This window comes from Mus musculus, chromosome 2 (genome assembly GCF_000001635.26).
Source record: "Mus musculus strain C57BL/6J chromosome 2, GRCm38.p6 C57BL/6J".
NCBI classification, from domain to species: Eukaryota; Metazoa; Chordata; class Mammalia; order Rodentia; family Muridae; genus Mus; species Mus musculus.
In genome coordinates this window covers 114,007,935-114,070,222 of record NC_000068.7, presented here as the reverse complement: position 1 = coordinate 114,070,222, position 62,288 = coordinate 114,007,935, and the positions used below count along the sequence as shown (strand labels likewise).

Here is a 62,288-nt window from a genome sequence, read left to right as displayed (position 1 = left end):
AGGACGTCCCTGTCCACCTATATGTGAGTCCTTTCCTGGATAGTACTACAAACTGTCTTCCCCCATAATGTCACTCACCTTCCAGTCTCCTGGTAGATTCTTGAAGCCAAAGCTTGAAGCCAAATATCTCATTGTGCAGTTTATCATTTTTCATTTGGGCCTGGGAAGAATTCTCTGCTAAAGAAATCTGTGCATAAGCAATATATTGTTCTGTGTTACATTCTAGAAACTTAACTTTGCAACTTGGTCATTATCTGCATTCACTTAGAATTGATTTATGTAGATAATATTGGCTAGAGTTGATATAATTTCCATTTTCCCCAAACTATTTGTCCTGTAGACTCAGAACCATTTATTTAAAAGGCCATTATTTCTTAAGTGTTGTTTGAGGAATCAAGCGTTTCAGATCAAATATATATATATATGGTGTTGTCTATGTTCTCCATTTGTATAATATGGCACCAATATATTTCCTTCTTTTTATAGCTGAATAACAAATCCTAATATCCCGTCATTCAACTGCATTATTATTTAAAAGTTATCTGTGTTTTCCTTGCTCCTTTGTGATTCTATGAAGCTTTAAAATCAGCACACACACACAGAGTAACTTGATAACTTGACACCAGGGCTCCCGTCCTCTGGCTTCTTTATGCTTTTAGCTGCAGTAGGTGTGTGCCTTTCCTTTCCTCTGAGCTTCTTCACTGTGACTAAATGATTTGTACAGCTGGTGAGCCAAACAACCATAAACTGAAAAGAAGCATCAGAAACCACCATTCCAAAGAAACTCTTCCTCTTTTTAAGCTGTTATCTTCAGCTATGGCTACAGAACCCTAACATGATGACACCCTCCTTTTATACTTCATTCTTTCCGTTAGTTGTCCCTTGACACTTTAGGTGTATCTCTACTAAGCACTTTAGAATTAAGTTGTGTTTAGTATGACAGTGTTTCTCTTTTAATTGGACTATTACTCCACTTACAATAATGTAGCTTTTGTTGCACATTTTGAATATCCCTAACCCTAAACCTTCAACAATGCGCCTCGATCAGCTACAGTTGAGTGCTGAGGCACAAATGAATTAACTGATGCAGAGCACACAAGTATTCTAACCCTACCCCTAAATCCAAGATCTCAGCATTGGGCAAAGAACCGTGGAGGCACTCATCCTTATCTTAAACTTTGTTCATACTTTTCTAGAGTATAGATGACAGGCTTATCTATTTACTTATTTATATTGATTGATCAATTGGCTGATGGGTTGACAGGGTATTCTCATGTTATCCAAGCTGGCTTTGAATTTGCATCCTTCTGCCTTCGCCTCTGGAGTCACTGGGATTGTGGATGTGGGCTACCATCCTTACCTTTGATTCAGTAGTCTCATTACCATTTTTTCCCTCTTCTGTTGACTTGTTCCAAGTGACAAACAATCTGGTTTGTGGTAGACTAACACATGCTCTTCTTTGATACTACTGGGGCAGTGCTCCTGCATGTAAACTCATTAACTCACTTTCCCACCCAGCCAAGGCTCCCTACTACTTGTTCCTACCCTCACTGTGGCTTAGTTTTTGCTCCCTTTCTGCTTGACCCTGACATGTTCTTTCCTTTGGCTCCTTGTAAGATTGTCTCTCACTTTCAGCTGCTTCAGACAATGCACCTCATGTGGTTTTCTGTTCATTTACTCAGTGTAAACTGGTAGAATTTTGACAATCAGACAGAGTACCTTTCTTCACTTGGGGATAACTCTTGATCGTTGTTTTATTTAAGTTAGCTTTTTGTCACATTGTCTTCTGCTAATAACAGGGCTGGGATCCCAAGAGAATGGCCGCACAGTCAATAGTATTTCACGAAGCTTCATTGCATGAACCTTTGTTCTGTCAATAAAATCTATGTTAGAGAGTTGCAGTTGGACAGCTTTTAGTTGAAGAAAATATAACAAGAAGATCAAATATATAATTTCATTTCTCTCTAAGATGAAAGACTTTGCTTACTTTGTGATATGACAAAAGTCATCTGGCATTTTAAGCCAGATACCCCATACATTATTTTATTTGTGTATTTACAATAATATAAATGGTAGCTAGATTCTTTTTTTCTCAAATCATAGATAATTTTAGTTTGTGTACTCGGCATATTTTATCACAAGTTCATTAGTAGATAACAAGGGGCCACTAAGTCAACCTAAAACAACACAAGAAGATCAACCACAAATTATATGTGCTATGATGAAAACAGACATAGAGTTAGAAAGGAGTGTGAAGGTTGATGTAAGGTCAGGAACACTAACAATAGGAAACAATTAGGCTCTGCAGCTAGGTATGAGATAGCCAAGCAGTCCAGATGAGAGGGAGAATACAGGGAACAACGTCTGTACTGGCAGAGCAAAAGGTTCCAGTGTCTTCCTGTGGAGCATACACAAAACAGAATCGTCCTTTCACATGTGCTTGCTTTTCCAGTGTATTTAATGATACAGACTGAAAATTTAATATTTTGTTTGTTCTTTGAGGGTTTTATAGATATATACAATGTATTTTAGTAATATCCACCCCCAAAACTCCCTCTCATTTCTTCTAGGATCCAACCTCACCTACGTATCTCCTAACTTTGTGTCTTCCCACTAAGTCCAATCTGTGCTGCCCACACACTCATGGGTGTAGAGACATCCACTGAATCCTGGTGAGCCTACCAGGAGCCACGCTTCAAGAAAGCCATTTACTGTCAAGTGCTACTCAGCTAAGGGCGGGGTTCATGGTGTGGTCCCCCACCCCATGTAAGTATATAACAATGTCCACCTGCACTAGGACAGAAACCACTCCCGTAGACAGGAAGCCCTGTATGAGATACCAAGACAAACTACAGCTATGTCTTGGAAGCTGTGAAAGGAGTTAACACCCTGCCATGGTAAAACTACAAGCTAGTAGCAGAGAGAGAACAAAGGGAGTATAATCCAATTAACAGCTAGCAGATCCTGCCTAGTTCTGAGACCAGCAACACCTTCAAAGTCACCAAGTAGCAACTCTGGCCAGGGCTAATGACTAGCAGGCAGCTAAGGGCATCAGCTAACAAAACAGAAGTCAAAGGTGGACATAGAGAGGTTTCAACCATTCTCCAAGCCTCCTTAATTAAGCAAGTAGCTCCTGAATGGTGGGTGATCATTTCCCTGCTTGGCTCAGGGAGACAAGGGTAGGTCACGTGGGCTCTCATTTGCCTCAGCTTGTGATGTGTTCAGAGAATCAACCACTCTCAATAGAAATGATCTCACTCTTTGTCTGGTTTCAGCCTTAAATCCCATAAGAAGTTTCTAACATAGCTCTATAGGTTACTCCTCTCATAGGGTCCTTTCCCATAGGAGAGATGATTTAACCTTTAAGGCTTGCATCCTCTACCCCACCTTTGGCCTAGAACTCATCCTCTAGTCCAGGCTTCCTTGAAATCATGGCAATCCTCCTGTTTCAAATTCTTAGATGAAAAGGTTGTGCAAAACCATACCTAGATTCTAATTGTATTTTTTTTCCTGTTCATTTGGAGTGTAGAAGTAAATGTTCACATATGCATGTTCTGTATAAATATGTGCATGTGTGCAGGTGCTCATGCACACGTGTGTGGAAGCCAGAGGTTGACAACAGATCTCCTCCAGAGATTTCCACTTTAGTTACTGAGACAGTCTCTCACTCGGTTCCAGGGTTCACTGATTGCACTACTCTGACTGGCCAGCAAGCTGGAGGAATCCTCCTTCTTATCCCATCTGGATGCTGGCATTACAAGTGGAAGCCACTGTGCTTGGATTTCTTTTGATGTGGATTTGGGGGGTCAAGGTCAGGACCTCAAGTTTGTGCTGCAAGCATGCTACTGACTGAGCTATCTTCCCAATGCCGAGTTGTCTGGGACGTTTTATGTATAACAGCTGCTTCTTTGTTACAATTTTCTATTTCTTTAATTAATTTCAAGATAATTTATAATTGCTTATTGAAATATTTTTCTGGTAAGAAGGACACATGCTCCACTATGTTCATAGCAGCCTTGTTTATAATAGCCAGAAGCTGGAAGAACCCAGATGCCCCTCAACAGAGGAATGGATACAGAAAATGTGGTACATTTACACAATGGAATACTACTCAGCTATTAAAAAATGAATTTATGAAATTCCTAGGCAAATGGATGGACCTGGAGGGCATCATCCTGAGTGAGGTAACACATTCGCAAAGGAACTCGCACAATATGTACTCACTGATAAGTGGATATTAGCACAGAAACTTAGGATACCCAAGATATAAGATACAACTTGCCAAACGCATGGAATTCAAGAAGAACGAAGACCAAAGTGTGGACACTTTACCCTTTCTTAGAAATGGGAACAAAACACCCATGGAAGGAGTTACAGAGACAAAAATTGGAGCTGTGACGAAAGGATGGACCATCTAGTGATTGCCATATGAAGGGATCCATCCCATAATCAGCTTCCAAATGCTGACACCATTGCATACACTAGCAAGATTTTGCTGAAAGGACCCAGATATAGCTCTCTCTTGTGAGACTATGCCGGGGCCTAGCAAACACAGATGTGGATGATCATAGTCAGCTATTGGATGGGTCACACGGCCCCCAATGGAGGAGCTAGAGAAAATACCCAAGGAGCTAAAGGGAACTGCAACCCTATAGGTGGAACAACAATATGAACTAACCAGTACCCCGGAGCTCTTGTCTCTAGTTGCATATGTATCAAAAGATGGCCTAGTCGGCCATCACTGCAAAGAGACACCCATTGGACTTGCAAACTTTATATGCCCCAGTACAGGGGAACACCAGGGCCAAAAAGGGGGAGTGGGTGGGTAGGGGATTGGGGTGGGTGGGTATGGGGGATCTCTGGGATAGCATTGAAAATATAAACGAGGAAAATACCTAATTAAAAAAAAAAAACTTCAAAAAACCAGAGCAGTACAAAAAAAAAAAAAAAAAAGAAAAGAAATATTTTTAAGAATGGCTGCTTTAAAATTCTTGTTTGAGCCAGAGGCTCATGGCAGCTCCCAGCACTCAGGAGGTTCAGGCAGGTGGGATCTCAGGAGTTCAAGGCCAGCCTGATCTACAGCCTGAATCCCAGGACAGACCAGGCTACACAGAGAAACCCTGTCTCGAAAAAGAAAAACCAACAAAATTCTTGTTTGATAATCCCAACATCCGATTTGTATTGATGTTGGTTGCCTATTGTTTGTCTTTTCTCTTTATGTTTTTTTTTTTCCTTGTAGTGCTGGAGGCTTAACTCAGGGCCTTAATGACAGGGATACACTTTACCACAGAGCTATATTCCCAATCCTATGCTGAATTTCTAAAATTACATCCTGACAATTTTGACATTGTTTTATGACACCTTTATTTTATTAGGGGGAAATCCTCTCCTGAGGAAAGATATGCCCTGACTCTTGCAAACCCATTGCCTTCAAAAGGGAATGAAACTTAGTCTCCTGGCAGACTTCATTGTCCAGAGAGGCAGGAAGCAGGGGACTGACCCACACAGCTCTGCTGCTTCTAGGTGAAAACAGGAGGTCAGCTCTCCCTGCTGCTGAGCTTAGGAGAGGGAGAGGAGAGAATCGGCTAGGTTCTGCACCTCGCACCATTGGTTTGCTTTCTAGAGATGGGTATGGGCAGTAGGAAGCCAACAGCGCTCCTTGGGTTTGTTGCCTGTTAAGTCTCATCGCTGATGGAAGCTCAGCACCCTTCCGGACCCTGCTGATATCACAGGTGAAGAGCTGACTCCAATATACACAGCTCTGTCTTGTGGATGGTAGGTGGCCATGAAGGTTCAGGTTGGAGGTTATTGACACTTGACTGTGGGAGAACAGTAACACTATCATTGCCCCAGGCCTTAAACAAAGATCAGCATCCAAGTAAATTCCCCTGCAAGGATATCCAAGCACCAAAACCTAATGCCTCAGTTAGGGAATGGGAGTAGCTCACACCCAAACCCAAACCCATTGAAATTATGGGCGGGACATAGATTGTCATGAGAAGGGCAGTTGTTGCCCAAATGGCTTTCCACCAGGGGGCCACCCTTTCCTTGGTCTTTTGATCAGAGTAACAGACTTCTCTTAGAGTTGATTTTGTCTGTACCTGCTGGTTATTCACGTTCACAACAAGTGAAGTAACCCCAGAACTTACTGGCATGTTGTTTCCTAAGCCCCAAGATTCTACACAGTCCACCTTCTTTATACCTTCCTATGTTCCTTCACTGGTGTCCATCACAGTGAGGGGGAGTGCCTGGGAAGGCTGGGATGCTCCCATCTCGGCTGGGCCCACAACTTTGACCTAAACTCGACCTGAAAGAGAAACATGTAGATAACGGAAGTGCCCAGTGAATACCAACAATTAATCCATATTTCCATGCTACAGGCTGAATCATCCCAGCTCAGCCCAGTCACTACACCTGCCTCTCACAGTGTGGCTCATCAAGAGAATCACTTCTCCAAATCAGAGCATCGTAACTTCTGAAGTAGCACCACAGATGCAACTGTTCCTACAGTTGTGTGTAGGAGGGTCTAGATGGGTAGCTTTCAGTGGACCAGAAACACAACATTCAAGCAATTTGACTAGAAGACACTTTATTGCACATGAAGAATTGAAGCAGAATTGGCTTATAGAGGAAGGTTGAAGACAGATTTAAAAATAGCCACATTGGTGGAAAAGATCCAATCGAGTTTTGAAGTGGTTTTTTTTTTTTTCTCAACTACATGGCGGTTTTTGTGCAGGCTTTGCATTGGGCAAACAAGACAAAAATGATGTTTAACCAATGTTAAGTTGACATTGTAGATAAATTAATAGCTATCTTGGTCTTGAAATGTTAAACTTACTTTTTTTCCATTTGTACAAGAGTAAATGCACTGTACTGAATATGTAAGGTCCTATCTTTGATTATAGAAATGAGTGTTCTTTAAATAAAAAATGAATGTGGTAGAAAATGACTTCATAAACACAGCATAACATGATGAATCTTACTCAGTAATTCTTCCCCCTAGTGTTTTATCTTTGGAGCTTCTGGTCATTAGCACTCCTGTCCTTTCCTCTAAGTTACATAGAAAAGTATGCCAACTTGGTGTGGGTTGGTATTGGGAAGGACCAATTACTCAACCAACCCTTAGAGGCATAATTCAAATTGCATAGGCTATGAAACCTTTCCAAGTGCTCTAATGAGAAAGGCTCTCTTCCATCTTCCAGCCCTTTAGCCTTTGTTTAATTCCTCTTTTGCATGTGTGGCACACTTTTATATTAAATACTATCAGTGTGAAACATTTTCCTCTGTTTCTTCCATTCTAGCACTCCCTGGCACACTCTGTGTCTAGACATGGCATATGGTGAAAATCAATCAAATCAACAGAATGTGAAAACCACCTCTGAATTTCTGAGGTGCATCATTGAGCCACAGAATTGGATTTTTACTCTTGCTCATATTTACATCTTGCATGATACACATCAGTATTTTGATTGTTACTGAGGATGTTTTTTCAAATGAAAATGTTTATTCATATTTTAGTCAGTCAATGTGACTCTGGGTAAAGGCACCTGCTACCAAGCCTGATAGCTTGAGTTGGATCCCTAGGAGCCACATGGCAGAAGGAGACAACTAAATTGTGCAAGATATTTTTTGACCTCCACACATATACAGCAACACACACACACACACCAAATAAATATAAAAGAATAAATATTCTTCATTTGAAACATTTTGCTAAATTATTGACAAAATGAAAATGTGGGACATCTTTGAGTTTCATTGATCCTTGAGTCCACCAGAGAAAACACTTGAAGGTCTTTGTTTCACACAAAGTTCAACTTCATAGTTGATGCTGAGAATTTAAATAATATTCTGAGTGACCAGGAGGGTTAAAAAAAAAAAACTTTACTGGAATTAGCACATGCTCTGAAAGTAGGGTATTTTGTTTGCCTAGCATGTCAATGAAGTTGTATTATACTCAGGCCCAAACTGGTGATTGTGAAATATTATCCAGACTTTCCACGCACACATAAACATCTCTGGAAAGAAACAACACCTATTCATTCAAGGCCAACCTTAATTTTATTTTTTTAACTTTTTTGTTTTCCTTGTCACAGCATGGTGGAACACAGGAAGCAGAACCAATAAACCTTTCACCACCCTGAGTCTCTCAGGTTCCGTGTATATGTCCCATGAGAGAAAACAGGCAGATATAACGGTTAACTTTTTACATTTAGTCAGAATAAGGGTTAATTTACAAATAGATCAAAGCAAACGAACAAAAGACTACATAAACCATAGAACAATGGTTTAGAATGTAAGATTTAGGTCTTTGATTTGGATATATCTAGAAGGTATCTATTGTATGGTGTACAGCTTTCTGCCTCATAGGTTAGTCATGAGCACAGTTTACCTAAGATTCCCCTCTACCAAAGAACAGCAAAGGGTAGGTAGCCCTTTTGCTAATACCCATCAATGCTTTAAATGCAGAATACATTAAAAGGTTGGTTTAGTTTCATTTAGAAACAGGTTCTCCCTATGTAATCCAGATTAGGCTCAAACTCTTGATCCACCTGCCTTAGATTTCCAAGTGCTGGGATCACAGGCAAGCATTCTGTTCTCTAAGTTTCTTTCTTTCTTTCTTTCCTCCTCCCTCCCTCCCTCCCTCCCTCCCTCCCTCCCTCCCTCCCTCCCTCCCTCCCTCTCTCTCTCTCTCTCTCTCTCTCTTTCTTTCTTTCTTTTTCCCATCCTTCCTTCCTTCCTTCTTTCCTTCCTTCCTTCCTTGCTTTCTTGCTTTCTTTCTAATTCTTCTGGTTGAGACTTTTTAGTTTTCTGTCACAATCTGTTCTATCCCACCACAGTATCTTCCTCATGGTGCAATCCCACACTACCAACACTCATGAAGCTTAAGCAGAGAGAACCATAAGTTCAAGGTTACTCTTCCTTCTTGTGGGATTATTTTTGTTCTTCATTTTTTGTTGTAGTTTTATTGAAAATAGTCTGGTTTTTTTTTTCATACAATATATCCTGATTATGATCTCTTCTCTCTTTACTCCTCCCAGTTCTCCTATGCCTCCCACCCCATGCAAATTCACCACCTTTCTGTTTCTCTTCAGAAAACAGAAGGGCACTTGATGAATAATAATAAAATATAATAAGATAAAACAAAAACTAACACATCAGAATAGGGCAAACGAAACAAACAAAAGAGAGGGAGTCAAAGAAAAGGCAAAAGAAACAGATGTAGACACAGAGACCCAATTGCTGGCACAATCAGGAATCCCATGAAAACAAACCTAGAGCCATAACATATAAGTAAAAGTCCTGTGCCCTAACTATACACGTGCCTTTGATCTCAGCACCGGGGAGACAGAACCACGCAGATCTCAGTGTGTTGGGGCCAGTCTGTCGTACATAGTGAGCTTCAGGGTAGCAAGAACTACATGTCCTGAAACAAACAAACAAACAACATTAATAAAACATAATACATATGCAAAGAACGTATACAGCTCAAGAGAGAGAGAGAGAAAGAGAGAGAGAGAGAGAGAGAGAGAGAAAATAACAATAAATGTTGCTTAAATTCTTAACCCAGAGTTTACTGATCAAAAAATACTGATCACTAAATAGCTAGAAGATATATTTTCCCCTAAAAAATAGCAGCTTTGTGATCTTTCATAGGAAGACAAAGCCTTTGGAAATATACACGTATAGCTACGTTTTGTCTGTAATAATAGATCATTGTTTTCAGAGTGCCATTTTGAAAGCGTTCAACAGCTGAACTAAAACATATAAAGAAGATATGGATAGTATAATCCCAGGGCAGATGCTGCTCCTGCTGCAGCATTCTTTGGTTTCAGCTGTTAGCTAAAGATGATTTAGATGTTAATGGCAGGAGCAAGAAATGCTTTTAATGCAAATTCCTGGCACTGCGCATCTCTCTTTGAAGAACAAGTGGGCATTCTTGCAGAGGACCCTGCTAGGAGGCAGCTTGTCTTTCCTCCGTCCAGCAGCTGTAAGTAGATACAAAAGGCAAGGTCACCTGACTTTTTATGTCACACTTAGTTTATTCTAGGGACGTTACAAGACAGAGCTCTACAGTTCTCCCAGAAGTGTCATTTCCTTTGTACTTTTCAATGTTTCCTAATCCACTGCAATAAGCAAATATTTCTATAATGGGATGTAGGCTGGTTCAGATCTGCAGTTTTATACTTACCATATCAAAAGGAAAACTAAGTGTGCATGAAAATGTCACAGTAGAACCCATTGTTTTGTATAGTTGAATGTTAAAAGAGGAAAAGAAAAATATTATGGTATGTGGGCAGTGGGTCTTCTCATTAAGTAATCTGTTTTCACTGTGATAGAAGAAGGTTGAAGGTCTTTGTGACTCATCTCGGACTAGTGATGACTCATGACCTGAACAGCTTAGTTCCAAGTTCATGCATTCTCTCATCCTTATTTCTACCATCCAGTCCTTTTTTTTTTTTTTTTTTTTTTTTTGTCCCACAGAAAAGCTCTACAGTAGCTTCCAAAGGCATATGAAAATACATTAAAGTAAAAAGGGGAAGAGAAAGGAAAGTGAAGCTCAGAGATGGTTGTGTGCAATAGACCCCAACTGCTTTGGTTTGGGTTAACAGCTGGACCACATATGTTGTTTTCAAGAGCCACAGACTCAAAACAAGCTCCTTTGTTTGTTGAGTGCTATGATTCTTGGTATTAGAGTGAGATAGGAGACTAAGAGGTTTGTAGAGATCATATCCCTGAGGTGGCCATCCACAGCATCTTTTAACAGAGGGATTAGCCCATCTCTTACTCAGTATTTCAATAAACACTATCAAATCAAAAAGCAGGCCTATGTGCCATCAAGCTCAATTAGTGGGTAGGGTGCTTGTCACCAGATCTTATGACTTGACTTTGATCCCCACAATCTAGATGATGAAAGGAAGATTCTGACACCCATATATTGTCCCCAATGTCCACATTTATACCATACTTCATACATCCGCTCAATGACTAAATAGAGATTTTAATTAAAAAAATATTTTTTTTTTAAAAAAGAGAAGTTTTCTCTGGGGCATTATGAACTAACCAGTACCCCGGAGCTCTTGACTCTAGCTGCATATGTATCAAAAGATGGCCTAGTCGGCCATCAGTGGAAAGAGAGGCCCATTGGACTTGCAAACTTTATATGCCCCAGTACAGGGGAACGCCAGGACCAAAACGTGGGAGTGGGTGGGGGGGGGGGTGAGAGTATGGGGGACTTTTGGGATAGCATTGGAAATGTAAATGAGGAAAATACCTAATTAAAAAAAAAAGAGAAGTTTTCTTTTGAAAAAAAAGGAAGGAAGGAAGGAAGGAAGGAAGGAAGGAAGGAAGGAAGGAAAGAAGAAGGAAGGAGGAAGGACAAACCTGTGGAATGAGCCCTGTAGCTGGCATTCTGTTTAGCGTCTCTACAACTTAATCTGGTTGACTGTACATACACAGAAAATCTCAAATCAGATTTAGTCCTGAAGAAGTGCTCTATAAACATGTATGATTAACCTTCCTGATACCACTGCCTTGTGTTTGATGTGTGTCTGTTCTTTGACAGGGAACAGAGGAGTTTCACATCACCTAGGTGAATGGAAACGAAGTCCACAGCTCACCCACTATACATGACGTAACTGTTTCCGGTAGCAGAAACTCTGCGAAGCTTAGCTTGGGCATTGCCATGTTTGGGCTAACCAAGAAAAGTGGGCTTGCTCCAGGTAACACTTGAAAAACCAAAACCCCATAAATAGACTCACCGCTAATATGCGGAGCAAGCCAAATCTGAGCTAAGAGGGACGCGTTCCAAGAAGGATCCTAAAGAGTGAGCACTTGATGCCTGAAGGTCACACTCCTTTTAAGGACTTAAAAAGGCTCAACAGAAATCCTTCCTGGTTTCCCTGCCTTCTACCAGGGCAGAGGCCAGTGAAAAATGCATTCTTCGATTATTAAAGCTTAGTGACTCCATCAGCGCCTACCTCCCCTTCCTCCTCCTCCTCCTCCTCTTGTCTTCCTTTCTGAATCTTTTTAGATGGCGTGTTACAACTGGTCTTATCATGTCCGAAGGCAGATACTCCTTCTGGAATCTTGGAATCTGCCAAGAACAGATTCGATTTGGGGGTCAAAATACTCTCCCAACTAGGTTAATCTCTTTGGAGGTTGCACAAAAACAAGCCGTAAACCATAAATATTAGCCATTCCTGAGCACCGGGATGTGTGGGCGACTACATCTCTCTAGTCCCATCTCTTTCTTATTTAATGAAAATTGAAACTGAGCTCCAGCCAGAGGCCATGAAGATGAAAGTGTGTAAAGAGATAAAATAAAAATGTCTGAGAATGCTGCCGCCCCGCCCCCCTCCACCCCCACCACACCCTCCCTCCTCGAACCCCGCAGCCCTGCTTTGGTCTAGAGAGAGCCTCTCTCAGGCTCCTCACAGGCACATGGAATGCAGGAGGGACCGAGGGGTAGGGCAGCTTGTGGGGAGGAATTAAGTGTGGCTTGGTCTGTTTCTGGCTTCTCTGTAAATACCACGACACCTCCAAATGGAGGAACAGCTGAGATAAGTGACTGCTAATCCCCCAGTGCAGGGGAGGAGGCTGGGCCGTTCCCTTTCAGATCCCAGCAGATGGTGGGTGAAACAGGCTTCCCCCAGGCAAGGACACAGGGAACTGTCCCACCTTCTGTCCCTTTAGCTTGCTCTGCACGTCACCCTCACGGCCTATTGCGCCAGGAAGAACCTTGCTGGCTCTCCACAGCCCTGGGGACCCGCCTGGCTTTGCTATCCCACTGGGACACTCAAGGTCAGCCAAGCAGGACTCTGGCCAACAGTGGCCGTTTGGGCTACCATCCAGCAAAGCTCTGTGCCCTGGGGAAGCAGAGCCAGGCAATGTGGAAAGGAGAAACTCACCTGACCTACAGGGCGCACTAAGTTAAGTGCAGATTCAGTTCTCTTCAAGGGTGGAATCCCAGAACTTGAGCTTCTGTTAGGCAGCCCAGCGGCAGGCAGTTCTGAGAAGTCGGTTAGGAAGCAGGCTCAGTCAGGTGCCTCTCTACCATTTGTTCATCTTTGGGACTTCAGGTAGAATCCCAGATTCCTAGGACCAGGACTCTCTTCAGGGAGCAGCCACTCCAGGATCTGAAAGTCATTTTAATTACAATAAGCATGAACAAATAAAATTAAGGCTGACAGCATAACCGTGTGAATGTATTTAGCGCTTTTGAACTATGCACTTGATTATCTCAATTTCCAAATTAAATAAATCACTGAAGATTTGCATGAAATGAAAAACTGAAGATTTTTACCAACTTAATTAACTTATATTTTAAAATATATAAAATAGAACTTAGTGTCCTTAAACTGTGGAAATGAACAGCGATACAATAGTAAATACTCAATGCTTAGTGTCTTTAAAATGTGAACAATAGTAAATACTATTGTATCACCATTTATATAGTAAATACAGATATAAACATTGGTACAGTAGTAAATATTGCATACTACAAATCTTTAAGGACAAGACACAGAAACCACAGGAAATAAAAGGAAAAAAACCCCAAGCAAATATGATTATAAACTAAAAAGTATCTGCACAGCTAATGAAGCAATTCTCAGTAAAGGGATAACCTATAAAATGGGAGGAAATACTTGCAAACTCTCTCTCCCAAAGGACTAACATTCAAATATATGAGGTGCTAGAAAACTTAATGGCCAAGTTAAATAAAGCAAATAAATAAATAAATGAAACTATTTGAAATTTCGATAGATCTAAACAGACATTTCTCAGGAGAAATGTACGTAAACAGCTAATGGCCAGCAGGCATATGAACAATTAGGGAAACAGAGGCACTAACCAGGGAAATGCAAGTCAAAACCGCACTCATCATCCGATCATCCTCAGGTTGTGGTTATTATCACAAAGCCAAAAGATACTGAGGACAGGGGAGGCTGGCCCACTTTGGACGGAATGCAAATTAGTTCAGCCATTAAGGGAGTTTTGAAAACTTTAAATTATAGCTATCATATGATGTAGGACCCCCAACCACACACACACACACTCAGGGGATCTGTTTCCAATGACAATAATGTCTGTACATTAAGGAGATGTTTGCACTGCAGTGTTTATTACAGTAATACTCATATGATCTGGTAAATGCAAACAACCAGTTTGCATTTACAACACACACACACACACACACACACACAGAGAGAGAGAGAGAGAGAGAGAGAGAGATTCTGTCATTTACCATAACGTGGATGGAATCAGATCTAGATTATTAAGTTAAGGTGAAATAAACCAGACATAGAAAGACAAATTCCACATGTTCTAACTCGTGTGGACTCTGGAAAGGCTGATCTCATAGAAGCAGGTAGTTACTAGAGGCTGGAGAGACTCAGGACTCCTACAGTTAGACAACAATAAGTCCTTGTGTGTTGTTGCACAGTAGGGTAACTGTAGACGATGCATACTATATTTCAAAGTTAGAAGAAGAGCTTTGAATGCAGTTGTCATAAACCTTTGAGAAAAAGTATTCCTTTTTAGTATAAATATAACAACATGAAAATATATGTTGCTTTAAGTGTTAAAAGACTAGTTGAGGTCTGATAATAATTCTCGGCAGGTAAAAGTGAACTGTGCAAGACAGATGGCCTGAGATCAATCTCTAAGGTTCATGTGAAGGCCGAAGAGAAAACCAGATGAACCAAGTGGGTCTCTCAACTTTCTCCCATACTCTGACACCAACGCCTCCTCCCTCCAGAGACACTAATAACAATAAATATTTTTTAAAAAATTAAAATATACTCAATGGACCATAAAACATAGTTTTAAAAATGTCTCAAGGATGCGTATTACCTCCCAAAGGTGGTCTTCAGCGGACTTAGCTCTGCTTCATTAGGACTCACAGACTTGGAGTGGGTAAGCAAGCCCTCGGAACACTGCAGAGGGTCAGATCAATATCACCGGTCCCAGTTCCAGAGAACTTCGGCACACACACAGTGACAGGAATCTCTCATCAGCCTCTGTCAAACGCTTGCACGCAAGTTCAGGAACTTCAGATCCATTCTACTTTAGAAACAATTAGGCCACCTACAGTCTCAGCGCTCAGGAGGTAGAAATTGGGATGTCAGGAGTTCAAGGTCATCTTCTGTTACCCATTTTGTAGGGGGGCTTATCCTGGCCTATATGAATATATTTCAATGATGCCAAAAAAAAAAATAAATAAAACAAAAACTTAAATGATATTTCAAAAAAGGCTATCTGTGAAACTCCATTTAGATGCTTTCTGGCCCATTTCTAAATAACCCAGTGAAACCACCTCTCCCTTCCAAGGATGTTCCACGTCTCTGACTTCCACAATTACCACTGAGGATAAATCCTGTTGTGTGCTAGTTACCACTGAACTCTGCTTCATAATCAATAGAACATTGTTGAATGGAGGAATGAATGGTAGTGACCCAATTTTTCCAAACAGAAAGCTAATCCCACCTCTAAAAGTATCGAATGGTGACAGAGCAGGTTCAGTCTGTCTTGCGTCTGACTTACATTGCTTGTCTCTTTGTGGGCCAGTCCTCAGTAACTCAATAGAACTGAGTTACTATGCCACTTTTCAGGGGGGTGAAAATGGGGTCTTGATGAGTTAACTGGCCTGCCCGAGACCAAACGTGCGGAACGTAGTTAAGTGTTAGAGGTAGGATTTGAAGCCTGTCGATCATTCTGATTCTCCTTTTCTCTACGTCTGCTTCCTGTCAATGGGCATCCTCACTGTCAAATGCAGATGGTACAGCAGGGCTTGGTCTCAGCCAGGCAGGCCTCTCCCCAGTCTCCATGGCTCAGCTGTCCAGCAGTTTCATCCCTAGACCATCCCAAACATGGTTGAGAAGCTCTGAGGGGAGGACCCAGCACTGCCCGGCCCCTGAAGTATCTAATCAGCAGTCCTGCTCAGCATATCAATCCAAGCCCACTCTAGACAGAGATGCCGGTGCCCAGTTTTCTATTTTTAACTGGTGTGAACTGAAGGAAAAGCACAGCATTAGAAGTCCAAGCACTAGTCAAGAACCAAGAATACAGGGCACCCCAGGGCAAGCTAGTGACCTGTGTCCTTTTCTCTCCTGTTCCTTCCCCCTCTCTTCACTGCTATCTTTCTGTTTCATTCTGAAAAAAAAAAAAATGCAAAGTTCCTTCAAAGTGTTCTCCACGAAGGAGATGACTCCCGTTTGTAGCAATGCTTCTCACACTTTCAATGCTAATCATGGACATCTTATCTTGCCATACAGTAGATCTGACTCTGGGGCGGGGTCAGGGATACTGTATTTCTAAATCACTCAAGTTATGAAGATGCTGTTTATCTATGGTCCACGCTTCGTGTAGGAGGGTTGGTAAATTCTCTTATCCTAAGTGGCTATGAACTTCTCCACAAAAACATTTGCTTTTTAAGGTGGGTCATTACCTGGGATGAAGAACTTTATCAAAGCCTGTTTAAAAGATGCCCATCTATCTGCCAGCAAGTAACTGAGATATTTTTGGTATCAGTGCCTCCATTTATTTTAGCATCTGAAGACCCGGTGGTGGCTCATAGACTGAAATCTGATTTTGAGCAAAACTCTTACAGAGTGGATGAGAACTATTTGGCCTCTGGGCTGGACTTGGCTAGACCCTCAGACAACCCTTCTCAGCTTCTTCTCTGCCAACTCAAGACCATGTCTGCAGTGGGTCCGAGACTGGTGAATTCTGGCTTTCCCATCTAGATGAGCATAGTCCCAGCTCAGGCTAAAGGAGACCAGAAGATGCACTACCCAGGTGCCCCTTTTGCATCCAGGTACTCAAATATCCTGTCAAGCTGCTCTTTGTGCCTATGACTCTGCTCCTCTGTCTCCCAGTACTGGAAGATGAGAAGCTGCTGTCTGTCCCCTGCAGCCCCAGCCCAGCTGTCAGGACCCTTCTCCAAGGGCAGGGCGCCAAGTCTTCCGGCATTGTGTGTGTGTGTGTGTGTGTGTGTGTGTGTGTGTGTGTGTGTGTGTGTGTGTGTGACTCATTGTCCCTTAGTTTGGAAGGGCTGAAGAGCAATAAGCCCACTCCACAACTAGGGAGCTCCCCCACCCCAAGGGGCGCATTGGCATCACATAGCCTTTCCCCGTCCCCCACCCCTTGCTGGCCTGCCCCTCCCTAGCTCCCTATATGGCCATTGCTCTGACTGCCCCCTCCCCTTCCTTACATGGTCTGGGAGCCCCCTGGCTGATCCTCTACCCTGCCCTTGGCTCCAAGAATGGCCTCAGCGGTCCTAGATGGTGCTAAGGCGACCAAATAAGGCAAGGTGGCAGATCAGGGGCCCCCCACCCCTGCCCCCGGCTGCTCCAACTGACCCCGTCCATCAGAGAGCTATAAAGCTGCGCTCCAGGCGACTGACACCCAGTGCCTGCCACCAGCGCCAGCCCAGCTGAATCCAGCCGCCCCTAGCACGGTGAGTCCCAGCCTTGCTCCCTGCAGGACCTTGTCAGCACTGTGCTTTTGTGCTCTTGGATCCCACACTCTTAGTTTTGGAGGGTTTTGTTGTTTTTATTTGTTTGTTTGTTTTAGTTTTTTTTTTTTTTTTTTTCGTTTCGTTTCGTTTTGGTTTGGTTTTGTTTGTTTTGTTTTGTTAAGCAAACTTTTTGGTGAGGTTCTGACTTTTTGTTGTTGCTCTGGATCTCATGAAACCTCCACAGCACAAGAGCTCACTCCATCTCACCTCCTGAGCTTTTGTGGCTTCACTGATCTTTAGCACTTTCACCCAGTCCCCATGTATGGCTAGGGAGGGAGAATGGGTTTTCTGTTGGTGAAAATGTGGAGAGCTGAAAGGAGCTGAAAGGAAAGGACTTCCCTGTGCTTAAGAACATGGCTCCTTGCAGCCCAGGGTGTAGGGTGAGCCTCTTGACCAGAAGAGCGTGAGTGGGGTCTCACCAGCCTTCTGTCATCCACAGGGACACTCTCCCTGCTTCTCCCAACGCTTTTAGCTTTTTTTTTTTTTTTTTTTTTTTTTTGGTCTTGAGCATAAAGAAGAATACAATTGTCTCCTTACTTTCTACAATCCAATAACCCCACTGGGCCCTTCCGTCACTCTTCCCTCTAAAGGAGCAGGCCAGCCCTGCAAGCACTGAGTGTGGACCACTCTTCTTTCCTTAGCCTACAGAACCCACCAAAGCTGTGCCAGGATGTGTGACGACGAGGAGACCACCGCTTTGGTGTGTGACAATGGCTCCGGGCTGGTGAAGGCCGGCTTTGCGGGTGATGACGCCCCCAGAGCTGTCTTCCCGTCCATCGTGGGTCGCCCACGTCACCAGGTAACACTCTCCGTCCCTCCTAGCCTGCTCTCCATCCATATTCTGGGCCCCTTCTTGACACCCCCCCCCCTCCAGTCCAGCAATCTGTGAAGTGCCTCTCTTGACCTGACTGTTCAGAGACTCCTTAAGTCATACATGAAAGGCAATGATGAATTACACATCCAAGCCATCCCACGCAACTCCCTGCCAACCTCCAGATTCCAAGAAGTCCACTGCAGTGGCACACCTGTTGATGGGTCAGCTCTCTCTTGTGAAAGGCCACCAGTTTCTCATTCTGGACCTGTGGGTTTTCAACTGCAGTGTCCTGTGTCTCTGAACCTGGATTTCTTTTTGGCCCTCGGCCCTTCGTCTGTTCAGTTTAGTTTAAACAATGGAGCTAACTGCTAGTAATATAACTACTTGGAAATAACTAGTTCCCGATCTACATTCTTCCTTCTTGTTCACAGCCAGTTTTACAGGACTCCCCAAAGCTGTAATTGATCTCCTTCCTGGGTGTTGCATTTTTAGAAGTCAGATGTGACCAGAGCAACAAGTGCCATAGCGATAGTGGCATTCCACCTTGTTTATTAAAAGAAATGCCACACTCGCTGGGTTTGTCGCATGCTTGGCCAGACAGGCTGCCAGAGAGCAGAGCTAGAGTCCTCAGGCTTGGCCAGTGAAGGCTACTCCAGGATACTCTGAGGGTTTGACTTTCCATCTGAGAGATAGCAGCCTGTCAGCCTATGTACAGTGGATGAGTGTCAAAATCTTTTCTTAAGGGGACTAGAAGATGTAATGACATCATTAATTCAGTTGTGCCAAAAGACAGCCATCTACTTCTTAGGTGACATCAGTGATAGGCTTAGTAATTTAATGAAGTCATTATGCTATTCCAAGAACAAGATAAGACTCTGCTTCCTCAGTAAATCCTTTATTCTCTCCTCCACAGTTGTAATCAAATTAATCGACACACTTCCTCTTGTGGAGATGAAGTATATAACAATAGTCTAAATAATTTGTTAAAATTAGGATTATGTCTTAACTCCTGGGGGTGGGTTTCACACTATGTCCCAGGCTGCCCTGGTACTTGACTCTATAGGCCAGGCTAAATTTAAGCTGTGGCCTGTTTCAGCCTTCTGAATGCTGGCATTATAGGCATGAACAAGCATGCCTAACTTTCAAATTCTGCTTTTACTTTTTCTAGTATTTTACAGCTATTCATTGCCTCGAGAACTGGATATAGCTTAACAAGGCCAGGACCATATTCTTGCCTTGGTGGGAACACGATATTCTCATCTCCTTTTTTACAGGGTGTCATGGTGGGTATGGGACAGAAGGACTCCTATGTAGGTGATGAAGCCCAGAGCAAGCGAGGTATCCTGACTCTGAAGTACCCCATTGAACATGGCATTATCACCAACTGGGATGACATGGAGAAGATCTGGCACCATACATTCTACAATGAGCTCCGTGTGGCCCCAGAGGAACACCCAACCCTGCTCACTGAAGCCCCGCTGAACCCCAAGGCCAACCGTGAGAAGATGACCCAGATCATGTTTGAGACCTTCAATGTGCCTGCCATGTATGTCGCCATCCAGGCAGTGCTGTCTCTGTATGCTTCTGGAAGAACCACAGGTGTGTTTGGGCTAGGGGACGGTCACTGATTACGTATATTCTCAACTCACTGACTTTGCTGTGAACCCGAATCCTCACCTGACACAGGGAAGGTCCCCTCCCTGACTCTCTCTAGCAAGGTATCTATGCTGGGAGAAAAGGGTAGCAATAATTCCCTGAGGCTAATTTCAGGAACATTTACTGTAAGAGATCCAATAACCCGTTGAGTTAGCTCTTCTCCTTATTTAAGATATGTGATATGCTGTGTTCACAGCCCCTGGGTAGACATATTCAAGGACACACATTCTCCTGCAGAGTCTGAATTAAAACAGAGAGACACATCTTAAGTTGGATTGGCCCCAAGAAAAACACTCATGGATGCTTATATAACATGCTAATAGCTGATAGGAGACATAGCCATTTGAAAATGTCCCCAGGAAGATTTCCTACCACGATACTTAGTAAGAAAAACTGTACTGCCTTCAGAGTTAGTATCCATCCATTCTGGTCATTTTTATTCTTTGCATTGAGGGATTTGATTGTTTCCCATACCTAGGCAGAAGCCGGTTTCTCTATGGCTGAAGCAGTGGTTCGAAGTGCTTCACCCTCTTATCTATTTTTTTTTTCTAACAGGCATTGTTCTGGATTCTGGCGATGGTGTAACTCATAATGTTCCCATCTATGAGGGTTATGCCTTACCCCATGCCATCATGCGCCTGGATCTAGCTGGTCGGGACCTCACTGACTACCTCATGAAGATCCTCACTGAGCGCGGGTACTCCTTTGTCACCACTGGTAAGTGTGTGTGTGTGTGTGTGTGTGTGTGTGTGTGTGTGTGTTATCTGACACAGCATATGCCTGTTGCTTTTGCTTCATTGGTAGATAGACCTACTTCCCCATATTTGATCCTTTCTTCAGAGCTTGACTATGAAGCCCTCTGTCTCTGCAGCTGAACGTGAAATTGTCCGTGACATAAAAGAAAAACTGTGTTACGTCGCCCTGGATTTTGAGAACGAGATGGCCACAGCTGCATCTTCCTCCTCTCTGGAGAAGAGCTATGAACTTCCTGACGGCCAGGTCATCACCATTGGCAACGAGCGCTTCCGCTGTCCAGAGACTCTCTTCCAGCCCTCTTTCATTGGTAAGGGATGGCTTTTGGTGCTGAGCCTCAGCTTCTCTAGAAATTCTGCAATCACCCAGAGTAATACCCATTTCACTTAGAAGCATGGCAGGGGTCTCGAGTCAGCATCTGCCATCTTACTCAGCTCAGTCTCACCTCCTGATACCTCAGTAAGGAGAAAGACCAAGGCGCTCTAGTGAAAAATGAGGCTGTTACACCGAGTTTACCTCACAGTAGAGGATGAGACTGAGCAGTTAGTGAATAGAGCATGCCTGATTACTGAAGAGAGCCAATTTATTCTAATAAGTTCCATTATTGATAGACTAGACTTAAGTCAGTTACCATTCAATGCAACCACAACTCTGTTCATTTTGGTAACTGAACGCTTGATGTCACCAAATAGCTTTCCTACAGATGAAGCTGGAATCTGATTTTAGTCCATAAATGAAAAGTATGAGCCAGGTGTGTTAGCTCACACCTGCAATCCCAGTACTCAGAAACTGAGGCAGGAGTATTAACTTGAGTTCAACTTTTGCTTGGGCTACAGAGTGAGATTCATCTCAAAACAAAACAAAGTAGGCTAATTTTCATTTAAACATGTGTCATTCTTTTTGTGATATATCTCCATATTCCTGATGGCTGCAACAAATGTTCATTGCAAACAGGCACTGAACACAGTTGTCTATGTCTTGGCAGTCCGTACTGGATCATCTATTAGTACATTGTAGAGACTCATGCCCCACCTGTTCCTAGCAGTGTGTTGTAGGGGAAGCATATGTTTTAGATTTGAATGTTGGCAGCTCACCAACCCAGAGGAATTCCATTTTCCCCCCTCCATCCTAGCCTGAATGTGCTGCAAATACTTTAAAAAGAACTTTTTCCTAGGTATGGAATCTGCTGGCATTCATGAAACTACTTACAACAGCATCATGAAGTGTGACATCGATATCCGCAAAGACCTGTATGCCAACAATGTCCTATCTGGAGGCACCACCATGTACCCTGGTATTGCCGATCGTATGCAAAAGGAAATCACTGCACTGGCTCCCAGCACCATGAAGATCAAGGTCAGGAACACTTGGAAGGGGGAGGCAAAGGCAGAACTTGGTACCCTAAAGCAAGCTTCCTTCCCAGCCTCCTTCTCCTGCATCTTAGCTTCCTATCCTCTAGACTTTTTCTACTTAGTGTTAGCACTATTCCTCATTTCTTTCTAGCACTCTCCACAGATACGGAACTTTAGGACTGCTTCTAAATAGTGAATAAAAGCAAATATCTGAAACACGGTGTGTGTGTGGGGGGGGGGGGAAGCAATAACTAAACCTATCTACACATTTAAAAGGTCCCCAGCGTTTGAACTATCCTTCATGAATATTATTCTTTAGTACAAATAAGCAGAGAAATGATGAAATACAGGAAGGATTGCAAAGCCTGATTGGCTACATTGCTTATTGTATAGCATCTCCTACGTTGTCTACTATCGGTTAATCTGTGATGGTTTTTCTGTGAATATTCCAAGCCTGTTGCCCACTTCATTGTTGGGGACTTCAGAACACACTGATGGTTTTGTTTTCTCTCTGCAGATTATTGCTCCCCCTGAGCGTAAATACTCTGTCTGGATTGGGGGCTCCATCCTGGCCTCTCTGTCCACCTTCCAGCAAATGTGGATCAGCAAGCAAGAGTATGATGAGGCAGGCCCATCCATTGTCCACCGCAAGTGCTTCTGAGATGTCTCTCTCTTAGCCTACCTTATATTCAGGATGACCGTATTGTGCTTCTTGGAATCCTCTGAGCCCCCTCCCCATCTCTCATCAGTCATTGTACAGTTTGTTTACACAAGTGCAGTTTGTTTGTGCTTCAAATATTTATTGCTTTATAAATAAACCAGACCAGGACTTGCAACCTACAAAAGCCTGTGTTCTTTCTTGTGTGAGTGGGCCTGGGATGGAGAAGGTGTTCACTCTGATACTCCGAGCATTACAATATTAGTGCAACACAAAGTTTACCCAATGAATTCATGTGGTGTTGAATTGAGCTAGGAGTTACAGAGGTACATCTTTTGGGATGGAGTTATGAATATTTTTGAATCTTATAAGCAAAGATTAGTTCTGTGGTTTAGTTGTTAGGTTTAGTTCTGTATAAGTAAGGAATGAAGATAGAAAACACAATTATCTACAACCAGTTGCCATGTTTGGTACTAAAGTTGCTTTAGCACATATCACATATTTTATAACTTTATAGAAAATACACATGATGGTAATAAGAGGGTCAAGGCTATTAAATGAGCTTATCTCTGTGTTTTCATTGTATTCCCAGTTGTCTGTTTTTTTTTTCACTTATTTTATTTTATTTTATCTTATCTTATTTTATGTGTATGAGTGTTTTGCCTGTATGTATATCTGTACATCATGTGCATGCCTGGAGCCTACAGTAAGAAGAGGGTATACGATCTGCTAGAACTGGATGGTTTTGAGCCACCATATAGGTGCTAGGAATCAAACCAGGTTCATCTATAGGGATATTAAGGATATTAGCCACTGAGACAGCTCTCCAGCCTGTAGTGTGACTCGAAGCCAATGAAAGCAATGAGAAGGTTGACTTGCCAGGTGTTGACTTGTCATACCGCATATATACTGGTAACCATCAGTTTTTTTTTTTAAACAAAACAAAACAAAAAACATTATATGGCTCATGAATTCACTATGACCAAAATTGAATTCCAAATCAAATGTAAAATTAATACAAGGTGTTTGCGATGGTTATTGCCTGTGTTGTATCACATGACTTCACTGCAACACTGGTTTTGAGTACATGCGTGTATTTCACATGCAGCATTATGTCACACCATGGGACAGCAACAAACCCTGCCTGGAACAGCTCAGATTCAAGGCTCCTGTGTTCTCTGCATGTAGTGTACAAAGTTCCCTGTTCATTTTCAAACGCAATTTAGTATTTTTTTTTTTACTGTTTTCAGCATGTGAGTATCAAGTTAGTACATTGTTAGTCAGTATTATGTTAGAATTTTGACTTTTAAAGTTGTTGCCTGAGCTGCTGATTTCAGTTATATTATTAAAAGGTATTAAAGGAAGAATATTTGGCCTGAGACTAGAACAGGATTTACAGAAATTTCCAAAATGGCCCTCACTGTACTTCTGCCATTTTGAACTATTTATTTATGAAAAGTGGAAGTGTCAGAACTAGTGATTACAAAAATCAAAACATAGATCAATTTGGGAAAATATTAAAGATAATCTGTGTCCTACAATATCAAATGCTCAGCCATGATTTAATTCTTCATGTATTAAGTCCAACTACCTCATTAGTATGCAAACTTACTTTCACCTTTTAAAACTGGTAAATTTAGATGCATGCCAAAGAACTATGTGAAAATAAATTCCTTGATGATTTATCTCTATGATTTTTGTTTCTACTTTACAAAGCTATATGCCTAGGATCAAAAACCCTTTTCCAGCTGAAAGGGGATCATAAGTAGAAGTTCTAAGGCTTTTCCTGGACAGATTTAGGAACACTGAGCATGAGTATGTTCAAAATAGAGCTGTAAAAGGTGTGAGGACCCAGGTTCAATCCCCAGCACTGACATGGCAGCTCACAGCTGTATATAACTCCAGGTCCAGGGGATCTGGCACCTTCACACATGCATGCAGACAATACAGCGAGGTACATAAAATCAAAATAAATGTATCTTTTTAAAAGGAAGAATTATAATTAGGTAGGATAATCAAGGAGGAAGTCCCAGCAGGAGGGAGTGTGGAGGAAGCTGAAGGACCAGACAGAAAGCAGCCAGGCAGGAGTTGGAGAATTTTAGGAAATCTAATTGGGAAAAGGAGGTTTCAACCTGATTGCACAATCTTGAAATTTCTTCATTTTCAAATTGTCTTGTGCATGAACTGTTGAATCTTGCAGAGTGTTTGATGGGCTTAATTAAATTTCATCTATCGAGAGAATCAAGATGGAGAAATTAAGCACCTGGTACAGTACCACACAGCTTGTCTGTGGAATACTTAAGACAGAATTCAGATGTTCTGACCAATAATGCAACAGGGCTTCCTTCTCAAAGCATATTTTCTAACTTTAGGCATAGTTTATCAAGGGTATCCCCATTCTATCATTCTCTGCCCTTCTGGAAGTCGGGTTCAAAATCGGGAGCACTTCAGGCTCATCAGACATCTTTAGTAAGCTGCCGCTGTCCTGACCATTCCAGGTCACCACTGTGTCTTTATGGCCATCAATTTAAGTGTCTCTTGATCCTTCACTCTGGGCCAGGTTCAGTAGAAGGGTCAAGAAAGGAAAGTTGAACCAAATCATGTTTTCTTTGCTTAGGGAACTCAGGGTTCTATATTTAGAATAAGCCAAGAAGAAGGTCTTGTTTGAAATAATGAGTAAACAGTAATCGGATTCAGTGGCCTTTTCTTTAGAAAAGGTATAAGCGTTGTTTTAGATCTTTTTCCCTTGGCAGTATCTTGTACCCTAAATGGGTTGTTTTGAAAGCTGGATCTCACAAGAAGACACATTTGGGCAATGCATATGGAGTACAATGCAGATACTCTCCGGGTCTTTTTCATCTCTCAGGTCAGGTGCATACATATTATAAATTTCATATCTAGATATTGTATTACTAGTTTAAGGTCTCATAGTTCACTTGGATTTAATTTCTTGGTATTTCTGTTTATGAGTGGATGTAAGATGTATATCATTTCTATTTAGAAGTAGAAGCTTTGAGAATTATTGTCTGACCTTTGTATCCAAAGCAGTAAACACACAGATTTACACTACAGTCTGGTTTTCTTATTAATACTTGAAAATTGGATGTAAGATACTAGGACAGATGAATCTTTCAAAAACTGTGCTAAAGAAAGGTACTAATTACGTTTTACAAAAGCCACCTTCGTGTGGGTAAAATGACTGATATGTTTACAGTAACATTTCATTAAAATGCTAAGTACAAAACTTTGTATTATTTATATTTTTCTTATATTATAATGAAAAGAAACATTGCTAATATTTTTCTTGTCTCCAAATACTATTTTTTAGTTTTGTGTGTGAGAAATGGATATTACTGTAGATGTGTTTATAAATATTCAAGAGAGCAGAATTAGAGAAAAGAGAAATTACTAAAGAAAGTATGTAGAGCCCTGAGGCTGATTTACTGTTTTAGGGCCTAAGTCAATGTTTCTGGGACTTTTGATCATTTATTCATTCCTTTTTTTTTTTTTTTTTCTTTCTTACATGAGGCATGTTCCCTAGGTAGTCCAGGTTCCACTTGACATTGACTCTCCTGCTTAGCTCTTTGAGTTCTGGTGTGAACCACTATACCTGACATTCTCTTTCCTTTCCCCATGGATTCTGAACCCACATTCTTACAGTGAATGTGTGACTGTATTTGAGAGAAGTCTGCTATGGAGGTAACTAAGCATAAGCATGGTTGTAAGGTTAGGATTCTCACTGTGCTGTACTGGTGTCCTCTTTAAAAGAGGAACAGACAGCAGGAGCTAGCACACAGAAGGAACACACAGTAGGCAGGCATGTTCAGGACAATGAGCACCTCTAGAGAGAGGTCTATGCTCACCTCTTGATTTTGGCCTTCCAGCCCCTGGAACTGTGGAAAGTATTTTTGTTGAAACCACTCAGCCAGTGATGTTTGGATGGAGTACTTTTGGTAGACTAATAGAAGCTCTCCCCATATTTGGGGCATGGCAAATTAAGATTCTTCTACAAACTCACCAGCCATGGGAATAACAAAATAAAAACTCCTTTTGAAGGCAAAAACAGCAAAAGTTTTAGGGAGGTCTCTGAGTCTGGCAAGGCTTGGGGACTAAGTCATATGATGAGGCAGGGACCAGTATTCCCATGAGACTGATGGAAACTGATACCCAAAGAGGCATTGGCTTTGACTTAGGGCACACTGTTCATTAGTACTGAGACTGTACACAACCCTGTCTGCAGCCTAGTGGATCTCTTACCAACAAAGGCAGATGGATACCAGAAGACAAGCTCTCACCATGAGCTCATTCCATCAATGAGGAGTTTCTGGGTTACAGTGTAAGTATACACTCAAATACTTTGAAGAAAAGAAAAAAAGATTCTGTTTTTTTTTGTTTATGTTTTTGTTTTATTTTTTAAAAAAGGTATAAACCAGGAAAAATACTCAGCTGCTTGCTCTTATCAACATACACTCACTGAATATCTTCTACAACGTTCTAGAGACAAAACAGAGATGGCTACTGCATTTGTTTGACTTAGCGTCCAATGGTATGGTGTGTCTGTGTGTGTGTGTGTCTGGATCTGTGTGTCTGTGTGTGTATCTGGATCTGTGCTTGTCTGTGTGTGTATATCTGTGTGTGTGTGTGTCTGGATCTGTGTGTGCCTGTGTGTGTATGATGTGTGTGTGTGTGTGTTTGGGGTGAGTGTATCTTGGGAGAACAGCCCATAGCCAAATAAACAAAACTACAGAGCAATTAGAGAAGAGACAAAGCCCAGTGAGAGGCTCTAGGGCACAGGTGTTGTCTAGGGGGTAAGGTGGGTGAATGCCTCTTCAGGAAGACCAGAAGAATGGGAAAAGCTGGCAGTACAAAGATATACTGTACACAGAGAAGCAGGAGGTGACCTCTCTCTGAGAAGCAGTGAGGACAAAAGAGGGAGACCTGAGTGACACTGCAAAGGAGTCAGAATACAAATTACATGGGAATTTTCACACAATAGTAAGAGGTTTACATTCTAATGATGACAAAAGGTGCTAATGGGCCATGCACATAAGAGTATGTTTCTATATCTAATTGTTTGGATTAAGATGTATTAATTGTATGTGTAAATGCAATTCTGTATAACATTTCAACATATACATATAGCACACTAGTCACATAATCATAAAGTCATAAAGTCATATAGTCACATAGTCAAATCCAGCTTTCTTTCACTTTAACTCTCCAAACCTCAATTCATCACTAGTCCACATTAAGGTTATTTTTCTTTTAGCTTTTACATATGATATAGAACATGTGATAAAGTTTTTGTGTCTGATTTATTAAACATAATGTCCATTAGTTCCATCTATTTCTCTGCAAATTGATATTCCATTTTGTACACATACCTTGTTTTCTTTATCCATTCCTTTCTTGGTGAGTCACTAGGCAGATACCATAGCTTTACTGTTGTGAATAAACATGGACATGAAGTGATTGATCTCTGATAGACTGGCCTTATCCTGGGATAGCTGGATTACATGGTAGATCTATATTCAGTTTTCTGGGAGCTTCTACACTGCTCTTCACCATAGTTATAATTTATATTCCCACAGAGTTCTGTTGTTCCTACACCTTTCCATTGTTACTGCTTTTTATAACACCCATTCTAACTGGGGCACCATGATGTCATGTTGTGGTTTTTATTCTCATTTCTCGGGTGGTTGATAATTGTTAGATATTTGTAGCCAATTTCTTTTGATTGTTCAAATTATTTAGTCATCTTGAAATTGTATTTGTTGTTAATGTTAAGACCAAGCATGTGATTTTCAAAGCTCATTGTGGACTTTGAGATGAAGCTCAATGATAGAGCCCTTGTCTACCATGTGCAGGGTCCTACCTTCAATCCTTTAAATCATGTATTTATACGATGCTTTCACTCACAGTAGATTTAAGCATCACTTAGCATCAACTCAATATCAGTGACTTTCCAGGAAGTATCCAAATGTCTCACCCCAGATTGGAACTTTGGAGGCATCCGGCTTCATGGATTGAGTACTCTGAATCTTCACAGTGCAGATGGTCCAGACCTTAAAATGTAAATTTGTCAAATTTACTGTGTGTGTTATGTTCCTGTACTGAACCTTGCCTAATACATCTCCTCAAGAAAATGCTAGAATATTCACTGCTGTAGACTAAAGATCCAGACTGTAGGGTTAGATTTACTTAATTTCTCATAGGGAAAACTGACCTAAGTAATTTCATGAAAGAAGAAGTATAAGTTCTTAATATGGGGCTTAACAAGAAGTTCAGCTGATAATTACTATGATCTTATATGGTACAGCATTTGTTTTTAATCTAAATTGGTTTTTTTATTATTATTATTCTCAGTGTAGAAAACACTTTTCACATCACTTGTGAGTCTCCCCTTAAGTTGAAAGGAACTTATTTTAAAGCTCTTTACATCTTACAGTAAGAGGTAGCCACATTTCCCTTTGTATTCTTTACCCTGGAATGTCAATCCCATTGTGTTATAATAACTGGTTTGACTTTAATACATGGAAGGGAACTCCTTCATTGAAATACAGTATAAGCTTTCTAGTTTTTAAAAAGAAAAGTGTAGGATGGTAGGGATGAGGTAGACAACAGGAAGAACTTCATGAATGTTCACTCCAAATATAAGTCACAACAGGGTGGTTAAAAATTTAATCATCTCCAAGCTTGAAGAGAGTAGAATGTGACTTAAACAGTCACTGACTGCAGTCCTTCCTTGCCGGATGGGAACTTCCAGCAGTGGGCTCCCACAAATGAGAATAAATGGACACCTTTGCAAACACGAACCCTGGATCAGAAACACACTGTTCTCATTTAATCACCGAGATTGTGGCTGTAACTACATCACTTCGCCTGGTCTCGGCTCATCTTCACGTTGGATCATTCAATCTACTAAACTCAAAAGTCTCCTTAGTAGGCTTCAGGGTTGTGAATTGAGAAACGTGTTAAGAATAACTGATATTGAGCACAGTTTTTATTTTATTTTAATTAAGGAAAAATTTTAGATTGTACAAGGTAACAGAAATGAAAGTCATGTTACTCTTTTGGGAGTGGGGACAGTTAGATTTTTCCCTTGCCATAAGAATGAAAGAGGAAGTTTCTCTGAGGATACTCTAGGTATAACCTGTTGGTTTACCATCTGAGAATGATACGAAGAAAATCAAAATGAAGGGTTTGGCCCACTTACCTTTGCTTTGGCTTGTGGCCAAAGGTTGTTTGTTGGTTTTTTTTCTTGTTTGTTTGTTTGTTTGTGTTTTACTTTTTGGGCTTACATAGGATTATATTACCATCTTAAAAAACATCACTGAGATATAATTCACAAGCTACACAATTTACCCATTTGGAGTATACAGTTCAAAGTTGATGGTTTATGTTCAAATAAGTGTAACCATAGTCACACTCAATATTTGAACATATTTATCACCTCAGTAAGAAACTCGTCATCCTTGCTGCTGCTCCTTCTGCACCCACATCCGAAGAACTCTGGTAGCAAGGTTTGCTTGCATATCTTCTGTGATGTTTAATCTTGGTTGCCAATTTAATGAGACTTAAAATCAAATAGGAAACACACCTCTGGGCTTTCCCAGAAATGTTTAGCTGATATGGGAGGATCCACCTGACTGTGGATGGCATTATCCCAAACGTTGGGAATAGGGAGGCGCCTATGTACCCTCTCTATCCATGCTGAAATGATAACTGACTTGCAGGCCTTAGGCAGGTAGCCATAGCTGCTCAGAGTTCAGAAATACAACAGTCTTGTAAATCTCCAAAAGTCAGTTTCTCTCCATCTTCCTCAACCTCTACTCTTACAATCTTCTGACCCCATCCTGTAAATGGTCCCTTACTCTTAGGAGGAGGGACTATATTATCTATGCTGCCTTTATGGCTGAGCACTCCACAGATACTTGCTATTTGCACGTTAACCAGTTATATTGCCCAGTATCTACTGCACGATGGTACTCTAGTGATGAGGACTGATAGATGCACTCATTTATAGGTACAAAAATACATATTTAGATATAGTTTGATACAATGAGTTTTATATTAATAAAAATGCCATCTATTGAAAGGAAAGGAAGAAAGGCATTAGTGGTCTTTCCCAAAGTGAACCCCTACTGGGTTTCTTTCTGTCTAGAAACAACCTTGGGAATTGAACTTCATGGTGGACTTGGTTTGTATTATTAAGTCAGGAATCAGGCAGCAAGCCCTCTGAAAGGGAATGAGCTTTTCATAGACTTATAGAACTGAAGAAAGACTATCAAAGAGCAAGCCTGGTCACTCCACAAGAGTTTTCCTTGCAGGTTAAAGGGGCAGGAATTTTGTTATCATGCTGTCTTAGACTAGTTACTGCAAACTTTCAGGTTTTAGAAAAGTGTCCAGTTTCTTAGTTCAGTATGATGATGATGATGATGATGATGATGAGAGAGAGAGAGCAGTCCTTTCCACCAAAACCTCAAATAACCCTTGGCCACCATACTTAGTTCTGTCTAGTTTCAACTGTGCTCACTACTCTACATAGTATTTGCATCTATTCCTAGATTAGTTTTCCAACAGTGTCTGGAACTGAGCCTGCCAGAAGAATAGATGCCAGATAATTGATGATCAGCTTTCCATTTAAAAAGTGGAGGCATCTAAACATTTGCAGGCAATGATAATGCCATTAGCGTGAGTAGAAATCCTTTGGAGTCTCTTGTCTCACTTGCATTGCTTTTCTAGCAACCATCTTTTCCATGAGCAATATTAACAACACCCTGAATGAGGAAGGAAATCATGAGAAAAATGTATCTTTTTTGGGCAGAACATGTTTTAAGTGAACAAATTGGAATAGTCTCATCTAATTGTGCTGTTTTGAAACTTTGAATTTTCAGCATTGTTCTTGAAGACATTTTTAGCAGCATCTTGCACATCTATATCCTTGATACAGGCAGGAGATCAATTTGTGCCATATCCTCACATCTAAAATACACTTGACACATGAATGTCCTGTCAGCAATGTTATAACGGTGTAGTTAATTTTTAATAAATCACTCTCCAACTATAATATAATCAGAGCTTGATCACATAACAGTTTTTCTCCAGTGTTGTTTAAAGCTCGTGAATTGGCTTTTCTCCTTCATGTATAGGGGAGGATAGGCCTTGCTCAGCATCTGAAAGAGAAGCTGAGGCACAGAGTTGGGTAACACACGGCTTTCCCCGCCCCCTTTGCATGCTTGCATTTCCAGTTTGTCAATGTGTGTATCTCCCCTCAGCTGAAGTTCCAAATCTCTCCCTCAACTATCTAGGACACATGAGAATTAACCTACTCATGTAGATTACAGGGCCCCAGCCCTCATTAACCTTAATATTGAAGGATACACAGCTCTTGCAGTTGGAGGGATGATAATGCCCTCCTCAGGACAATAGTAGCATCTCATAAGCAGAAGGGGAGTTTCAGGGAGTAGTTCATCCAATGTATGTCTGATACTAAAAATTCCACACACACATATGGAATATATAAAGTATAAAAATATATATTATATATAATGTCTCTGGATTTGTGGACCCTTTTATAAAGTATTTTAAAACTCAAAGCTTCTTTTATAGTATATCAAGGTACTATTTTGCATTTTCTTGATGTCCATTGAATCAAATTCTTACCTGTTTCCCCAACAGGAAGTTAACTGCCACTTGCTGAAGGACAGAAGATTCGATGCTTCATTCTTAAATACCAATGTTAAATTTATTCAGAGCTGTTTTTTAGATGTCAGACTTGGTCTGCATTCTGCTTGCTTCATCGGACCTTTGCTACAATGGAACCAAAGTGCTGATTGAATTCTGGTATGCTTTGTCCCTTCTCTTTGGTGAATGGAACTTTAGTCAATGACACAAGCTGGTGTTGGTGGAGGTATCATCACAAGGGGAATGAAGAAAAGGAAGAGAGAGCAGGATATAAGATCATAACCTGTGTAAGTTGGAAAAATGTGCACAGATAGGAGATGAATCCCATGATAGTAGAGCCATGAAGGCCAGAGGGAAAGGGTGGTTGCTTAGAGGCCAAGTACTTTCTAGAAACAAGTGGATGAAAATACAGGCAGTGGCTCTTTGGTCACAGAACTTGCACCATGTGAAGCTCTCACTTTTAGCCAACTCCTGATGGCACCTGCACCCAAAATGAGAGCTTGATTTTCCCAGAACGGTAGGCAAAAGTTTAGCGACTGCTCTTTCTCCTCCATCCCTCCCCCAAAAGTCACTTTTCTCTTGACATGGGCCAACAGATGAATGTTTGATTCCCGAACAATGATTTGACTAATGATTTGATCTGTATTTTTCAATTGTGGGACATAATCAATGAACATATCTTGGAGTCAGTCACATAGGTTCCAACACCATATTAACTGTTAACCAAGCAGGGTAGAGAGAAGGAAACTGTACAGTGAAGGCAAACGCTTTATGGAGCTCTGATTTAGCAAATACATGTGTATAAGGTACAACACAATCTTCCTTTTGGGTAAAGGGTTGGAAAATAACTGATATATAGTAATAAATTTTAGTATATTCCTAAAAACAATTTTATCAAAAAGAATTATAGACATATGTAAAGTAGTGATGGTAGTAAAATGGACTCTGCTTGTATCTTTATCTGATTTCCAAACAGTTTTGTAGATATTTTTTTCACTTCTCCCAGTAGTTTATAGTTATGACTTCTCTATTCCATCCTACTGAAGGCAGATCTGATTTCTATCTTAATGGAAGGCAACCTTCTTAGTGAGTTTGACTCTTTAAGGTCAGGTGGGCATTTTCTGGAAAGGTCTCAGAAAGCCAATGGGAAAAGAAAGGTGAGAAGAAGCATTGAGGCAAACTTCATGGATGATGTGGACAGCTCATCCCATGTCTCTACTTTTGGTGAAAGAGACAGTCATGTCACCTGGTTGAGTTTGAAAGTTGCTCTATGCCAATCCCCTACACCTCATCCCATCTGTAAGCAATAGATTTAAAGACAAAAAAAAAAAAAAAAAAAAAAAAAAAAGATGGAGCCATGTGGGAGCTGAGAAAACCCAGACTAAGTCTTCACTTTTTATAACAAAGAAACTCATCTGGCAGGGTTGGCCCTGAGCTAACCAAGAAAGCCAGAAGTCTTCTACTGGTGCTGGAAATTCAGGAAGTGAGATTTCCTTCTACTGATAAAATGTTTACTCAATATGAGGATGCCAAGACTCTCGCTCAGAGGACCCCACAGTCTCATTAGAGACTCAGGAATGAACAAGTCTTGCCCTATCTACTGGCGGGTCAGTTCTTAGAGTCGGACAAGTAAGCAGCAAAGGAGTCCCTACTTCCCTGCCATCCTACTTCCCTAGAATGATCTTGACCAGAAACAGCCTCATCGCTTTACACCATTATTCTCCCTTCCATGTCTTCACATTCTAATCTAGAAAACAGTGCTTGCCATATTTAAAGAATGACTCTAGGTAGTCTCAGAAGTTACATTCAGAACTTGGTCATCATTCCATGAAGGTCTATTACACACATGGCATAGAGATTTAAACTATGGACTGGAGACCTACAGAATAAAAACAAAAGTAATCTGAACACAGACTTCACAACACTGAAAAATATATTAATGCTTGTTTAAGAAGATCACACACATAAAACTAAAGATGCATGCATATCTTGCCTATACCAGGTAAATATGCAAAAACTGGTTTTTCAATTTCAGAACTCCTCTTTTAATCTTTCCTAACAATTATTTTCACTGTTTCCCCTTCCTCTTCCTTGCTTAAGACTTCTCTCTTCCAACTTCAAAAAGAAATTGGAAGGTGTACTGGCTAGTTTTGCTTCAACTTGACACAGCTGGAGTTATCACAGAGAAAGGAGCTTCAGTTGAGGAAATGCCTCCATGAGATCCAATTGTAAGGCATTTTCTCAATTAGTGATCAAGGGGGAAAGACCCCTTGTGGGTGATGCCATCCCTGGGCTGGTAGTCTTGAGTACTATAAGAGAGCAGGCTGAGCAAGCCAGGGGAAGCAAGCCAGTAAAGAACATCCCTCCATGGCCTCTGCATCAGCTCCTGCTTCCTGACCTGCTAGAGTTCCAGTCCTGACTTCCTTGGTGATGAACAGCAGTATGAAAGTGTAAGCTGAATAAACCCTTTCCTCCCCAAGTTGCTTCTTGGTCATTATGTTTGTTCAGGAATAGAAAACCTGACTAAGACAGAAGGCTTAAAGACAAACTTTGTTGGTGTCCACAATTACCTACAGTTGTCAACTTGACACACCTGGGAAGAGAAAAATCTCAACTGAGAAATTTTCTTCTTTGGATTGATCAATGGGTATATCTCTGGGGTGTTTTCTAGATAGTTCATTGATGTAGAAGGGTCTAACCCACTCTGGGCAGTATCATCTCTAGGCAGCTAGGTCTGGGGTGCAAACCAGTAAGTAGCACTGTTATCGTTTCCTATGTTGAGCTCTTGTCTTGGTTTTTCTCCATGATGAACTGTATGTAACCTGTAAGCCAAATGAATCCTTTCCTTTCCACACTGTTTTTGGTCAGCGTTTTAGATCATGAGGAAAGCAAACTAGGACAAGTGCTCTGACTAACCCTGACATTCTATCTTAGCTTCTGGTTTCTCTCTCCTTTTCATTGCCAGAATTCTCCAAACTGCGACTTCCTATTTCTCCATATCACATTTCTTCCCATTCAGTCCAGTCTTCACCTGATTCTGCTAACATTGCTCTTATACCAGAAGGTCTCTGAAGACATCCATCTCACTGATTCCTAGAGGGTTTTCCTTGAATTTGTCCTTTTCTTTGGCTGAGTGATCCAATTCCTCTGCTTTGACTTCCAGCCTTGAAGTTCCCCGCTTCTATCTGCTCCAGGCCTCACATTGGACTTTTGTATTCTGATTACTGAATTTTTTTTTCCTTTCAAGGTTGATTTAAGTTTAGGTTTTCTTCAGAAATTCTCTTTATAGCTTGAATTGTTCAATTACTTTCAGCTGTTTGTGTTTTCATGGTCTTTGTTCCAGGATTTATTCATATCCTATCCGGGTAACTCATATATATTTATAATGGCTATTTTGAAATAATTGTTTCATATGTCATCTAAGTTCTTTTTCTTGAGGAACATGGCTATGAGGCTGCTGATTCCTGGAGGAGACACACTCTCTTGGTTATTTGTGTTGTTTGTGTTTTTGTAATGGAAGCGAGACATCTGGGGTCAGGTAGTGATTCTGAAATGGATATGTATCCCACTTTTGTTGAGTAGACCCTTGGATACTGAGTTGCTCTTAGCACAGTTTGTCAGGCTTTGGATCAGATGAATGGTTCTGGAGTTCAATCTTAGGGTCACTCTGTGTTGATGTGTCAACGATGTAACAAAAGTGGTCCTAGCTCAGCTAGAGATAGATGCAGCCTCTGAGTACAGGTGCAAGCCCTCAGAAATTCGTGGAAAGTCCATGATGTGGTGGTTGTAGTCAGGGATAGCTTCTTGTGGGGAGGTTGTTACTTGGGAGAACTGCACAGGGTTCCACTTGATCCTTAGGCAACAAGGCTGAAGTCATGGTAGTGAGTGCCCCCTAGGCAGGGTTCATAGGCCTCATGGTCAGAGGGTTCTTAGTTATCTCAGCCTACTATTGCCTCCTGAAGACATACTCTCTTCACTGAATTCACTCTCTATTTTTTTTTCTCTAAACTTCAGCTGCTCTGTATCCTTTGCAGGATCAGCATTTGCCTATCAGTCATGAGGGAACTTCTCAGCAGCAAGAATGTACCATCCTGTTTTTCCTCCCTAAACTCACAGAACAACTTCTCTTGTTTCAACTCCCACCTTTGTGTTTCAAACCTTCATATTCACTTACCTTCTTGGATCTCTCTTAAACATCTCAAGGGTGCTTTTATGTCAACTTGTGCAAAACCAAATTTATAATCTTCTCCACAAACTTGGTCACATCCAGGACTTCTCATCACACTAAATGTCAGTTGTCCATTCTATTATGCCTGGGACTCCTCCTTGCTTCTTTTTCTCACAGTCACCTGTCATTTGATTGTGTGTGTGTGTAAATTCTGTCAACACGTTTTATCTCCTCCTTCTGTTTTCTTCCTCTCCCTCCTCAGGTCAGACTGATGAAAAAGCTATAGTAATCAACCTCCATATAGATTTTGGGGACATGGCAGGAGAGCATGAGAACAGTCTGGCTTGCCTAGCCTGACAGTAGACGCAAACATGTAATTTGCATGTGAAGGCAATGTATATTTCTCAAAGACAGTAAGTAAACTGTATTTACTTAGGACCAGAGTGAGTTTCAGGCACTTCGTTGTCATTCCTAAGTCTTGATCTTATAGCTTTGTTTACAAACAAAAACAAAAACAACAAAAAAAAAAACCCTTTAACTTTTAGCCTTGATGTAAACTACTATAACCTTTGAGCACTGTTAAGAATAGTGTTTCTTACAAACCTCTGGGTATATCTTAAATGTCACCAAAATCATTCTTACACACACACACACACACACACACACACATACACACACACTTATATATATCCATCCATAATAAATAAACCTACTATGACTTTGGAGACCCTCACACTATCTGCACTCTCTCTCTCTCTCTCTCTCTCTCTCTCTCTCTCATAATTCTGTTCATATATCTATATTAAAAATGTTTTTTAATAAATCTCCAGGTCTGCTTCATGTGGGCTCACCTTAGAAATCTTTTTTTTTTTTTTTTTAATTTTATTTCTGTGGTGAAGCAGGAATCCTGCTTATGCCTGAATGCAGGTGTCAAAGGAAAAGGGAACACTTTAGACTTCTCCACAGTGGGACTATGTCTTTATCCCTATCCCTGGTGACATTTTCTCTTGTCCCCACAGCTCCTCCTACCTGCTCTACATCTTTTAAAGACAGTGATCTGAAATCGCAGCTCTGTTTAGTCTTCTCCTACTACACAGCCTCCTTGGTGACTTCCTGTTTCTGTGATCTACAAAGTCCTGTCTTCCTTTCTAGCCCCATCTCTCACCCTTCCCCCCAGCCATGGCTCTCCCTGTCTTCTGTATACCACGCCCACTGCCAGACTGTTGCTCCTGCTGCTGCTCTGTGCATCTAGAAAGCTTCTGCTCTCCAATCTTGCCCCCACCCCACCCCTCTTCCTGGACATAGCTAACAACAGTTTACATCTTGTGAATGATTGTTTTATTAACATCTGATTTTTCTTCATACTAGTTCCTCAAGGACAGTGACTTTTGTCTGTTTCTTTTTATTGTGTCATGTTCAACATTTAACAGCATCTGTGAAACAAAAGATGCTTCAAAAACAAAAACAAAACCTCGGAAAACATCAAATACAACAAACTCTTCTTCTTTCCTGCACTACAATTTAATAGTATAATAGAAGGCTGGCCTTCAGATCCCATCTACATTTTCCTTTCATTTTATTCCATACCTGTATGACTGAAAGTAACTATCCAAGTATAAAGCAAAGTTATAGTTTTTTTTTCTTCCTGTTGAACATTTTTACAAGAGTTGAATCTAATTACTGCCCAGTGTCTGGTGGACATTCTGTGTTTAGTCTCACATACTTATTCTTATTAATGCATATATATCATCTTCATCCACTTTGATTACTAAATCATATGCCATACTAAATCAATTGCAGAAATCATATGAATGAGTCGTAATATCTTGATACTTCTATAGTCATTTTTTTTTATCTTTTATTTACTCTACTTCTTGTAATGCTGGAGTCAAATTATATAGCCAATGGTAGCATACACTACATAGCCCAGGCTGGCCTTGAACTTAAGACTTCCTTGTCTCACTCTCCAGATTGAAAGGAAGAGCACAGATGCGTTCTAGAACCCTTAGTTTTAGTACACGTTCTCTTCCATATTCCCCTTTACTGAATTTCACAGACATAATATGCTAGTCATTTTCAACCATTAAAATTTACATCTTCAATGGATTCAATGTGACTTATTGTGCCCAGACTCATGTGTTGAAGGCTTGGTTCTCAATGGCGAGGATGTTCAGACGGGAGGATGTAGGGAAGTGATTGCATCATGGGAGCTTTAACTTAATTGATGAATTGATTTGTTGATGAATTCATAATTAATGGTGTTCTTGTGAATTGGTGGAAACCCAAAGTTGGGAAGAAGGTCACTAGGAATGTGTCCTCGTAGGCTGGTCTCCATTTCTCTCTGCTTCCTGGCTTCTTAGGTGTGACCAGCTATTATCAGTTATGTTCTTCTGCCCTGATGTTTCCACCTTGACACAGGCCTAAAAGCAATGAGGAAACCTGGATGTATGAGCCACAATAAAGCTTTCCTTCCTTAAGTTGTTTATTTCAAGTATTTTGTCACAACAAAACAAAGCAAAACTGACAAACACCCCACCCCCACCCCCAAAGGAACAGAGGTGCTGAACTCTAACTCCCTGCATGGTGGCATTTGGAGCTGGGACCTTTGCAGTGTCTATGTCATTCTGAAGTCATGAAGGTGGCCCATTGTTAGGGATTCACACAGGCTTCTCACAGCCCAGACTCTCCTTTTATTCCCTGGTTCCTACTCCTTCCCTTTCCCAATGTTTTTCATCACAAGAAACTGGAACACGAAGACAGCTAACTGTAAGCTAAGAAAAGAGTGTCTACTGGGAACTGAACCGGCATCCTGTAGCACTGTGAGAAATCAGTATGTGCTATTTAAGGCACTCACTATACCTAGGATACCTGAGGCTACAACAGGCATTGATGCTGACTTTACATGAGCTAGTGTTCTCTTGCTTCTCTTTTCCTTGTTCTCCGTACAGTCTAGAAGCCTTGTACCATCTTTCCATTCTTTTGGTGCTTGTCGTTAAGTGCTTAACAAGTGTTTGCCACCAACCTAAATTTCTGTGCATCTACAGCCATGTTTGTTCCACTTTTCTTACATCACCATTCTATCCACAGTAACATGGACAGTAGAAACTCAAGGATACATTTTCCCCTCATATTCTGATCAGGATTTACTTCTTTTTTTTTTTTTTTTTTTTTTTTTGTATCTCTGTGTAACCCTTTCAGTGAAAATTTCTGTTAGAAAATCTTTTTTTGTTATTTGTAAAACACAAACAACCCTGGTTTTTGTTTTTCTGGTTTTTTTGTTTGTTTGTTTTGTTTTTTTGTTGTTTTGTTTTGTTTTGTTTTTGCCCTCTTCATGAATATGGAGGCCTATAGAAGCACAAAAACCTCCAAGAGACTGACTGTAGTCTTCTTTATGCACTTTCACATCCTGGTTCTTTTATACTGAATATAATTTGTATATTTTTGAAATGAAAAACATTAGAATATGATAGAAAATAAAATACTTTGGCCATTGTTTCATCGAATCAATAGCAAATCTTTGTGTGTTCTGATCATGTTTCTGCGTAGTTTTCTTCAAGAACCACTGGACATGATGCTGTTGCCATGGCACCACACAAAGTAGTCCCTTTTCTTAGCTGTTAAGATGGAGAAGTCCTACCATTCTGGGCTCAAGTTTCAGCTGTTCTGGGCTGCACATAACAGCACAATTTCCATGAAAATGGGCTTAAAATGATATCTTCTACTTAACATTAGAAATTCCCCTGCCTGTATAATGCATGGTCTACCTTTATGCAAGACTTAAGTGCATTTGTGAAGAAGTCACAGCCAGCACTCCCTGAACTTGGAAAGGATGGCTGTGTCCTCTTCTTGCTTTTACAACAGATGCGAGCATGACCACAGTGACACTGAGAGCATCAGTGCATGGATGGAAGTCCAGAGCACAGGTTAGGTTTCCTCCAGAGCCATCAGCTCTCAAGGGACCACAGTGAAAATCAGATTTCCAAGGAAACTGCAGGCAGTCACACTGAGCTGAAACCGCTGTCTCGGGGGCTCTGGTAATTGGTCAACAGAAGAAATCTGGTTTCTGTTTACACAGAACTTCAGTGAGTCAATTAATCCAGGCTGGTCTTTTATTTCTAGAACAGTGTGTTTGGATTCTTGTTTCCTCCTGGGCTTAGCTTTAAACCGTTTTCTGCCCCTATTACACCAAAATGTACATACTATATACAGTGCAAATTAGTCTTTCCCGGTAATTGTAGACAATAGATTTCCTTAAGAGAAGAAAAGGTATCACATCACCACTCATATCAAAACCCACCCGGTAACGTGGCCAGGAGAAATTCATCGTAGCACAGACACTATACCTTATGTGTGGCAGGCATTTCACGCAGGTACATTGTTTTCATTTGATTTGTTATGTCTAGGATTTCCTTACTAGAGGATGCCAGTGAATGCATCAATGGGAAAAGTAGAATCCTGAGACTCCAATTAATCGGGGAGAGAACATGTGTGTCTATTCCCATCCCTTTCATAAATCTCAACCATCTCCATAGCAAAGCAATTTTAAGAAGGCATAAATAACTAAGATCAAAGAGAAAAGGAAGCTAAAAAGTAGACAGGCGGCTGACTGTGACTGACAGCTAACTGTAGAAATAGCTGCAGGAGCTAAGGGTAAAGAAGAATAAAATGTAGCTAAGAGGAGGAGGATTGCACACAGACTGTTGGAAGCCAGGCTTTCCCCGTCCAAGCAGGAGACTGGTGTACTCCTTTCTGAAGAATCTGATCACGCCGAGAGAAAGATAAATAGTATTATCCTGGGATTCCTAATTCAGTGGTCCAATGAGCTTGTAGGATAACTATTGCTGTGAGGAGCTGTACTGTTCATTGTCAGACAATAGGGATCATGCCTGCTCCCTACTCTCTAGATACCACTAGCATCTCCCAGTGTCAGGGCCACCCCCAGTGTCTTTCCTCTGACAAAAAACAATGACTTTACAGCAAAGTTCAAAGCCAGCAGGTTCCATTTATGCATGTGGAATTTCCAACCAGTTTTCTGGTGCTCTGTCCATGTTTAGACATGAGTTGACAAAAAGATATCTGAAAAGTAATGTAAAAATGTGGAGCTCTGAATAAACTTAAAATAGTTTTAGAGGCAGAAAAGACTGTAGCAGAAAATAAGTAAACTAGAAAAATTATCATGACTGCAACATGGCTCATTTGGTAGAGTGTTTGGTATACAAGTATGAGAACCCAAGTTCAGATCCAGACCACCATGTAAGAAGGTCAGGTGTGGTGGCACAAACCTATAACTCAGTGCTTCTGCTGAGACAGTAGGATTCCCCAGGGCTTACTATCTAATTAGTGCAATCAAATTGGTGAATCCCAGGTTCCTTAGAGACCCTGTCTTAAAACATAGGGTTGATGTTGATTGATGAAGGTATCTATGTGACCCCTGCCTTCTTGTATATGCATGTACACACACACACACACATACCATACACACAAACACACAAGCATATCCACCACACGTGCGCATTTAAAAAAAAAAAGAAAAAAGAAAAAATTCCATACGAAGAGCAATGTCAATGCAAATAAATTCTTAGACGTTAACAATATGATTACAGAAAAAAATTAATGCAACAAAAGTAGAAGAAAAAAAATGAGGAAATTTCCAAGAAAGAAGAGCAAAAGAAATAGAGAACTAGAGAAGGAGCAAAATATCAGCAACTCATATAGGTCAAGATCCACGTGACAAATCCTAGGAGCAAACACCAGAACAGGCCAGTGAAGACGAGAAGGAAGCCATCCAAAGTGACCCACCGCAGGTCAGTCCCAGAACAGAGGCAAGCAGGATTTGCTTTTAACTGAGATGGCCTTCTGTTTCTAGCTCCAATGATAAAGCAGTTGAGCCACACTAAAGCATGCCACTGTGAAATTGTAGAACAAAAGAGACAAAGAGGAAATTAAGAACGCATTTGAGGAAAACATTTGCAGCTGGGCTGGAGCACAAGTTCTGTAAACCTAGCTCCCAGGAAGCTGATCCAGTAGGACTTCAAGCTCCAAGCTAGCAACCCCATCCTGGGCAACTCTGAGATTCTGTCTCAAAATAAAGAGTTAAAATAGGGGCACAGAGTGAGTTCCAGGACAGCCAGGGCTACACAGAGAAACCCTGTCTTGAAAAACCAAAAACAAACAAACAAACAAACAAATGAATAAATAAAAATTAGGGATAGAGGATGTAACCAATGGTAGGGTGCTTGCCTAATGAACCCAAGGACCTTGCTCTGGGATATGTATATATTCATCTGTGGCTTCATGCAAAATAAACACCGCTTTAAGCATTAGTTTTGGGTTGTGGCTTTGGGCTTAGCCATTTCCCAGCTGTAAGATTTAAGCAGGTCACTTAATCTCTCTAAATCCCAGGTTGATAATCAGTAAAATCAAGAATTTTATTCACTAAACTAACACGAACATGTCTCTATGCCCTTGTGGATTGTAGCGGTACAATTCTTCACTTCAAATCCAAAACCAGAATGGACCGGGAAGATGGGAAATGCACAGAGTATGGGGGTTTCTTTACTTTCTACATTGCTGAGACAAAATACTAGGCAAAAGTGACTTAAGGAGGAGTTTATTTGGGACACCCTTTTTTGGTACATTGCACGGAAGTCAAGGAAGCAGGAGTGGACTGGTCACAGTGTGTCTGCAGTCATAGTGTAATGATGGCTGGTACCCAGCTAACAATCACCTTTTAGGCCAGTTTGAGACTCCAGCCCATGCAATGACATTGTCCACATTTAGGACAGGTTTTCCCACCTCAATTAAACTAATGTAAAAAAGTCCTCATAGACATGATGATTCTAAATTCCATCAAGTTGACACGAGGGAAAGAAAAGTACTAGAGACTTACATTTATGGAGCAGATCCTGTGTACTAGGTAATATGCCATTCACTCAACCCTGTTGTGTTATTGGCCTTCTGACAGTGGAGAGAACTGGTGCTCAAAAAGCAAAAGTAATTTAGCTGCAGAAATAACTGCATAGCAGGATTTAGGCTCAAATCTACCACATTCATATGTCATTTTCTCTTCAAAAACAGATGCCTCCTAAAGGGTACTAGATATACACAAAGAAGAGGATAAGGCCAGCAAGGATCCCTGGGAAAGGCAATGCCAGAGGGGAGGGTTGATGGTGAATTTTACTGGGTTTGAAGAAATCTGGGGAAAAACAAAACAAAACAAAACCTCTCTCTCCCATCAGAGTCTTAGTGCTGTCCTAGTTATGAAGTTTCACTCAGCAAATATTTGAGCATCTATTCTATCTCCCAGACTGTCCTAGGCACTGAAGTATATAAAAGCAAAACTAAAGTGGAACAATAGAAATAAAAAAAAAAAAATGTCTGCATCTGAGAAGCTCGGAGAGTGGTGGTGAGACGTGCTGCTGTAGAGCACAGGAAGTGATATGCTAGCGGGAGCAATGGGAACATCCAAACAGTGGACGGAGAAAGGTGGGAGCATGGGAGTTTTCTCAGATATACTTCAGGGCTGACCCTAGAGAGGCAGGCAGGTGAGGAGGCAGCTGAAGGAAAGAGTTTCCAGGCAGCGAGTGAACCAAATGTTGTGACCTGGACTACAACACCATAATGAATTAGGGGGATAGCAGTTATCTCAGTCCAGTCAGGGTGTAGTGAAGCATCTGTAAGAGATGAAACTGAAAAGGCTGGCAATAGTCAGTTTATATAAGAATTCATGGCCTAGAGTTTGCATTGTTAAATTGTTTATTAATGTGGAAAGAAGGGGCGGGGCTTGACATGAATGCTCATTGCAGTGTGAAGGGTACATTAGAAAGCAGAAGGCTAGAATCAGAGAGGTCAGCAAAGAGGCTACTGAATTATTCGTGGAAAATTATAAATGACCCAAACCTGGTAGTGAGTGATAGAGATGAAGAAAGACAGATGGATTTCAGGATGTGCAAAACCACTTAGCTCCCAACCATGCCTACTCTAACATTTCTGCAGAGACCTTCATTGCAGGACCTGCTCTGAAACAGTAGAGCAGACCCATCTGCAGAATCACTTTGTGCATTGTGTGCCCTCGTTAATGCCATAGACCCCGCTGAAGTTATAGAATAGAAAGAGGTTTAGGGACAATGAGTCAGGGACTGTCAGAGGAAATGTTTAGCGATGGACACGCCTGGCAAAGTTGGCCCATGAAAATGTGGGAAGGAAGAGTGTATTAGGCTTTGACGTTCTATGAAGCCCTGTATGTTAAGAATGAGGGCAGTGTGGAAACAGGACAAGTGTGTAAGTATGGAGCAAGTTCTAAGGAACTTCCTGTACGTGGTCCAACCTACTCACAAGACTGTGAGGATCACTGGAAAACAGCAGATAGCCTGGCCAGAGCTCATCATAGAGATGTCCTTTCATTAGTAGCATGAAAGAGAGTTTAGGAGATAAGCAGAGGCATTTTGGGAGGATCTGGATCTAACAGCCTGTGAAGGAAGGAGGGAAATCGGGAAGAGGGTGCCTTTGGAGGTACTTTAGTTCTTTAGGGATAAATGGGTCATCACGGCTTGATGAATGGGTGCAAAAATAGGAATAGACATCTAGGCTTTTGGTTTGAGGAGCTAGGTTATATTTTTAGTCACTCTTTTATAAAAATAAACTAAAAAAGGATGGTGGTGGATCAGTCAGGGCCCCAGAGGAGTCAGACGATTCAGTTGTGATTTCTGAAGAAAGTTTTCAATGAAGGAAAGATATATAGAAGCCAACAAGAGATAGATGCTCTGACACCTAAGGTCTAACGGCCATAGGAAGATAGTACTACCTGAAAGTTGGTAGACACAGGGAGAAAAACAGAATTATCAGCACGTAGTGATATTTGAAGAGCATGACAGAAACTGAAGCCATGGAGATGCACTGGGGATGTTACAAAACAGGGAGGAGTCACGGCCTGACCTCACAGTCTTTCTGTCCTTTTAGCTTTTGCTAGGATACCGTATGGGTCAAAACTGAATGCAGTCTCAAAGAAGTCACCAGTAGAGATAAGCATCCAGGGTATAGAACTGAACACATAATGGGAAAGAAAGGATCTAGAGAGTAAGAGAATAGGAGAAGATGAAAACAAATTAGTCCTGTCAATACTTTGACATCTAGATGTCTGTGGGGTGACCCTATGAAGATCAGCAGTGCTCTAAGTTGTAGATAAATCTTTGCGTCTTGTTGCCAAGTTTAGTGACGTCCGATCCTTCTTTCTCAAGGATTCTTTAGGAGAATTAGATGTGATATTGATCCTTTAAAAAGTGCTTGGGGATTAAGCGCGCATTTTGTCTTCCACTGAGAAATTATAACAAAGCCTGTAGTGTATACATTTCAGTAAGAGTATGGGAGCTTGTATATTTCATCAATAGTTGGCAAGAAGTATGAAGTACTGCGAAAGAGGGAGCAAAGTGACAAGCCATCTCTGTGGACTTGTTTTATGATGGGAGTCTCACTCTATGCCTAGGCCAGCCTTGAATGCTTAGATCATAGGCATCAATGACAGTGATCTATCCAGCCCTGTCCTAACACAGACTAAGCTCTCCAAATCTTTGACATATCTAACACACCCACCCACAGATATATATAAACTTCTGCTTCTGGATAAATTTATTTTCCCTGTTTATGGATACTTTTTTTTTAAGTTTTAAAGACTCTACCTAATGATGTATGTAAATATATATACAATCACATGGACTATAGTCCAGGGAAAGAAGTGTAGCTTAGTTATCAAATGCTTGCCTAGAAACATTGTGTGTATATGTCTATGTATTTTATGTGCTCATACAGACATGTGCAGTGTTAGAGACGGAATTAAGGGCCTGTGCACTCTACTGCTGAGCCCTTTCGAACCCAGAAAATATGTACTTTGAATGAAACTGAAACCTAGTCAGCATAACTTATTCATTCACCAGAAAACCTCCACAAATCCCTGCCCTAGTACATCAGCAACTATGCACTTGACAATGTGAAGTGCCACCGACTACACTGGCTCTTCGTGCACCTGGGAGGTCACGTGACAGTAGCGCCTGCTGCTCCCGTATTGAGCAGTTTAGACACTTGCTGACTCATGAGTGTGATTTTTCTCTGAGTGGCTGCATTTATAAGTATTTATAAGTGTCCTCACTAATGGCAAACTCATCCTCTGAAGGCAAGGCTGATTTTACAAATAGCTAGAAGCCCCTGGGTCCTAATGGCCAACATGAAGAACCTTCCCGACTTGTAGCTCATAGAAGTAGGAGGAAGATGGACCTGACTGCACAGCTGTCGGCTATGCAATGCAGGTGTGAGCCATTTTAAAATCTCTTAACTTTAGACTTACTGGAAAATGTGCATTTTCACATTTGCGTAACCAAGCTGGCTCATATAACCTGTAGGGGAAGAAAGAAAGAAAAATAAAAAACCACAAGGTGGATATTTTAAATGATTGACAAGAGTTTTCTGATCTACTAACAAGGGGCTTTGAAGACAACCCCCACAGAGAAGCCAAGTAGATGGCTCAGAAACACTCTTGAGTATGCTTGGAATAAGTGTCTGTTTTCTAAAGGACATAGCCTCATTTTATTATCTTTACGATTGCTTGTTAATAGCAGTGTAGGACTGCTACTTGCTTTGACAGTTATTCTACCTTTAAATAAATCTCAGGACATTTCCAAATATTAATGTCTCAACAGTTTTCTTCCTGTGCAGAACCCTACCCCCCACCTAGACATCATTCTAGACTTTGCTGAACTGTAGAATGGAGGCAAACTTGGACTTTGGTTGGAGGAGTAGAAGGAGGGAGACAGAGAACACAGAAGCCTTGAGTCCTTCATTTGTGTGACCAGTCTTACCATGCATTTGAGTTAATAGATGCCAGAGAGCTGTCCTGTACAATTTGTTTCCTGTGGCTAAAAATGAACAAGTTCGGATGAGGCATCACAGTGGACAATTACCTTTGAGATCCATCCACTTGTGGTTTCTGTTGGCCATTGTAATGAGGATCTATTTGTTTCCTGCATAATTAAATAGCATTACAATTTACCTGCTCATCTGCTAGATCTAGAGATGTGTTTCTTTGGTATGAACATAATCTTTGAAGGAAGACAGGTATCTACGTGAGGATATTCACTGAGTCTGATCAGCTGCGATCTGCAATAGCAGTATCCCCCTCTTTCCTTGACTCTATTCTTGCTCACTTTCTGTTGTGGTCAGAATGAAAATTGCCCCATATACAGTCAGTCACATGCTTGAAGACTTGACCAGGTGATGATACTGTTTGGGAAAGCTGTGGAACCTTTGGGAGATAGAGTGGTCACTAATTTGGGATGGGGTGGTGTTTTATAGATAAGTATCATCTTCCATTCATTCTGTTTCCTGAGTAGAGCTGCAAAGAGATGGTCCAGCCCAGGGATCCTGCTGGCATGGCTTTCTCTTTCAGCACAATAGAGCGTATTGCCTCTAACTGAAAGCAGAAGTAAACATGCTCTCCTGGACTTGCTTCTTGTCAGCTACTTGATCACAGAAACTAGAAAAGAAATACACCTTTCTAACCAAATCTTACTGCAGTGCAAGTAGAGCACCCCTTTGAACTTTAATTAACAAACCCAGTGGGCTCAGGGATTAAGAGCACCTACTACTCCTACAGAAGAGACAAGGAATTCCCAGCACCCATCCGGGATACTTCACAATCACCTTTGACTTCAGCTCCAAGGTACCTGACACCCTCTTCTGGCCTCTGAGGGTGGTACACTCACATGTACATACCCACATAGATACATACACATACACATAATTGTCTTTTAACCTTAAAGAATAAGCTTAGTTGTATCACTCCTTTTTTACCTTTCTTTAAATGGTGCACATGACTATTAAGAAAGAAACTTAAGCATCTTTAACCCAACATATTAAAATCTACTTGAGTTAATGCCTACCTACTTTCCCAGCCTTGCTTCAAGCCTCTCTCTGCTTTGCTGGGCCATGGGGAAAACTCAGTTCTTTAAATGTGTGGCTCTGTCTTACGTATGGCCTGTTCTGTGCTGTTTCTCCAGCTGGGAATGCTGCTCTCCCTTTCCTGTGAGTTTTGCTTCCTGCTCCCTTAGATTTCAGCTACGGAATGTCTTTCATCACTCAACCCTTCCTCACAGAGTAGGCCAGCCTTTCCCTGCTCCATTATACATCATGGCCTGTACATCACAGAGCGGTCACTGAATAGTTTGTTTTAACCACAGTTTTCAACATAAACTTTGGCACTTGAGATTATTTGATTCATTACTATTTGGTTAAAATACAGATGCCTCTCCTACTAGGTTTTAAGTTCGATGAGGGCACAGCAGTGTTGCTCTCGTCACTTTTGTCCCCTCCTGGCACACAGGCTGCAATGACTAAGTCTCATTGAACAAGTGAATGAATGAGGTGATCAGAAATCTGTATGTGCGGAGACCAAGTATAAGTGTTTCGGGAGAATGCGCTTGGATCAATGATTACAAACACATAATAGATATTTGTGAACGTCTATTGATTATTTTAAAAATATGCCTCGGACTAGACCAATGACTCATTGCCATGAGCATTTGCAAGTAAAGATGCATGGACAAAAGGGTAGAGTGTGGGACACGCTGACACACTACAGCTTCCACGCAGAAATGTTTTCCATGCTTTGTCCTAGTTTGTTTATTTTTTATTTTATTTTATTTTATTTATCCCTTTGGTGGGGGGAAGATTACAAGGGTGGAGGGTAAATACAAGGGGACAGAGAAATGAGTGGAACTGGGGTACAGGATGTGAAACTCACAAAAAAATCAATAAAAAACTGTAAAGAAAATACTCTTCTGAAAGATTGGAGGTAGGAAAGGTTATTAGTCAATAGAGTAATAATTTAAGTATAATAACTAAGCATTGGTTAATAGAATAATAAACAATAATATGTATCCATTCGGTCCCCTTTCATTCTGTTTTTTTATTCATTCTGATGCCTACTCAATTAAACAACTTCAAAGTAATATAATCCAGGCATGTGGCTCTCTGACTACCCACCCTGTTATAAAGAAGTGCAGGAAAGGAGAGAGAGCAAGCCCAACTGCTTGGTGGTTCTCTTTTATGCCACTTGTAACAAGTTGATTAGAATATAAACTATATTTTGAACAGTTTTAAATAGAGTTACCATGGGTGGTGGTAGCACATGCACTTGGGAGGCAGAGGAGGCAGATCTCTGATGTCAAGGCCAGCTTGGCCTATAAAGAGAGTGCCAGGACAGCCAAGTCTATTATACAGAGAAACTCTGTCTTAAACAAAGGAAACAAACAGAAAACAATGAGGTAACATTTTTGATTGAAGTGTCTACCCTGTGGTTGCTAGGCAGCAAAATTATAATTTTATTATCAGCAGTAACATATTTGATTTACTTTCTTACCTTAGTGAACTGCAATCCCACCTCTGCCTGAAACGGAGTAAACTTAATTAGTGACTTCACGACAAAAACAGTAATGCTCGAGGACAGAATTCATGGACCGTTCTTGTGCTCTGAATAAAAGATGTAATCGGATGCAATCATTTCATTAATACACACATGGCCCTGTAATGGAAATTCAGAGGACCAGATGGCCAGGAGTGGACTGGGATGAAATGAGATGGGTGTTTTCAGTTTAGCAACTAACTACTTAGCCTGTGTGGATTATATTAAGTACTTACAGAACCACATGAACACATTTTCAGAATGAAATTCTGGCTTTGTGTCCAGCAGCAGCCATTCCCATCGTGGGGAGAAAGCCCGCTTCACTGGGCTTGTTAAGACTACCACTACTCTGCAGTTAATGGTGTTCATTATTACAGTGGAGCTTAACTTCGACTGCATATTGGAGCCAGAATAAGCTAAATATTTTTCCTTATGAAAATACGAATGCATAGATTTCACTTCCAGGAACGCTGATTTTTATTGGTCTGAGTAGAGCTTAGGTACTGTGAGCTTTCAAAGCTCCCTGGTGGTTTTAAGATGCAGTAAATATAAGAATCATTGCATTTGTGTGGTTCCCGTATTTCCACAAGTTGGGCCCTTTATAGAGCAATAAATGAAGCAAGTACTTTTTGTGCAATATCATTTGGAAAGGTTTAGATATCCCTTGCTCCCAAATAGCTGTTCACTTCTTGAAGCATAGTATTCCAAAAGCTCCCTAAAAATCTTCATTTCTTTGGATGAAGGTTTTGCAACTTGAATAAGGATAATTCCTTTGAGAAGGATAATACATTAAGTGGTTATCAGTTATTAACACCCTGTGTGTGTTCCCTCATTGGATTACTTTCCTTTGGTGGGAGAGTAAGGGGTGAGTGTGGGCGAAGCACAGTGATGGAGAATTCAATAGTCAACAGGATATAAATTCAAGGTGAATCCCATCAGGGTAGAAACATGAGGATATAGCAAAAGAATCCCAATCTTTCTAATGCTACAATTCTTTAATAAATACAGCCCCTCATATTTTGGTGACTGCTCAGGCCATAAAATTATTTAATGGCTACTTCTTAACTCTAATTTGCTACTGTTATAAATCACGCTGTAAATATCTGATGTGCAGGATATCTGTTATGCAGCCCCCAAAAGGGTCATGACTCACAGGTTGAGAACCACTGAATTAAACTGAGCACGGAATGACTGACAAATGAGGCTGGTCCCTCTCTGGTCTCAATCCACTGCAGAAACAAGAAGCTCTCCATAGAAGCCTTTGTTGTGGGTGCTTAAGAGAGACCCGAAGCCACACTGGTTGACAAAACAACCTCTGAACTAGACTACACTTAGTCCCAGGGACGCTGACAAAATAGATGTTGGCAGCTTCAGAAAGTTAAGGAGCAGCCAGTAGGGTTCACGTGGGGCTTAAGTGTTAGCTCTGGGGACTCACTCTGACCCCACCCTATAATACTGGAAGCGTAGCTAAGGCATCAGGAAGAACTCAACCCTGAGGTCTGACTTTCAGCACGGCAGTCTGGTGTAAAAGAAGCAGAGGCAGGGTGCTGATGGCAACCAAAAGATATTCTCCCAGTTTGACAATTTCTCAAGGGCAGGCCCTGCCCACACATATTTCCTCTGTAATTTCCTCATCTCTTTTATACAGACTGCAAACTCAGCAGGAAGCCTAGCTATATCCTGCGTGGCTGGGGCTTTGGGTGGACAGTGACAAAGAGATCGTGGAGAGGCGGGTACCCAGACGCCAGGAAGGCTCTTTTGCCCTCACTGTAGCTGAATAACTTGTGAATAGCTTTGACTTAAAAGAAATCTCTTCCTGCAGGTCTAATGAGCCTCCCTGGGACGCTCCCGATGTGAATGGGAATCACGACTTGACATAAACGGGAAAGATTATGTGTCAGCAGGGCTGATTTGATTCTTAATGGAGTGTTAATTTATTTGCTGTGATTTCACACATCTGCTTTGGCCACAATACCATATTACGTTAATCCCTGAGATATTACTGCGCAAGGTATATTTTCTATACACAAGATAAGTGAGGAATGGGGAATTTGTACATGTGATTTTTTTTAAAGGGGTACAGACTCTGCTATTCAAAGGACTAGCAGGAGAAAGATGGTAGATTTGACTATCAGTTAGAAACATAGTCACAGTTTGGATTTTGGGTTCATGAGATAGCAACAGATTCTGGCCATATTTAGGACTATTATGATCAGTAAGTTGGACAGCTTTATTCCCCTTTGAGACAGTAAATTTGTGTATCCTTCAAGGCAAGTGTTCCTCTAAAAATCTGGGCTGAGATTTAAACATATGAAAGAAGCACAAAGGATAAAAAGGGAGATATCCCTTTGCACCAAAGAATGGATTTCATTTGCCATTTATGTTCTTTTAAGTCTCCTAAGACAGGTTAGTTTTTCCCCTTCAAAAGACAGTTTGATATTTCCATTGGGGAACAGATGCATGTAGACCACTGGGGGAAGTGAGGCTGAGTTACTTCTAACTGTCTGTGAATGATATGTGAAAGACTTTAACGTGGGGACCAATCCCAAGTGGAATGGAGTCCCTCCGCATCACACAAATCCCAAGAGACTGCAGATGTTGCCACTTCCCAGGAGAGATGTGCCCCAGGCTCTGATCAGTTTTCCAAGGCCACCTTGCTGATGCTGATGCCGCAGCCTAAGCTGTGCTGCTGCAGCACTACCTGGCTTAGTTAGCATGTGTCATGACCACAGTGAAGAGGAAAAGAGGAAAGAGGAGAGCAGCAGGGACCAGTAGTTATCAGGACATCCTCCATCCCCCAGTAATCCATAACATGTAAAGATCCCTCTGTGGCAAGTGGATCCCCTTTCCCTCTCTGCATTAAATATAATTACACCATAAAGAAGATCAGAGACCATCTCCAGTCAGGGAACGTGTAGCTAGCTCTCTTAGGTCACAAGAATTTGATGTTCTGTGTGTCTTCATCATAGTCCTCCAACAAATGCTTCATTTCCACAATGCTGAAGAGCTGTGGAAAGCACCATGAAGATTACATGTCCTCTGTCATCCCAGGCATAGACTGCCCAGGAAAGCAGAGGTCAATACATCAACCTATATTCTTACAACTGTCAACTTCCAGGGAGGTTTCACTTACCAAATATTTGAAGTTGAGCTGTTAATAGGTTCGGTGTAGAACCTGTGGTTGAAGAAAATGAGGTTTTAAGCATATGTAGAGGTAAGAGCACACCTGGACACACCCATAGAGTTAATTATGTCATTGTTAGAAACTCTACATTCCATTCTCGAGTCAGAATATTCAACCCACAGCCTTGACTAGTCTTTGCAGCTTTTCCATCTGGAAGGGAGGAAGCTTTCCCTAGTTGGTTAGTCTGCATTACTCTTTGCTAAGACAGCGATTTACAAAGTGAACAAAGCCAGAAATTACTGCTATTTAGATATTCCCAGGTGCCTATGTCCTCCATGATCCTAACGACCTTAAAGGTCTTTGTTGTTTTAGATTACATCAGTCTTCCCAAAGACTTTGATTACATTTACCACTGTATGCTAAAGATACCATGGAAAGCAGCATGGTGGATGAATTATGCCTTCTGTTCCCTAAGGGTTTATGTTCTAGTGAGGTCAAAGGGGAAAGGTCCACCTTTACTCGAACTGTACAGTCCCTATGAAGTTTCACGTAAAGAGGCACATATAGGCCTATTTAAAGATCTGTGAAGAGTGGGCAGGGTTTCTTGGTTTCTAGGATTTGTTCTTGCACTAGCAAACATGGAATGTAAAAGTTCTCCAAATTTCAAGTGACAAGAGATGGTTAGTAACTCAAAAACTTGGACCCTACTTGCCCAGACTTTAATGTAGCAATCTGATAGGGACACTCAGTGTATTCTTAGTTATCCAAGTAGCCTACTGGACACTAAGGTTAATTCTATCAGTTCTAAATTTGATTTTCATCTGATGCCATTTATTTAGTGTTGTAGAATGACATTTAAATTAGAATTAATGGGAGGAACTTTGCAGTTGACTTAAATGAGTATCTTCAATCAGAGAGGAATTGAGCCGGTCAGAAGCTAGGCAGATGAAATAGTGCCCCAAGGAAGGTCAGAGAGGCCCAGCTGTGCATAGATCCTCTTCATATTTAATGCAGAACAATCAAGGCAAATTACTCATTGAAAATGGAGTAGATTGAATTCAAAAGAGTAAGTGAAACACAAATGTGTTAGACAACTCATGAATGATTTCTGAAAATAAAAATAGTTAAAAGTTGGATCTTTTCTGGATTTTGTAGCCTCAACTTTTGGAATACCATTTGTGTTTTTTTTTTTTTCTATAGATTTCATTTCTATACCTTTCACATTTCTCTTGACAGGCCTTTGACCTTTGACATACAGAGGTTTGAAATGTTAGGTAATAAAATTGAAATTGATGAATATTTTAAGGTTATATTTTGTCCCATGGAAGTTTCTCAAAGTCTATAATTTTAATTTCCTGAATGTATTTTCATACAGTTTCACACAGAAACTGGGGTTGTGCTTTTTTCTATTTGTTGCAGGGCAACTGACAATTACATTTTTAATAAGTAAAATAAAAATTGTTGCTTTAAAAAATGGTGCTAAGAATAAGTTTTCATAACCTTAAAAAACAAGCTATTTAGCCCATAGATGTCTTACATTCTAGGTTCTATGTAGAAGCGTTTCGAGGTATTTATACACTAGTGATACTGGTGTGTCTTCCATTTGTATGGACACCTATTTTCAAATATAAATTGATGAATAAGAAGTCAGTCACAGGCCAGTGATTGAACTTTGCATCAGACTCACTTTAAAGCCCTAGGCATGGAAAGCGATTTTGAGTTGTACAACTTATTAGGGGACATTTAAAGGTAATTAAATAGATTGTTCTTGGTACTCTGTCATCCATTGTCTCGCTATGATTCTTTACTCCAAAAATGTCTGCCATAGCTGGAACAAATATAGGGACTCCGGGGAGTGAGGAGGAAGCCTGGGAGTGTGCATCATGCTAGAGATAAGGGAATCACCGTCCCATCTGTCAACCAACTGGAGAGATCTCTTTCTGTCTCCATTCTTGTACCTTTTTTTTTCTGCCCAGAGAGTGAAACCACCCGCACTGTAACCATGACACTGCCTTTCTATGATACACATGTCTCCATTATTTTTAGCGGATTCCTTTACTACTGTCAGTGGAGAGCTGCTTCCTTGAGCTAGCAGTGACAACCCCAAGAGACAATCTTGGGACAGGCGTGTTATGCGGCTCAAGCTTGTGTTCTGTCTGTAAGCATTATGCATGCAGAAGAGTATGTGTAGGGACCCTGGACCCTACTCTGCACCTTTCTTCCTGGCCCTTCCTCAGGGCCACGAGAGATAGATACCCAACCAACTCAGTCGTTCTAGAATCAAAAGCACATCCTGGTGTAGCTTATGTGTATGCTCCCTGTGGGTAATTAAGGCTGCATTATATTCCTAAGACCAGCTAGCAACACTTTCACAGTCATGTTCTTGAAAGGATGACAACACCTTACTCATTGTGCTTTTGGTACATTTATATGACACACTCCCAACTTTGGTGCCTCCTAAAATTGACCCTACGTTAATTAGCAGCCTGGTGTGATCGTCTCAATTTTCCTGGGACCAATTAAGTAGATGCAGTAGATGGAACTGACATCAAAATGTAAATTTTAAGACCGATTCTAGAATCTGTTCTTTGAGCTGGGGAGTGGGAGGGGGAGGCAAATGCTGAATAAGGAGAGTGGGGGTGGGGTGAGATTGTGAGCTGCTGTTTCTGCTAGATAAATACTGGGTCTTCTTAAATCCAGGCTGGACCATGCTGACCTGACTAGCGTCCTCTGCTCCCATCAGTTATGTACAAATGAAATCACGGCCTCCTTATCCGTGCTGGGAGAAATGAGCACGCATTAGGGCCCCTGGCTCGCTGCTAGGCACCTGTTTGGTGGGTAAATACTTTGTACCCAGACCTTCCTGCTCAGAACACCTTCACACCTGCATTTAGGCGTCAGCCAGCAGGGAGTCTCATTAGGTATTCCGCACCTCAGCACCTGATCCACACGCGAAAGTCGGGACCCTCTGCAGCACTCTCGCAGGCGGCTGTCCTCTCCCGGTAAGGGCTAAAAAACTCCCTTCCCCCAACTGGCACCACCATCTAGAAAAGGAATTTTAGTGGTGTCTCAGAAGGCCCAAAGCTAAAGGTAAGGGACAGACGGGGGCAAGTTAAGCCATCTATTCGGGTCCCTCATCACTCACCAATGTGTCTGTTCCTCCTGCGGGAGACTGGCGGCCAGGTGAGGTTACCTGGGCGCCTCAGAAGCCCCAAGGGGCGCTGCAGTTCTCCGTCTCCCCATCTCCGGCGCAGCGGGGGGACTCCAGACCGTCTCCTCCCCCCGCGGCGCGCGGCCGCGGCCCCTCGGGCTCCGACGCTCGGCGACAGCGGCACGCCGCGCTCTGCTCCCCTCCGCCGACCTGGCGTGACGCAGGCGGAGACTACTTAAGGGCGGATTAGAGGCGGTGGCCGCGGATTCCCCAGCCCCGCAGCTAGCTCTGCGCGCCGCAGCGCGGGAGCGCCAGGTGCCCGCTCCAGTGACAGGCGCCGGGGTCCGTGCGCGGACCCTCCCTCAGACCGCAAGATCGCGGGGACCGCGGCGCAGGCACCGGTCTCCCGCGGGCAGGAGCTCGGCCACCTGCACGCTGCCACCCAGCCCCGCCCCTCGCCGGGAGACTGCGGGAGTCCATCTGACCCCCGGACGGCACCGAGGTGCTGTCCAGCTCTTCCGCACCGCGCCAGCAGCTCCATTGGTTGGGACGCACATAGATTGCTTCCCCCACTCCCCTCTTTTAAGTGCAATAAAGGGGGAGGGCCTCGTGGATTTTTTTAAAAAACAATTTTTGTTTGCTTCTTTAATTGGGGGCAATTCGCTCCCTGTCAGGAGGTGAGGCCCGGGGAGGGGCCAGGACCAAGAACGTGCCCGGTACTGCCCAGTCTTTGTCTGCTGCCTCCGGATGCACAGCGATGGGGGAATGGACCATCTTGGAGAGGCTGCTGGAAGCCGCGGTGCAGCAGCACTCCACTATGATTGGGAGGTAAGGGCACCAAGCCAGCCGTCAGCGGCCCGTCGGGCGGCCCTTGGGAATACCTTCTCCTGTCTCTAACGACCCCCATATCCCCAGCCAGTCCTCTACCTCCTCCCCAACCTCTGTCCAAGTGCCAGTGTTGCCTGCATTAAGGGATTACCCGACGCCCAGTGACGCCCCCCTCCTCGTTACTCCTGATCAGCTCCCCCATACTTTCTCTATAAAGCACCACAGGGGGGAGGGGGTTCACACTTCCCTCATCAGAAAAGGACTTGTGGACTCAGTCCTGGTACCCCCCACTCTCCGGAGTCAGCGCCAATCTCCATCTGGTTCCCTAAATAGAATCTACAAGGAAGGCAGAATTGCATTTGGACAGAGAAGGGCAAGTGGGGAGATGGATTTGCTCATCACAGCAGATGCACCATTCTTTAACAGATATTTATTAAGCTAGACCATGTTCTCTGTTAAAACTTAGTGCCAGAGAGCCACACACATAGCTGGCTTCTTCTTGTGAATAATATATCTTTAAGTATATATTTATATACATATGTAGTATGTAGATATTTATTCATATTTATAGCTACCTGCAGCTACCTATTTGTTTGTAGACATGTGAATTTTGTACTCATCACCGTTTCTATAGAGGATTAAGTTCTACATGTAGAGACTAGGATATACACCCATAAAGATTAATACTCACCGCAGGTGTAGATCTTCAAACACAGATCCTCTGTTAAGGATTCTGCATGCATTTGCCAGAGTAAAGGTGCGTTTAGAGTCTCTAGACATTCTTTACATTGAGCTGGACATATATATGTATATGTGTGTGTGTATATATATATAGATATATACACACACACACACACATATCAAAAGGAAATATATGCTACAAAGGGGCCATGAACAGTGTATGAAATTGTGCAGATGTGAGATCCTTGTAATATGAAATAGTCCAAGCTTGCCAGCACCAAGCAGAAAAGGAAGATATAAAATTGCCTTCCAGACTCTCAGTTCAGTACCACTCAAGGGTGGACAGCTCCCCTGTTCAAGGACTGGTAAGCGCTGAAACAGAAAGGGAAGAAACAGGGATTTCCTATCAATGACTTAGCCTATGAGAACCTTTCTCCCCCCTCCTCTTCCTCTGTTCAGGATCCTGTTGACTGTGGTGGTGATCTTCCGGATACTCATTGTGGCCATTGTAGGGGAGACGGTGTACGATGATGAGCAGACCATGTTTGTGTGCAACACCCTACAGCCCGGCTGTAACCAGGCCTGCTATGACCGCGCCTTTCCCATCTCCCATATACGTTACTGGGTCTTCCAGATCATAATGGTGTGCACCCCCAGTCTCTGTTTTATCACCTATTCTGTGCACCAATCCGCCAAGCAGCGAGAACGCCGGTACTCTACTGTCTTCCTAGCCCTGGACAGAGACCCTGCTGAGTCTATAGGGGGACCTGGAGGAACTGGGGGTGGGGGCAGCGGAGGGAGCAAACGAGAAGATAAGAAGTTGCAAAATGCCATTGTCAATGGGGTGCTGCAGAACACAGAGACCACCAGTAAGGAGACAGAACCAGATTGCTTAGAGGTTAAAGAGCTGACTCCACATCCATCTGGGCTGCGCACAGCAGCAAGGTCCAAGCTCCGAAGACAGGAAGGTATCTCCCGCTTCTACATCATCCAAGTGGTGTTTCGAAATGCTCTGGAGATTGGGTTTCTGGTGGGCCAGTACTTTCTATATGGCTTCAGTGTTCCAGGGTTGTATGAGTGCAACCGTTACCCCTGCATCAAGGAGGTAGAATGTTATGTGTCTAGACCTACCGAGAAGACAGTCTTTCTGGTGTTCATGTTTGCTGTGAGCGGCATTTGTGTGGTGCTCAATCTGGCTGAACTTAACCATCTGGGATGGCGGAAGATCAAACTGGCTGTCCGGGGAGCCCAGGCCAAGAGGAAGTCAGTCTATGAGATACGTAACAAAGATCTGCCTCGAGTCAGTGTTCCCAATTTCGGCAGGACTCAGTCCAGTGACTCTGCCTATGTGTGAAAGGGCAGGTTTGGGGAAGGCCTGCTAGGTGGCAAGTAGCCCCAAGGCAGATAATGACTCGGGGTTTACAGGTTTGCCCTCATTCGGGTGATGCTCGCTGTGAAGGTCTAGGATACAGATATTAAGAGGTCTTCATCAACAAAGAGGAGAGGTAGAACTGTCATCACGTGTTACATCATCAGTTCTACAGAAACCATTGGGTAGAGTGACAAGATGGCTAAGCTGGACATTCTTGGGCCTTCTTCTTTTAATGGCCCTTCCTGCTCCTGATCATAGTGAACTGGCATAGCTGCCAAGCAAGAATTAGCTCTGCTGAGCTCTGTATTCTGGTGAATGGCATGAGTCAAACACTCATTGATATAAAATTTGTGACCCATCTCAGCACATACCCTTATCCTGGGCTGCAGAAAAAAAAATCCTGGAGGATATTTCTCCCCCTTCAGCATGCCCCTTTCCCAAACCCAGGATAGCATGCCAGCTTTTCTTTTTCCTTGATCTGGCCTTACATTAGCCCTAACACAGTTTATCTGCAAGCTAGAGGGAATTACGTGGGGTGCTTTTTGGAGACTAGCCAGGGCAGAGGTTTGCAGTAGAGCCCCATATGACTGGCTCTTAGTCATTAAACAAAACACAAACCTTAGGAATGTCTCAATATTTCCAATTTTTTAAAACTCAAATTGCACTGGTGCTGTTTATTAGGGGTGGGGAATGGGAGGGGGGAATTTCAACACCACTTATGAGATGGTCATTTCACTCACCGTTGAGCATGTGTTTATGAGCTTTGGGATATTTCTGCCTTCTAGATTATGGACTGTGGATAGAATTAAAAATATGTGGGTTTTTGTTTTGTTTTGTTGTTATTGTTGTTGTTGTTGAAATGGAGGGTATCTACTCAAGCCACAGAATTTCTAACTGGTAGATCTTACTATAATTTCTTACCTAATCTTGTGCTACGCAGCTGCACATCATTTTGCCATGGTTTGAACTTACCTGTGTGCTCACACCAGAGACCTTAATCAGCCCGTGTCAATCCCAACTTATTGTGTCATCAATTATTTTTTGCAATACACACACATGCACACAATTACTGGCTTAACAAACCTGGAAGTAAATATTATTGGTTAAGATATGTTTATGGATATTTATTTGAGACATATACCAAAGGTTCATAAACCTGTTGTTTGGACTGAGACAATTTTCCTCTCGTTGCTCTTATTCATTTAAGTGCCATATTCCTCCTTTCCTGCCCACTGTGCATTTAGCTGAAGCACTAGGCAAGAGTAGCATTGAGATAATATGTTTTTATGGAAGCCCTCTATTTCATTTGAATCCTTCTTCTTATGGGTTTGTTTTTGATTTAGATATGGATGTGGTATGTTATATTTGGATTTGTTTAAAATAAAGTTCTTGCCTTTTTTTGTAAACTGGGAAGAGTCTGCATTTTTCTACTTTGAGTGGAGTTCTGTTTGTTTAAATGAATGTTCAAAATGTTATACTGGACAGATATTTGGTCCAGGGTGTGAACAATAGGTGGCACATATCTGAAGATGAATAACAAAGTCCAATTAGCTGTGGGCAGATGGAGAGAAGCTGGCGACTTTTACAAATGTTTAAAAGTGAATGGTGAGGTGTTCAAGTGGCATTCCCTAACTTCTTTCTTACTTTAGCTTAATGCCCCCCTGCCTGTGTAAGTATTTTGGGGGTGATACAAATGTCAATAATACTGGGCCACTGTAACTCTGTTTAGGAGTGGGTTTTTTCTCTCTCTTTCTCACCATAGGTTGTCACAGTTGGCAGGCATGTTGTTCAACCTGGTGTCTAACAGATATCAAAGGGCATTCTCTACACTAACGCTGTCCAGTAGAATTTTTCTAGTGATGATAATTTCTCCTGTCCATGCTGTCTAACCTGGGAACAATTAGCTACATGTGGCTACTGAGATCTTAAAATGTGGCTAATGCAACTGAAGAACAGAAGCTCTGATCTGACTTAACTTTAATTGACTTACGTAGCTGTAATGGTTTACCTGCTAAAGTATCACACAGTCCTAGACTTTCTCATCAGCCATTTTTGTTGCATCTTTAAGTGGGAATGGATCTTCTCCTTACACTTCATGAGGCCTTTCTAGCCATATCATTTTATCATTCCTTATCTTTCCTATATGTGATCCTATTTCTGTAGACCAATGTTCTTTCTCTGTTCTTTAACTTTATACATGTTATAATCTTAATGAGCTCTTGGTTGGAATGGCAGGAAATGGTGTAGACTTTCCAAGGTGTTTGTTTTTCCAAAACAATGGTCACACCTTTTAACTATGACCATGTAAATGCCAATTTTAGAATGAAAATGTGTCTATTTCAATCTATAGGTTTCCATCTGCAGCATAAATAAGCGGTTGAAGATGGTTATCCTTGAGTAAAGAAACAGATTCTCCTCTGCCTTGTGTTTGGTAAGCTAAAAATGTTTTAAGACACCTCCCAGAGCTGAAGGAAGAGTGTCGCTTGAGCTCTCTTAGCATATGCTTGGGTGTGAAAGAAATGGGAATCTGTGTGGAAAACAAGGTCTGTTGTATTTATGCCTTGATGTGGGATTAGAACAGGAGTGTTTCCTGGTAGAAATGTATCCCTCATCAGTGAGCTCATCTATTGCAGTTGTTTGATGTTTCTAAACACCTGCAAGGGACAAGATCATTAACCCACATGTTAGTCACAGAGAAGAAAGCATCCTCTCCATATATAGTGTCACCCCTCAGAATGTCCTGCTTTCTATCAAATGCAGACATTTCCATGGATGGGTTAATGGTTCACATAGCTGTGTGATGGATATGACCTTAATCTCTGTTTTGTGAGAGGATGCTACTGATACATTTTACATTTCTGAGCTTTTTGGTAAGCTTCAAGTCCTTTTGGTCCATGTAGAAGTATATGTGTATTCACCCGTGTGTGTGTGTGTGTGTGTGTGTGTGTGTGTGTGTGTGTGTGCGTGTCCCTTGGTGTGGCAACAGTTTAACTGGGTTTAAAAGTTTGGCAAGTAGCTTTCAGGGACTAAACCACTTAGTCTGTGGAAAATAACTGAAAGGACAGAATTTGTCATT

At 41.7% G+C, this 62,288-nt stretch overlaps 2 protein-coding genes and 3 long non-coding RNA genes across 7 annotated transcripts; 3 read left to right on the top strand and 2 right to left on the bottom strand.

Annotated features, from left to right (window-relative positions):
- Positions 1-8,717: 8,717 nt before the first annotated feature.
- On the bottom strand, positions 8,718-15,827 carry C130080G10Rik (RIKEN cDNA C130080G10 gene). The gene is made up of 3 exons (NR_028422.1): positions 14,857-15,827; positions 12,912-13,139; positions 8,718-9,427 (listed from the first exon to the last, which is right to left on the bottom strand). It is a non-coding gene; the product is annotated as an RIKEN cDNA C130080G10 gene (long non-coding RNA).
- Positions 9,928-11,970, top strand: Gm46757. Its single transcript, XR_001783436.2, has 2 exons — positions 9,928-9,991; positions 11,567-11,970. It is a non-coding gene; the product is annotated as a predicted gene, 46757 (long non-coding RNA).
- Positions 15,828-17,347: 1,520 nt separating the features above from the next.
- On the top strand, positions 17,348-22,941 carry Actc1 (actin, alpha, cardiac muscle 1). Its single transcript, NM_009608.4, has 7 exons — positions 17,348-17,461; positions 18,163-18,320; positions 19,610-19,934; positions 20,547-20,708; positions 20,863-21,054; positions 21,919-22,100; positions 22,614-22,941. The coding sequence occupies exons 2-7, from the start codon at positions 18,192-18,194 to the stop codon at positions 22,755-22,757; spliced, it is 1,134 nt and encodes a 377-aa protein (NP_033738.1). The 5' UTR covers positions 17,348-17,461; positions 18,163-18,191; the 3' UTR covers positions 22,758-22,941.
- Positions 22,942-37,930: 14,989 nt separating this feature from the next.
- On the bottom strand, positions 37,931-56,658 carry A530058N18Rik (RIKEN cDNA A530058N18 gene). Its single transcript, NR_028423.1, has 5 exons — positions 56,326-56,658; positions 53,190-53,231; positions 50,015-50,041; positions 46,946-46,994; positions 37,931-39,029 (listed from the first exon to the last, which is right to left on the bottom strand). It is a non-coding gene; the product is annotated as an RIKEN cDNA A530058N18 gene (long non-coding RNA).
- On the top strand, positions 55,845-60,622 carry Gjd2 (gap junction protein, delta 2). 3 transcript variants are annotated; one of them, XM_017315645.2, is made up of 3 exons: positions 55,845-56,182; positions 57,006-57,159; positions 58,300-60,619. In XM_017315645.2, the coding sequence occupies exons 2-3, from the start codon at positions 57,089-57,091 to the stop codon at positions 59,192-59,194; spliced, it is 966 nt and encodes a 321-aa protein (XP_017171134.1). In that variant the 5' UTR covers positions 55,845-56,182; positions 57,006-57,088; the 3' UTR covers positions 59,195-60,619. The 3 variants fall into 3 exon arrangements, with proteins under 3 accessions (XP_017171134.1, XP_030103406.1, NP_034420.2); XM_030247546.1 differs by having other exon boundaries at positions 56,135-56,270; NM_010290.2 differs by lacking the exon at positions 55,845-56,182 and having other exon boundaries at positions 56,604-57,159; positions 58,300-60,622.
- The last annotated feature ends 1,666 nt before the right edge of the window (positions 60,623-62,288 follow it).

Bases quoted from the DNA above. Each gene is read 5' to 3' on its own strand.
- Gjd2 (NM_010290.2), top strand. From the start codon at position 57,089: ATGGGGGAATGGACCATCTTGGAGAGGCTGCTGGAAGCCGCGGTGCAG. The intron at 57,160-58,299 runs GTAAGGGCACCA...TCCTCTGTTCAG, and splicing joins CACTCCACTATGATTGGGAG to GATCCTGTTGACTGTGGTGG.
- Actc1 (NM_009608.4), top strand. From the start codon at position 18,192: ATGTGTGACGACGAGGAGACCACCGCTTTGGTGTGTGACAATGGCTCC. The intron at 18,321-19,609 runs GTAACACTCTCC...CCTTTTTTACAG, and splicing joins TGGGTCGCCCACGTCACCAG to GGTGTCATGGTGGGTATGGG. The intron at 22,101-22,613 runs GTCAGGAACACT...TTCTCTCTGCAG, and splicing joins CCAGCACCATGAAGATCAAG to ATTATTGCTCCCCCTGAGCG.